At 55.9% G+C, this 60,948-nt stretch overlaps 4 protein-coding genes across 8 annotated transcripts; 3 read left to right on the top strand and 1 right to left on the bottom strand.

Annotated features, from left to right (window-relative positions):
• Positions 1-925: 925 nt before the first annotated feature.
• On the bottom strand, positions 926-9,621 carry TRAPPC3 (trafficking protein particle complex subunit 3). Of its 2 annotated transcripts, XM_058819681.1 has the most exons (6): positions 9,544-9,621; positions 5,994-6,041; positions 4,209-4,306; positions 3,392-3,491; positions 2,961-3,143; positions 926-2,512 (listed from the first exon to the last, which is right to left on the bottom strand). In XM_058819681.1, exons 2-6 carry the CDS (start codon positions 5,994-5,996, stop codon positions 2,393-2,395), a joined length of 504 nt encoding a protein of 167 aa, XP_058675664.1. In that variant the 5' UTR covers positions 5,997-6,041; positions 9,544-9,621; the 3' UTR covers positions 926-2,392. The 2 variants fall into 2 exon arrangements, with proteins under 2 accessions (XP_058675664.1, XP_058675663.1); XM_058819680.1 differs by lacking the exons at positions 5,994-6,041; positions 9,544-9,621 and adding an exon at positions 7,503-7,626.
• Positions 9,444-13,589, top strand: LOC131567896 (uncharacterized). Its single transcript, XM_058819678.1, is given in 18 exon segments — positions 9,444-9,470; positions 9,472-9,534; positions 9,536-9,605; positions 9,608-9,694; positions 9,697-10,049; positions 10,117-10,277; positions 10,373-10,532; positions 10,665-10,835; positions 10,916-11,007; positions 11,099-11,256; positions 11,341-11,444; positions 11,533-11,757; positions 11,856-11,941; positions 12,119-12,255; positions 12,417-12,506; positions 12,623-12,831; positions 12,951-13,157; positions 13,265-13,589. Coding segments are annotated over 18 exon segments (2,688 nt in total). The 3' UTR covers positions 13,553-13,589.
• A 3,531-nt stretch (positions 13,590-17,120) lies between these two features.
• On the top strand, positions 17,121-31,783 carry MAP7D1 (MAP7 domain containing 1). Of its 2 annotated transcripts, XM_058819750.1 has the most exons (18): positions 17,121-17,213; positions 22,741-23,514; positions 23,619-23,687; positions 24,531-24,694; positions 25,007-25,121; positions 26,988-27,098; positions 28,444-28,566; positions 28,691-28,833; positions 28,938-29,071; positions 29,167-29,576; positions 29,653-29,827; positions 29,893-30,052; positions 30,296-30,400; positions 30,523-30,576; positions 30,678-30,735; positions 30,817-30,934; positions 31,009-31,199; positions 31,273-31,783. In XM_058819750.1, exons 1-18 carry the CDS (start codon positions 17,156-17,158, stop codon positions 31,281-31,283), a joined length of 2,973 nt encoding a protein of 990 aa, XP_058675733.1. In that variant the 5' UTR covers positions 17,121-17,155; the 3' UTR covers positions 31,284-31,783. The 2 variants fall into 2 exon arrangements, with proteins under 2 accessions (XP_058675733.1, XP_058675734.1); XM_058819751.1 differs by lacking the exon at positions 26,988-27,098.
• A 599-nt stretch (positions 31,784-32,382) lies between these two features.
• THRAP3 (thyroid hormone receptor associated protein 3) lies at positions 32,383-59,525 on the top strand. 3 transcript variants are annotated; one of them, XM_058819735.1, is made up of 13 exons: positions 32,383-32,434; positions 37,231-37,289; positions 41,228-41,310; positions 44,957-45,117; positions 49,149-50,054; positions 51,436-52,176; positions 52,707-52,879; positions 53,325-53,436; positions 53,692-53,776; positions 56,054-56,238; positions 56,836-57,028; positions 57,622-57,771; positions 58,039-59,525. In XM_058819735.1, exons 4-13 carry the CDS (start codon positions 44,981-44,983, stop codon positions 58,258-58,260), a joined length of 2,904 nt encoding a protein of 967 aa, XP_058675718.1. In that variant the 5' UTR covers positions 32,383-32,434; positions 37,231-37,289; positions 41,228-41,310; positions 44,957-44,980; the 3' UTR covers positions 58,261-59,525. The 3 variants fall into 3 exon arrangements, with proteins under 3 accessions (XP_058675718.1, XP_058675720.1, XP_058675719.1); XM_058819737.1 differs by having other exon boundaries at positions 57,622-57,866; positions 58,039-58,267; XM_058819736.1 differs by lacking the exons at positions 32,383-32,434; positions 37,231-37,289; positions 41,228-41,310; positions 44,957-45,117 and adding an exon at positions 47,105-47,266.
• Positions 59,526-60,948: the final 1,423 nt, after the last annotated feature.

Below are 60,948 nucleotides of genomic sequence, written 5' to 3'. Positions count from 1 at the left end.
TTTTTGCATATTCTCCCTTGTCTGCAGCGAGCTGCTCAGTAGTAGACAGTTTTAATTTACTTAATGCAATTTCTGCTTTTTGTTCTTCCAGAAGGTCTGGGCTGGTTTTGACCCTGTCGCCCCAGCAAATTACTTGAATTCCCAAGGGGCTGGGAGCAGGAGTCCAGGATCCACTCTGAGCAGGGGTGAGGACAAGGGATCTCACTCTCCCCAGAGCCTCTGGGACAGCCTCAGGAGCTGGGTGCATGTTGGGGCTGGTTGGGGCTGCCCTGGCTGGCTCCCACTCCTGCCAGGCCAGCAGCACATGGTGCTCGCCAGCTCCAGAGAAAAAAAAAAACACTTTATTGCAAAAGCTGCCACTTCCCCATCACTGGGGCTGGCAGAGCCCTGGCACTCAGAGCCCGGGATGGAGTGTGACTGCAGGGTGACCCTGGAGCAGGGAATGCCCACAAGCACAGAGCAGAGATCCCACCAGAGCAGGGCTCCTGGGGAGCACCCACACAAGAAAGGGAAGCACAAACTGCTCCTGCAGAGCAGCCCTTGCTGTTCCTTGTCTCCACGCTCCTGGCAGCAGCACCACACAGCCAAGGCCAGCCATGGAGCAGCACTGAGCTGGCAGCAGAGGAGGCTCAGACACCCCTCCAGGTGACTTTTTGCCACTGCAAATGCCCACAGAGAGTTTTGGCTCTGCAGCAGCTGCCTCAGGCTGGTGGCAGTCCCAGCCACAGTGGATTCACAGACCCCTAGCCAGCCACACTGAGTGTCTGCCCCCAGTCCCTCTGTGGTGAAATGCAGCTTGCAGGCCCACCAGCAGCCAAGAATTCTTGGGGCAGTGCTGCTGTCACCCTGCCAGCCCTGGGCACCCTGTCACCACTGTCACCCTGCCAGCACCCACCACCAGAACACAGGCAAGAGGAGACCAAAGAACTGACACCGTGATTCTTTTAATGCAATTGCTCCTAAAATGCAGCTCTAAAGTGACTTGGAATGGTCAACAATGAGAAATAAGGGATGGTTTTGAGCTCTGCAAAGTGACCATGTGGCACTTCTGCCACCAACAGCCACCTGGCACTGCTGGGCCACTGCCATGCCTCTGACTGCTCTTACAGCCACTCACTGTCCCTTCACAGGGCACGTGTCACACAGGGCATCCAAAGGGACTCTTTGGGGCCAAAAAGGGACAGGGACAGCCATTCAATGCCAGATGACCCTACATTCCCCCAGAAAAGACAAAAAAGAGCAGCACAAGCAGTGGGTTCCTCTCCCTCACCTCACATTCAGGCATCAACCAACACAAATTCTGGAGCTCATGAGACCTCGAGGGGCTGTGCCTTCATGCTATGTAAAGTGATTTGGGAACCCAATGCTTGACTGTGCTCTCTAGAGGATGGCAGAGTGGTGGCAGAGGAAGCTGATGCTCCAATCTCTTGCTTTTTGTTATCTAATACTTCTTTATGTATTTATTTTTGAGAGCAGCAAGTGCCACAGGTCAAGTAACTGGGAAATTCTACTGAACACCAGTGAGAGAGAACAAACCCCAGCACTGCCTTCACACCTTGCAGCCTTTACATCCCCCAACATCAGAACAGAGCCTGAAAGGTCTTTAACACCTCCCAGGCCTCAGCCTGAGTTTGGTCCTCACTCCATGACTCCTCCTGCAGCCCTGGGCTGTGCCCACTGTGGAGCACCAAAGCCATTTTAGCCACTCTTTCTCCATGTAAAATAGTTCCTACTGCTCCACTGGAGTTTGATCTCCTCCCCTCCAGAGGTGAGGCTTCTCACCTTGAGGGAAGGGACAATGGAAAGGCCATGGGACTCCCAGATTTCTGTGGTGCCACAGCCCCCTGAGCAGAGCAGCCCCTGCCCTGGTGCCAGCAGCTCTGCCCAGCCACCCCTTTGGACCAAGCTTGCAAGAATCAAGTGCAGGAAGCCAGTTTGATCTACAGAAACACTACACACATCTCCAAATGGATTTTAAACACCTCATTTAAGGAAGGATGGGGTTTAGCAGGGAATCAGTGGGCTCTTGTAGCTTGGTCTCCAATTCTGGCCCTCCAACACCGATGTGAAGAGACCGGAGCTCTCCTGGAGTCTGAGCAGTTGTTGTCACACAGCCCAGGTCACAACTGGAAACTGAGCTTAGGAAGCCCCCAGGGGGAGGGAAAAGGACATCACCTGATGAAAAAGCTTCAGAATGAACCTGGGAAATAAACAGCAACCAGACAATCATCTTCTACAGAGGATGGAAGTGAGAGTAGAAGAAAACAACATCTGAGACAGTCAGTGAGTCAGTCTGAGTGGGCAGGGGCAGGAGATCCCTGTGGATCTGTGAGGAAAGCTAATGGCCAAACCCAGCTGGTCCCTCCAGTCCCCAGGGAGATGGGGCTGTGGTTCACTCTTCCCCAGCTGGAAGGTTGTCTTCAATCCTCCTGATGAATTTCATCCTTATTTCTGTGACGCTGTCGCCCTTCAGGGTGTCCTGGACAAACTTCACATCGACAGCCATCTGCACCTAATGAGGGAAGAGCAGAGAGGAGCTGGTAACTTCCTGTTCACAGCAGCTTCTCCAGGGGCTGAATGATCCTGGAGCACCAGCTTAAGGGCTCTAAGGGCATGACATGACATACAGGGCTCTACAAAGCCCTAGAATTGAGACACAGCTGTTCTCCTGTCCCAACCAATTCCCAGCTAGAGCTCACAGCAGTTGCAGAGTGAGGATTTTGGAGCTTCACACAAACTCAGGGAGATGTGCTTAAACTTGGGTGATGAGCTGAAAGGGCTCAGGCACCACCTCTGGGCCTCAGCTGCCACACATAACAGCAGCCAAGTGCTCCTGCAGCTCTGCCCTTCTCCTGGGAATGCGTTTCAAACCCAGAAATCACAAACAGATCAGAATTAAAGTATCTGCTGACACCTGGCTGCCCATACACCCACCCCAAGGGAAGGGAGATGTGGCTCACCATCTCCAGGGCACCTCGCAGCACCCCACAGAGCAGGTTGGAGTAGATGAGGGTTGAGTGGTTGTCAGGGAGCTCCACAAAGTCCACCAAGGGGTTGTTTTCCAAGATCAGGGAGAACTCGTCGCCCCCAGGACTCCAGTTGGTGATGCTCGGAGTGATGCCCAGGTACATTTTAAATGCAATCTGTTGTGGCAAGCAGGAGGAACAAGAACAGGTGAGGCAACAGCACAGCTTTGATTTTGTAAAATTCCTCAAGGGGTTTGCAAACATTTCTCCTTTCTTCCAGTTCCCACCAGCCAGCAGTACTTGGACTAAAGCTTTTTTGTTTTCCCTCCCCAAAAACTTCATCAAAGTCCTGTGAGAAGCAAATATTACATCCTCACACTCAAAACTCAAACAATAACCTGACAAAGCAGTGCTTGGACATTTACCTTTGCTATAACATCTGCAGTTTCACGGAAATCATGGCACCTCCCAACATTGGAGCGGGCCAGGAAGTCCTCGATGAGCCGGACACCGATGTTGTAACCCCTGTGAAGGGACCAGAGCAACAGCTTCAGAAAGACAACAAATATTTATAAAAAAAAGAGAGTGAAGAAAAAAAGTCTAATCTGAGAAATGTTGGTGTTAAATAACTTCAGCCTGCCAGGGTTTTGCTCCTGGAGCAGCACACGGGGATGTGGCTGTGATCCCTGCTGTGATCCTGACGCCTGGTGAAGGCTGAGCTAGAACAGAGGCTGGACAGAGCTAAAGAATAAAGCAGGGATTTATTAAAAGGCTTCAGTGGATCCACTTTGGGCAGCAGAAGAGCCTAGCCAGGGCTACACCCAAGATGAATCCAAAATGGTCACAAAAAATGGACAACCGGTCACGAGGTCTCACTTTTATAAGTTGTGGTCCATTTGTATATTGGAGTTAATTGTCCAATTACAGCTTTAGCCCATACAGTCCCATCCTTCTTTTTTTTTCTCTCTTCAGTCCATGTTGTTTATGCTCTTGGGCCTGAAATTTGGATTATTTGTCCTTGGTCCCCAGCTAGAGAAGGAATTGTTTTGTCTCCCTACTCTGTGCAGAGAGCTCACTATTCCCTAATATGAAGCTCAGAATTACACACTAAAGCAGCACAGAATCTGAAAAATATAAAATCTAAAACATGAGGAACCAATCCCTGCTGTGATCCCTGCTGTGATCCCAGCTCCCACATAGCTCCAGCAGACCAGATCCACTCCCACCTGTGCACACACTCACATTTTGTCCAGCTGCTTGTTGACATCATCGTCATTCTCGTAGTCCTTGCAGAGCTGGGTCACCAGGGCACCGTAGGTCAGCGTGAACAGCTCCGAGTTCTGTGCACAGGAAAAGAAAATTCACCCAACAGAACCCACCCGGGCTCTGCTGCCTGCGAGTCCAGCGCCGCCACCTCGGCACGGAGAGGGGAACGGGGACCTGCTGTCTCAAAGGAACCTGTGCTCAACAAGGAGAGATCCCAGCTCCAGCTTAACAAGGAGAGATCCCAGCTCTAGTTTAATAAAGAGAGATCCCAGTTCCAGTTTAACAAGGAGAGATCCCAGCTCCAGCTTAATAAAGAGAGATCCCAGCTCCAGTTTAATAAGGAGAGATCTCAGTTCCAGTTTATAAGGAGAGATCCCAGCTCCAGTTTAACAAGGAGAGATCCCAGCTCCAATTTAAAAAGAGAGATCCAGCTCCAGTTTAATAAGGAGAGATCTTAGCTCCAATTTAACAAGAGAGATCCCAGCTCCAGTTTAACAAGGAGAGATCCCAGCTCAAATTTAACAAGAGATCCCAGCTCCAGTTTAATAAAGAGAGATCCCAGCTCCAGTTTAATAAAGAGAAATCCCAGCTCCAATTTAACAAGAGATCCCAGCTCCAGTTTAATGAGGAGAGATCCCAGCTCCAGTTTAATAAAGAGAGATCCCAGCTCCAATTTAACAAGGAGAGATCCCAGCTCCAGTTTAATGAGGAGAGATCCCAGCTCCAATTTAACAAGGAGAGATCCCAGCTCCAGTTTCATAGAGATCCCAGCTCCAGTGTCATAGAGATCCCAGCTCCAGTTTAATAAAGAGAGATCCCAGCTCCAGTTTAACAAGGAGAGATCCCAGCTCCAGTTTAACAAGGAGAGATCCCAGCTCCAGTTTCATAGAGATCCCAGCTCCAGTTTCATAAAGAGAGATCCCAGCTCCAGTTTAATAGAGAGATCCCAGCTCCAGTTTAACAAGGAGAGATCCCAGCTCCAGTTCTGGCAACAACTTCATTCTCCTTGGAATGAGGCTTGGAGCAACCTGGTCTACTAGAAGGTGCCCCTGCCCTTGGAAGGGGGTGGAACTGGATGAGTTTTAAGACCCCTTTAAATCCAAACCATTCTGGGATTTTGGGAAAGACACCAACACCTCCTGGATAGCTGGAGGTGCCACGCCAGGGCCCTGAATTTACCTCAAGCACTGGCCTAGAGCTGAGATCCGACTCAAACTCTTCCCTCTGTTTCATGAACATATTACAAGTGAGCAGTGCCTGTCAGGCTCCAGCTCTGGTCCTTTCAAGAGGCCCAAAATGCTCCTCTGCTCAGGGATTTATGAAATTCTGTACCAAGAAAAAGGATTCATTGGGTCCCAGAAAGTTGTCCAGGCACAGAATTTGCTTCACATGTTGAAATCAGCTCCTCAGACCCAGAACAGGCTCAGGGAGGCCAAGCCCAGGCCAGCTCAGCTCTCAGGTGCTGTGCACATTCTGGGACTGGCCAGGACCAAAGTCACTCATGTTTTCTTTGCACAATTGCCAGATGTGCAGAAAATTTGCAAAAAAAAGTGAAATTCTCCTCTCCCAGCCACCACCTTCAATCCTTACCCTCAAACGATGTCAAAGAGCATTTTTTGGGAGCCATTAAACCAGACCAGTGATTAATAAGGTCATTAGAGGAAGTGTTTTGGGGAACAAACAAACCCCCAGCACTGGTTGCTGCTGTCAGTTTTGGCATGCAGAGGGATCACAGGGGCTGACCTGGGATCTGTCACCTACCATGAGCTGCAGAGAGGCAGAAGGTGAAATGAATGGCAAATACCAATACTAGAGAATGAAAGCAGCAGCAGGCAGGGAGGGAAAAGAGACAAGATCAGAGTTAAGTGACAACACAGATCACCATAAGTTCACACAAAGCCACAACAAACACACAGAGGAAACACCCCCAAACAAACAGAAATTGGGTTTGTAGAGGACAGAGGGAATTCCACCTTGTCTTGTTCCAGGATTAGGAAAAAATTCCTCCTTGTGAGGGTGGGCAGGCCCTGGCACAGGTGCCCAGAGAAGCTGTGGCTGCCCCTGGAAGTGCCCCAGGCCAGGCTGGACAGGGCTTGGAGCACCCTGGGACAGTGGAAGGTGTCCCTGAGATGGCAGGGGTGGGATGGGATGAACTTTAAGGCTCCTTCCAATCCAAACCAGTCTGGGATTCAGAGATTGCCATTCCCAAGGACAAAAGGCTTCAGGTATGAAAACAACCAGAGAGGCTGCTTGGAGCTTTTGCCACACTTTGAATCTAAGAACCGACACGTTCTTTGGGGGTTTTGCTTAAAAATTTGCTTTTCTCTTGGAAAACTAAAAATTGGGCAATTCACATCACTGGAAGGACAAGGGGGAAGTTCCTTTGGCTCAGCTGGAATCAGAGACTTGGCAGAGAATTTAACAGACATGCAGAACATGTAGTGTTGGTTTTCAGGGTTTCAGTAGTTTTAGTAAAGACGGGTGGAGAGGGGATGGGGATGGATGGAGGGAATCCAGCTGTCCCCAGCCTGAGGTGCTGTCACCGTGTGAGGCCATGGTGGTGTCACCTGTCACCATTAGCTGCAGCACATCCAGAGATGATCTCAGTTATCGCTGAGACATTGTTATTAAAGGCAACTTGAGCTGTTACAATAAAGCAAACTCCTAAATTCGGATTTGGACAATTTTTTTCGTTTTCAGGCCATTTGATGTAATTGAAGTGCCCAAAGCTTTCCTGGTATTTTTATTATTTGACACTCTCCACAAAAAGCATCTGTTTTATGGCTACAGAAGTGTCAGAACTCCAGTGAATTAACACAATTCTTTACATAATCGTTGAATCCCTAGAAAAGAATCCCCTGGGGTGTGGAGAGGCAGGAAGGGGCAGCTAAGCCCGACCCAGCTCCTCCTCACGGCCAAAGAGGGAGAAGACCCCAGGTTTTATTTTTTATTACTTATTTTGCATTAAAAATTAATGAATTCGACCTGGTTTGACCCAGAATCGGAGCTCAGCTCTGGAGCTTTGGGCTCCATCTCTCAGTTCCTGCCTCAGCCGGGCGGATAACGCGGAATGAGCTGGAGAGGGGAAGCGAGACACGCCAGGGAAGCGTTCTGGGTGCGAACTTCCCACAAACGGGAGCGCCCGGTGCCGCTGCTGGCTGTCCGGCCCCGCCGCACCGGGCGCTGCGGCCCGGGCCCGGTCACCCCCGCCGCGGGCCGGTTCCCCGGGTGCCCCACGCCATGCGCTCGCCACGCCGGCCCCGCCGTTACCATTTTCTTGCTCTCGGTGCCGCGCCCGCCCTGTCGCGACATCGTGTCCGCCCGGCCTGGCCCGGCCCGGCCCGGCCGCTCTGTCCGCCGCGGGCACCAAGGGATCCCCGGGACCCCGCGGGGCACCACGGGACACGCAGTCCCCGCCGCGCCGCCGTGCGCGCCCCGCCCGCCCGGCTGGACTACAAATCCCAGAGTGCACCGCGCGCCAACACGACCGCCCAATCCCTGCGGGAGGGGATGGCCGCGGTCGCCGCCAGGGGGCGCCACCGCCCGCCTCTACTGTGGCGGCGCCGCCATCGGTGCCGCGCTGGGCCCGGCCCGGCCCTACCGCTCCCGCTGTTCCCTCTGTCCCCGACCGCCAGCCTGCGGCCCCTGCCCGGCCAGTGAGGCAATGGTGGCCCCCGTTCTGCTCCCTACGTGCTGCCGGCCTCCTGCAGGCCTCCCCGCGGCCCCTCAGCCCCCACGGGAAAGGGGCCTCGGCTGCTCTCCTGCTCCCACCTTAGTCCCACACTGCCACCTTGGAATGGGAGTAGAATCGTGGAATATCCGCAGCTGGGAGGGACCCACAAGGATCGAAGCCAGCTCCTGGCCCTGCACAGGACACCCCAGCAATCCCCCCGTGTTCCTGAGAGCATTGTGCAAATGCTCCTTGGGCCAGGCCCTGTTCCTGTGCCTCCTTGCCCGGCTCCAGGGGCTCGGCAGAGGATGATTCCTGGGGAAAGGGCAGCCGGGTGGATGAAGCAAGCCCTGTGCTGGCAGGATTGGGCAAGCTCGGATCCTTAGGCTGCGGCTCAATGTGGAACACAAGCAGGCTTCCACCCTGTGAGGCCCGCAAATGGCCCCACAAGAGCAGGGCAAAGGACAGGGCGTCACAGAAACCAGCCTGGCTTGGGGCTGCAGGAACTGCAGGGAATATTCCCTGAACAACTCAGCTTCTCTTAACTCTCCCCAAGTTAGCACGGCCTCCGGTGCACCAGGTTCTGCTCCCAGACAGAGTGTGCCTGGCATTGTTTACTTATTTCTTTAATCTCCTGTTGTTTATTTATTTACACCATTATGTCCCCGTCCCAGACCTGTCACTGAGTGAGTGCTGGGGTGGTGTGCTCTGGGCATTGGGGGACCGCCCCACTCCTGCTGGCTGCTCAGGAATCCAGCAGCTGGGAGCAGGAGCGTAGGGACCGGCCGGGCTGCGGTGACCTGCTGGCATTGCCTTACATGGCTGCATCCCCAGGACACGGCCAGCTGCAGGGCACTGGGGCATGGTGTGGTTGTCCCGGGCTGGGGGGCTGCCAGCAGCACCTCCATTGTGCCAGTGAGCTGATGGCATGGCTGTGCTCCCTGTGTCCAGCTCTGCAGTGCCAGGTGCCCTCCTGCTCAGTCCCAAATGACACCTTGTGCTCTCCCGCCACAGTGGCCCCACTGTGCTGGTGGCTGATGGAGATTATCGAATCCTGGAAAACCCTGAGTTGGAGCAAACCCACAAGGACCATGGAGTCCAGCTCCTGGCCCTGCACAGACACCCCAACAATCCCACCCTTTGCTCTGGGCCATTATCCAAATGCTCCTGGAGCTCTTGGCAGCCTTGAGACCGTGCCCATTCCCTGGGGAGCCTGGGCAGTGCCCAGCATCCTTGGGGGGAGAACATTTTCCTAAAATCCAACATTAGAAGGCACCGTGTCCCTCGTCACCGCAGAGGTTCCAGACAGTGTCCCTCCGTGCTGAGCTGGGGGGCATGAGGGGCACACAGGGCACCCGCGCTGGCACCTCAGTCCCTGTCGTGCCATTACGCCCACCGAGCACAGGAGATCCCTCCCAGGCGGAGCCGTTACTGCTCCCCGGCCCCGGGCAGGGCCCAAGCCGGCCCCGCTGCAGCCGAGGGCACCGAGAGCCGGTCTGACGGCGCCGGGCGGCTCTGCCGGTTCCCGCCCGCACACGGAGATGCTCCGGGACACGGGCGGAACCGAAACGCCGCGAGTTGTCCCCGCGGCAGGGCCGGGCTGAGCGGGGCTCGGGGCTCGCCGCCCCTTTGCATACAGACCTCGCTGCACGGGGTGAATCTCTCAAACCGGCCCGGGGGGCGGCCGGGACCCGGCAAAGCCCCGGGCTCCCTGACCCGTCCCGTTCTACCGCGCTCCGCCCCGTCCGGTGGGCGCAGGACCGCCCGCAGCGCGCTCCGCCCCGCCGCGCCCATCGCGGGGGCTTGGGCAACCGGGGCCGGGCCGAACCGTGCTGTGCAAATCCCGGGAGCCGGGCCAGGCCGTGCCGTGCGGATCGCGGGGCCCGAGCCGTGCGGCGCCGTGCAAATCCCGGGAGCCGAGCCGTGCCATGCCGTGCAAATTCGGGGAGCCAGGCCGAGCCATGCCGTGCGGGGCTCTCCCGGCAGCGGCGCTGGGGCTGCGGGTGCTGGTGCTGAGCGCGGCGCTGGGCGCGGTGGCGGCCCGGGCTCAGCCGCCCCCCTTCCCTTTCTGGGACCCCTCTCTGCCCTGGCAGCGCCGCCTCGATGACCTGCTGGGCCGGCTGAGCCCCGCCGAGCTGGTGCTGCAGGTGAGGGGGCGGCGGGACCCGCCCGGAGCCCCCGCGGGACTCCCCGCTCAGCGCCGCTGCCCCGCAGGTGGCGAGGGGGGGAGCGATGGGGAACGGCCCCGCGCCCCCCATCCCGCGGCTGGGCATCGCGCCCTACAACTGGAACACCGAGTGTCTGCGGGGCGACGGCGAGGCACCTGGATGGGCCACGGCTTTCCCGCAGGCGTTGGGGCTCGCCGCCGCCTTCAGGTACCGGCACCGGGGACCGGGGGTGTGCGATGGGACCTGGTGAGACAGGTACCCCCTTGCCTACGTCGCCCTGACACCCCGTGCTTTTCCCCCAGCCCAGAACTCATCTACCGTGTGGCCAACGCCACGGCCACTGAGGTGAGAGCCAAACACAACAGCTTTGCTGCTGCTGGACGCTACACTGACCACACCGGGCTCAGCTGCTTCAGCCCTGTCCTGAACATCATGAGACACCCGCTGTGGGGGAGGAACCAGGTGCCAGCTTGGGCGGGTGATCCCTGGTTGGGATCGGGCCATGGCTGACCAGTTGGATGTGGCCATGGCTTGCCAGGCTGTGGGGATGTGGGGACAGGGCTCCCAGAGGTGACCCACCTGTGCCCCGGACAGGAGACCTATGGGGAGGACCCGTTCCTGAGTGGGGAGCTGGCCCGCAGCTTTGTGCAGGGGCTGCAGGGCCAGCACCCCCGTTACGTTAAGGCCAGCGCTGGCTGCAAACACTTCAGCGTGCACGGAGGCCCTGAGAACATCCCCGTCTCCAGGCTAAGCTTCAATGCCAAGGTGAGCACAGCGGGGCAGGGGGTGTTAATAGGGCAGGGGACACTCCAGGTGCTAACCCCGCTCTGCCATGGTGTTTGCAGGTGCTGGAGCGGGACTGGCGCATGACCTTCCTGCCCCAGTTCCAGGCCTGTGTGCGGGCTGGCTCCTACAGTTTCATGTGCAGCTACAACAGGTGTGGAGCGTGGTGTGGGCCACCTGGGCTGGGCTGCCCTTGGCATGGCCAGTGCCCCGCTCTCCTGGCTGCCCCATCCCCTCTCCAACAGGATCAACGGTGTCCCTGCTTGTGCCAACAAGAAGCTGCTGACGGACATCCTGCGTGGCGAGTGGGGCTTTGATGGCTACGTGGTGAGCGATGAGGGGGCTGTGGAGCTCATCATGCTGGGGCACCACTACACACACAGCTTCCTGGAGACAGCGGTTGGTGAGCTCAGGGGCTGGGCATGGGGTCAGTCCCCAGGCATGACACAGCCATGATGGGAGTTCTCCCTTCTCCCTGGCACGGCAGCCTCGGTGAACGCTGGCTGCAACCTGGAGCTCTCCTATGGCATGAGGAACAACGTGTTCATGCGCATCCCTCAGGCTCTGGCCATGGGCAACATCACGCTGCAGGTGAGCTGAGGGGAGCAGGACCAGGGGTGTGGGCAGAGAGCCTGGGCTGTCCCTGCCAAGCACAGCTGAGGTGTTGGGATCTCCACAGATGCTGCGTGACCGAGTCCGGCCCCTCTTCTACACACGGATGCGACTGGGGGAGTTTGACCCCCCAGCCATGAACCCCTACAGCTCCCTGGACCTGAGTGTGGTGCAGAGCCCCGAGCACCGCAACCTCTCGCTGGAAGCTGCTGTCAAGAGCTTTGTGCTGCTGAAGAATGTGCAGGGGACACTGCCCCTGCGGGCCCAGGACCTCTCCAGCCAGCACCTCGCGGTGAGCCCCTGCAAGGGGGTGGGCAGGGGAACATGCTGAGTCCAACCCAGGTGTCACAGGGCTGCTGGTGCCCACCCTCACCCCTCTGCCCTCTGCAGGTTGTTGGTCCCTTTGCTGACAATCCCCGGGTACTGTTTGGGGACTATGCACCAGTGCCGGAGCCTCAGTACATCTACACTCCCCGGTGAGACAGCGTGGTCCCACCTCATGTCCCCCTCTCCTAGTCACTGTTCCCCTCTTCTGGGCACTGTCCGGGGCTGCTGCTGGCCCTTGGCTGGTGGCCAGGCAAGGGGGCTGTTCCCATTGTGCCCCGACCCTGGGGCACAGCCGCCCCTGTGTTCTCTTCTCTTCCCTGGTGCAGAAGGGGGCTGGAGATGCTGGGGGCCAATGTCAGCTTTGCAGCGGGCTGCAGCGAGCCGCGGTGCAAGCAGTACTCACGGACAGAGCTGCTGAGGGTGGTGGGGGCAGCTGACGTGGTGCTGGTCTGCCTGGGCACAGGTAGGTGGGAGTGGGAGGGCACTGGGTGGGCACTGCCAGAGGCAGGGGAGTGCTCTGGGAGAGAGGGGCTGCCCATGAGCCACCTCTGAGGCAGTCAGTGCCCCTCTGCCCTGTGTGCCCACAGGGGCGTAAGGGGTTCTCCCTTGGCTGTCCCCACCCAGGGGTAGATGTGGAGACAGAGGCGAAAGACCGGAGTGACCTGTCCCTGCCAGGGCACCAGCTGGAGCTGCTGCAGGATGCTGTGCAGGCAGGTAGGGGCTCTGAGGGACCTCAACCCACCCAGGTGTTGTTCCCCATCCATGGCACACCCTGGGGCCATCCCAGCAGTGCCACTAGCGGCCTCTCAGTGACAGTCACCTCCCTGCAGCCGCTGGGCGCCCCCTCGTTCTGCTGCTGTTCAACGCGGGGCCCCTGGACGTGAGCTGGGCTCAGGCACACGATGGCGTGGGGGCCATCCTGGCCTGCTTCTTCCCTGCCCAGGCCACGGGCTTGGCCATTGCCAGGGTCCTGCTGGGCGAGGCAGGGGCCAGCCCGGCTGGTCGGCTGCCGGCCACTTGGCCTGCAGGCATGCACCAGGTAAGGCCAGGGCTGCTGGTTGCACACTTGGCCTTTCCCTGCCTTGCTGGCTGGAGCAGCTGCAGGATGCAGGGCTGTGGTTCTTGCCTGTGCCCACCCAGCCCTGCCCTGTCCCACAGGTGCCACCGATGGAGAACTACACCATGGAGGGACGGACGTACCGCTACTACGGGCAGGAGGCCCCACTCTACCCCTTTGGTTACGGGCTGTCCTACACCACCTTCCGCTATCGGGACCTGGTGCTGAGCCCCCCAGTGCTGCCCATCTGTGCCAACCTCTCTGTGTCTGTGGTGCTGGAGAACACAGGACTGCGGGACGGCGAGGAGGTGGGCACAGCTGCTTTGCCCTGATCTGGCTGTGCAGGGCACAGATGTGCCCGAGCTCCCCCTGCAAGGGAGAGTCCCACTGTGCTGAGTCCCATCCCTCCGTGCAGGTGGTGCAGCTGTACCTGCGCTGGGAGCACTCATCCGTGCCGGTGCCCCGCTGGCAGCTGGTGGCTTTCCGCCGTGTGGCCGTGCTGGCGGGCCGGGAGGTGAAGCTGTTCTTCCAGGTGCTGGCCGAGCAGCGCGCTGTCTGGGCACAGGAGTGGCGCCTGGAGCCCGGCACCTTCACCCTGTTCGCCGGAGGGCAGCAGCCGGGACAGAAGACACGGGCGCCCTCGGAGGTGCTGAGTGCCCGGTTCAGTGTCACCGGCACGGCACGGCCCTTACGCACGTGTTAGCGGCGGGGTGGGCACAGGGTGCTGGCAGAGGAAGGGATGGAAGGTACCCGGTGTGCCGCGGGCAGTGTGGTGCTTCTCTGCCCTGCAATAAAGTGCTGGTGCTCCGCGGCAGCTGTGTGGGGCCTCCCCTCCATCCGCCCGGCACAGCACTGGCATCTCCCCGAGCAGGACTGCACTGCCCTGCTCGGTGCTGTCACCCCCGTGCCGTGGCTGTCCCACCCCGAGGCGCTGCTGCTGCCACCCCACACCCCGCCCGTGCCCCACACCGGCTGCAGTCCCACACCCTGCCTGTGCCCCACACCCTGTCCGTGCCCCACACCTTGCCCATGCCCCACACCGGCTGTAGCCTCACACCCTGCCTGTGCCCCACACCCTCCCTGTGCCCCACACACACCCCGCCCGTGCCCCACACCGGCTGCAGCCCCACACCCTGCCTGTGCCCCACACCGGCTGCAGCCCCACACCCTCCCCGTGCCCCACACCCTGCCCGTGCCCAACACCCTGCCCGTGCCCCACGCCGGCCTCGGGGCAGCGGCCGCCGGACCCGCGTGTGCTGCGGCCACACGTGCCTGCTCCTCCCGCTCTATTTATAACCGCAGGGCTGCTCCAGCGCATTCCCTGCGCCCAGGGAGCGGTGACTGGCAGCCCTGCGAGGCTCGGCAGGGCAGGGGCTGGCCCTTCTCCTTCCCAGGCCAGGATGCTGCAGGGAAGGGGGCGGTGGTTGGAGGGACGGAGCCCTGCGCTGGCCCCAGGGACAGATGCAGCCCTGCAGCAGCTCGGGGGCTGTGGAGCAGCGCTGGGATGCGATTCCGGCAGCAATGCTGGCGGGGAGCCGGAGCTGGGCAGGAACTCCTCCGGATGGTGTTGGAAGGCTGTGATCTCCTCCAGCCCCAAGGCCGGAGGCCAAGGTGGGGGCGGCGGGGAGCGCGTGGGGCTGCCCAGGCCTGACCCCATGACATCAGGACACTAATTACAGATGCGGCTTGGGATAATTACAGAGCAGGCGCGAGCTGCGGCAGGGCAGGGCGCAGCCCGCTGTGGCTCAGCCCATTGCTGGCCCATTTGTCACTGGCAGCCACAGGGGATTGTCCTGCAGCAGCTGAGATTTGCCGTGGGCCGTGGTGTAGCCCCATGGCAGCGTGCTGGGGGTCTGGTTGTTGCCCTGACATGCTGCTGGAGATGGGTTCCTATTGCATCCATCCACCCCAGGACAGGGCACAGGGACAGACACTCGTCCTCAGGGTCCTGTTGTGTCACTTCCCCATGGCTAGAGGGAATCAGCTGGAGTGCTTTGGGGACAGGGATTCAGAGCAGCCCTCGTGGGCACCGTGTCAGAGCAGCAGGGTGGGAGCAGCCTGGGGCCAGGGCAAAGTCCTGGGGCTGAGGAGAGAGATGGGAGCAGAGGGATAGGGAGCAGGTGGAAATGGGTGGGATGGGGTGTCCCACGCAGTACTTTGCTCAGAGGTGCTGGCAGGGTTTGTTTGCCATCCTTATCCCTGTTTGCTCCCAGACTTGCACAGTGTCAGCTCCCGCTGACAGGGCTGAGCTGTGGCTGGAGTTATCCTTTGACTTTGGGGTGCTGCTCCCTTTGGATCCTTACAGTCGGTGTCAGGGCCAGGTGTTGGGCCCGAGGGTGCATCCCCCTGCCCAGACTGGCCTGACAGAGCCCTGGCAGTGTTGCACCCCATGCTGCAGGGCTGAGGAGCACAGGGAGTGCTGGGGCATGCAGCAGCCAGGGCTGGGTGCCGTGCTCATCATGAGCTCATCGGATTTTCCATCAGCTCAGGGGGGGCAGCCGTTCCCAGCACCACGGGAACGGCGGGGCAGGACCCAGGAACCCCAACACAGCGGGGCTCTGCCTGCAGCAGTGATTGATCAATCCCTGCTTGTATAAGCCCATCGACTTGGGCTGGTGTGGCATTCACTAGCCCTCTCATGCTGCACTGTTGGAGCATGGCCACAGGCCCTGTACACCCATGGCTGCCCCTTCCTCACCTCAGTCAGCTCCAGACTGACCCCGGTGCAGGGAGAAGGCCCATGGACATGGCTGGATCCAGTGCCAGGCTGTCCCAGAGCCCTGAGATGCTCATCTGCTCCAGGTGATGCTGTGGGACCCACAGGCAAAGAAGCCACCCATAGTCACCCTTGGAGCATGTCATGGAGTGGCTCCAGTCCCGTTCTGCCAGATCCTGTGTGTGCCCTGGAAATACAGAACTGTGGAGCTGCTGCAGCCCCTTGGAGGCTCAGCCATCCAAAAATGTGAGCGGGGCTGTTCCCCTTTCCTGTGCCAGGGCATATCCTGGCTTTGTGGGTTCGTTGGGACATTGCTCTCCCTGCCATCCTTCTGGGGTGCCCAGTTCCCAGAGCTGAGGCTTGGCCGTGCAGCATTCCCTGCTGGGGAGTCAGCTGGCAGGTGAGGCTCTGGGAGTTTCAGGAAGCCTCTGCTCTGTCTGAGCCAGGTGAGAGGGTGTAGGGATAGAAGCTGTAGGAGGGTGATGATTTTAGGGTGATTTGGGGTGTAGGGCTACCCCTGCAGCATCACAGAGCGGGGCCGCCCCGTCTGCTGAGGAGCTCCTCATCCCTGACTCAGGGGAATGCACTTGCAAGGAAAAGGGCTGGGATTTCGGTAAACCTGTTTGCCTGGTAGGTGAGGGAGGATGAGTGGCAGGGGATCTCCTGGCCTGCGGTGACATCATCCCCAAACCAGGCATCTCTGATGGGTGCTGCCCGCAGATAACTAACTTTGTTCATCCACACGCCCAGAGCCGGGCACGCTGCGGGATGCCTGGAGCAGGCTGGCCACGAGGCGGACAAGGACATGTCCCTGCCTCCCGGTGCCCCTGCAGCGCCTGGAGCCGTGCTCCTTCCACAGCTGGTGCTGCCCACTCGTCCCTACCCCGGCCGTGCCGCTGCATTCCCGTCCAAGCAGGGCCCAAAGGGGTTCCAGCGCTGAGCGGGAGCCGCTGCTGCTGCCCGGGGAGCGGAGAGGCCTCTGTTGTGTGCCGGTTACCGGGGAAGGGTGGGATGAGGGATGCGGGATGCGGGCGGGGGGAAGCCCCGCCAGCGGAGGCGGCTGCTGGCGGTGACTCAGGCTCACGTGTGCCGGGGAGCGGGGGAGCAGCAGCTCCGAGGCCTCTCCAACAGCTGAGGTGGGGCTCGGAAACGGGAAATCGGTGTCTTTTTGGGGTGCCTGAGGCTGGGGCAGCCGCTCCGGGCGGTGCTGGCTGTGCATCGCCCTGCTGCTCGGGGCGGGGCGTGTTTGCTTCGCGCGTGACCGGAGCATCGTAAAATGTGTGTGCGAGCCCCAAAATCTGGGAGAGCAGGGGCTGGAGGCGGGCGAGTGGCCGAGCAGAGCTGGGGGATGCTGAGCGCTGCGGGGACAGGCCCGAGGCGGGGGTGACGGGCGCGGGGTCCCAGCAGCGGCTGCGGGAGCAGCGGCGCCGGCTCGGGGCTGCGGGGCCGCGTCTGGAGCCGGGGCGAGGCGGAGCATCCCCCGGCCGCTCCCCCCGGCCGGGGCCGCGGGGCCGGGGCGGGGAGCGCCGAGCGTCCTCCCCCGCGGGCCGGGGGGAGCGGGGCTGGGCCAGCCCCTGCGCCTGCCGCGCCATGGAGCGGAGCTGCGCCGGGCGGGAGCCGCAGCCCCGGCCCCAGCCCCAGCCCCTCGGTAAGGATCCGCGGCGGCGGCGGCGCCGGTACCGGCTCCGGGGGGTGCCCGGGCCCCCTCCCGCCCCGCGGGGCCGCAGGGAGTGGGAGTGCGGGATGCGGCCCGGGGCTGCGGGGTCTGCCGGGGGTGCGGGATGCGGCCCGCCGTGCCGGCGGAGATGCGGCGGCCGGGGGCGCGGAATGCGGCGGAGAGGAGCGGAGCGGGGCGGCGGCCCGGGGAGCTGGGGGGGGCGGGGGGGGGGAACGCGCTGCCGGGGCCGGGGCGGCTTCCCGGGAGGGACAAAGCCCGGGCACGGCCCTTCCATCTTGGGGAGGGCCGGAGCGGCCCCGGCCCCGCCGCCGGGGGGGTGCACCCTTGGGAAGCGCCGGGGGTGGCGGCGCCGGCGCGGCCCCGGCTCGTCCCCGCCGGCCGGTGGGCGATGCCCGCGGTGGGAGGCACCCGCTGCCCCCCTCCCCGCCGCGTGGGCTCGCGGCTCGTCCCCGCAGGGCCGGTCCCGCTGCCCCGGGATGAACCGGGCAGGGCGGCGGCGGCGGCGGGGCCGCGCTCGGGGCCGGGGCTGGCGCTGCCTCTCGGGGCTCCAGCGCAGCGCTCGCTGTGACTAAGCAGAGCTCCGCGGAGCCGCTTCCCACCGCGGGAGGAAGAGGAGAGGCGGCTCCCCTCCCCCCGGCCCCAGCGCTGCATCGCCCGGGCCCGCGGACAGGGAGGGAGGGATGGCTGCGGCTCCCGGCGATGCTGGAAACCGGCGGCTCCCGCACCAGGCGGCCGCGGGTCCTGCCATCGCTGCCCGAAGGACGCGTCCTGCGCCAGACATGTTGTCTGAGTCCCGCTGTCTGTCCCCGCCGCCTTCCCGCCCGCCCTGGCCTGCCCGCTCGATGCTGTGGCGGCCCGGGGACCAGGGCTGGCTGCTCCCGGCCACCCTGTGGGTCACTGACTGCTCTCCCGTGAGCACAGAATGGAGCTGAAGGAGCACGGGCGGTTTTGCACCGTGTCCTCCTTCAGGGACCATCCCTGCCCTGTCCCGTGTGGGTGACCTGCATGACTGGGCAGCCCGGGCTGCTTCCTGTCCTGCTGTCCTGATGTCGGAGCCACCAGCACGCATGGGATTTCACTCAAGGGACCAGGACCCACCATGTGTGGGGCAGCCAGTGGCACTGGAGGCCAGAAACTCCTGAAGGGCAGCCAGGGCAGGGTGTGACCTGCGGCGCTGCCCAGGTGGGCAGAGGGATGCAGTGCACAGGGGGACGAGGACCAAGGCAGGGAGCAGGCGGAGGTTTGTCCTTATCCAGGTTTCCCCCAGCTTGTCCAGCCCTTCTCCCTTGGCTCGGAGGAGAGGGAGGGCGAGCTGGTTGCCCGCCAGTGCCGTGTTTGGGAGCAGCAGCTTGGGAGTTCTCCCAGCGCGGGAGCCGCTGCTGCGAAACCATCAGAGCAACGTGATGCGACGTGCAGAGCGGTGATGTGACAGTCCCGTGGTGCCATGTCCAAAATAGTTAGCACAGCTCTCGCTCCTTGGAGGGCTCTGAGCAGGGTCGGGCAGCCCCACAGGCAGCCTGCTGGGAACAGAGCTGGATCCTGCACGGCCCCAGCCCTGGTAGGTGCCACATCCGTGTTGTGAGGCACAGGACCTGTTTTTTTGGGGGTGCTGACCTGCTCCCCAAGGGGCTGGATGCTGGCAGGCTCGGAGCCCCATGCCCTGCCTTCCAGCCAGGTTTCTGTTTCCCAGCACGATGGTAGCAGACAGGTTTTCGGGAGCGCGCCTGGGCTGGCTGCCCTGGGCACTGGTGGCGCCGCACGGGTCGCCCCAAGGACGAGGGCACCTCCTGTCGCCACTGCCAGCGTGCCAGATGGATGGTGGGCAGGTGTTCCTGCCCCTGCCCTCGGGCTGCTTGGGCTTGCACTGTGACCACAGCCACGGTTTGCTCTGGGGGTGCTGGGGCAGCTGCAGCTCCAGCTCTTTCCTTCGTGTGTGTTTTAAACCCTGGAAACCCCCTGGCTCTGGCCTTGCTCTCGCCACAAGATCCCAAGTTCCCCTTGCTGCTCTCCAGCTCGGCACGTCACTGCTGGCTCCGGGAGCTCAGTGACCCCTGTCCTGGCCCAGGGGCTGGTGCAGCTCCCCCATGGCTGCCCCCATACCCCTATCCCAGAGCCTTGGCAGCACAGAAACCCTGGGAAGGGAAGCTGGATATGCCTCTTTCTCCTGCCTGGCACCTGGGGCCCTCTGCCTGTCCCCTCCTGCCCTGCCCCAGCCTGTCCCCAAAGCAGGGCTGTGGGCACTGGTGGGGCACTGTGGCTGAAGCCTGGCAGCTGCCAGCTGTGTTTCACTGGCTCCAAGGTGGCGGGGAGAGGAGCCAGCCATGGTGACAGTGCCCGTGTGCCTGGGGACAGGCTGCAGGTGGCTGTCCCCGCTGAGGACAGGGTGTCATTGCTGATGGCGGCTGCCAGGGTGGCACAGGCCACTCCTAAAGCAGGGGCTGCTGGCATTGCCCATATCTCCCTGCCCAGGCATGTGAGCCAGCACTGAGGCTGCATGTCAGTGCTGAATAGTGGGGATGTGTTGGGAATGTGCTGTGGACGTTCCAGGGATGTGTCAGGAGCACTTGCTCACTGCCCCTGTCATCCAGGTGTGGGAGTTGCTGCAGCACAGGATATCCCAGGAGCTGGGTGGGACAGGGCAGGGCTCAGCCCCAAGGCACGTCTGAGTGTGGAGCTGGGGGTGGGATCAGGGGCAGCACTGGGGCTTGGAGCACCCTCAGGGCTTGGAGCATCCTGGTGCATGCCACAGTGCTCTGGTGGCCTCCAGAGTGGACACCAGCACCGACAGAGCCATCCCTGCTCTGTGGCCACGGCTGCCTTCCTGCTCTGCACCCGGACCTGCTGGCAAGGAGAGACTCAGGAACCCATCCCCATGGGGCTGCTGTCAAGGCAGGGGAGGCAGCTGGGAACAGCTGCACCAGGGAGGGCCTGAGGGTGCATTGCACACATGGATGTCCCCAGGGCTGTGGGGAGCAGCCCTGCAGGGCCAGCAGTGGCTCTTAGGGCTGGCTTCAGGGTCTTGTCCTTGGCACAGCAGGGATGTGCAATGGCCAGGCTGGCTGGGCACTGTGACACCAGCGCCTCTGGGTGGCTTTCACTGTTCAGCAATGACCTCCAGTGCACCATCAGCCCTGCTGATGCCCCGTGCCCTGCTGGGCACTGCACATGGAGCTGCCTGTGGCTGCCCTGGCTGTACTGCAGAGCAGGAACACAAAGGATCCGGAGCTGAGGGGAGCTGAGGTGACACCGGGCGCTGCCCCCCCGTCCTTTTGGGCAGTGCCCTGCAGGGACAGTTAACGAGGGCCGCCGGTCCAAGCAGCGCCCGTGGGCCTCGATGTGCTCTCGCTTCACGGCACCGGGATCTGCCTGCGCCTGGCTGAGCATCCCCGGCCATGTGCCGGCCAAGGAGCCGCGCTGCGCCGGGCACTGCCGCGCTGGCGGTGCCGCTGGTGGCACCGGTGCCAAAGGCACCCATGGGAGGGCAGGACGGGCTGGGTGATGTGGCATTGAGGGCAGCACTGTGCTGGTGGCAGCGCCGTGGGGCTGGGCGCTGCAGGGCAGCCGTGCCTGCGTGTCTGGGGGGACGGAAGCTAATCCGTGTGGAATGCCCCGGCCGGGGGAGAGGGGACGCCCGCGCCGCCTGGGCGCAGGCAGCGTTGGGTTTCAGGGCAGCTGCTGTGCTGGAGCAGCGACAGGGACAGATGGTGGCAGCCCTCCCTGCCCCACCTTGGGGGGCTTGGCCGTGCCCACAGCCCTGCCCTGGCCACAGGTGCTGTTGTCTCTCTGGCCATGGGGCAGGGCAGGGCTGCCCAGGGCTCTGTGCCTGGCTGTGTGGAGTGGCAGGAGCACCCACTGTCCCCTGCCAGTGCTTCCCACACGCCCAGGGCTCTCTGAGGTATTTCCATCTGCTCAGGGGATCAGCCTGGCCTTGATGCTTTCACACCCTGTGGGCAGCACTTGGCTGTGCCACCATAGTGGTCACCCCTCCCAGCTGGTACACACGCGGTGACACTGCAGGTGCCATCCCGGGATCTGGCACCTGGCGGCTGCCAAGCCCTGCTGCCTGTGGCTGCCCATCTGAGGCAGCCCCGGGGGGACAGAGCAGGGCACCCCCCAGTCCCAGCCCCTCACCAGACCGATGGCTGCCTCGCAGGGCGCAGCGCTGGGGACATGGGATGTGCAGGATCGGGGCCAGGGGATGGGCTGGCTTCCTGCACCACTAAATACCCGGAAGGTCTGCGGGGGGGCCGGGGCTGCCTGTGTCCCCACGGAGTCCAGGGTGGGGGAGCCCTGCTGGCACTGCCCTGCCCTGGGGGCTGCAGCAGCACCCCCAGCCCCTCTCCGGGGACCAGGGGACACGGGGTGTGCCCGTGCTGTCAGTGCAGGGGGCTGGCAGTGCCCAGTGCCTGTTTGGGCAGCCTGGGCTGACCCTGGCTTGGAGCACTGCAGCATGGGGTGGGTGAGGAGCTCTAGGGTGGGTGAGGAGCCGTGGGATGGGCGAGGAGCGGCGCCGGCTGTGTTTGCAGAGCCCACGCTTTGCCCCTCGCTGAGGGATGTGGAGAGCTCTGCAAACACGGCTGAGCCGTGTGTGACATCAGCTGGTGGTGGCTGCTGGTCACTGGGGTTCTGCCATCCCCCCCTGGAACCAGGGGCTCGCTGCAGTGGTGTCCGTGGGGCTGGACCTGTGTGTCCTGGGGTGGGTCTGGCATCATCCTGGCCAGGAGTGACAGTGCTGTCACTGCATGGGGGTTGGAGTTGGGATCCTGGCAAGTACTGAAGGGTTTGTTTGCAGAGGTCTGATAATGGGGGCTGGGGGAGTCACCACCACCGTTGTCACTGTGGACACTCCTGACACCACTTCTACAGAGGGCACGTGCCATGGCACTGCCAGGCGCTGGCACCGCGTTGGGCTGTGCTCAGGGTGCCCAGGGGTCACCCAGAACGGGGGACATCCCCCAGGCTGCCGGCCCCACGCGGGGAGGGGGCTCTGTCTGGCAGCCTGGTGTGCATTCCTGGGCCATGAGTTCATGGCTGCGGGTCCGTGGGGGCCACGGGCTGTCAGGGCTGTCACGGTGACGTCAGGCCAGGCCAGGCCCGCGCCCATCCTGCCTCCGGCCGCGCCGCGGAAGCCTCGACGTCCTCGTCCCCTGGGGACAGTGGCAGGGGACTCTGTGGGTCCCTGTGCCCCTGGGGGGTCTCTGGCCCCGTGTGCCCCCATGGGTGGCAGCTGCCAGGGGATGAAGGGCAGCTTTGTGGTGGCAGTGCCTGGCGGAGCCCGGCTGTCCCTCTGTGCATTGTGTGCCCAGCGCCTGGCACCCACTGCGGGTCCCCCCAGCACTGGGGCAACAGCAGCAGGGCTGAGGTGGGGTCCCACTGCCCTTCCCAGCCTTGCTCCTGAGGTTGTGTTTGGGGGCACAGGGCTGTGTTTGGGCAGGATGGGTCTTCCAGAGGCTTCCCCAGCTGAGTGACCTTGTGTTCTGCTCTGTCCCTCTTGCAGGGAAGCCACCATCCCCGATGGGAGACAGCGTCCCCCCACCCTCCGTGCCACCCCCTGCGCCTGGGGGTGCCCTGCAGGGAGAGCGCAGCTTCCCCCAGCGTGACCGACCGGGCCCTCCAGATGTCATCCCCTCGGAAAAGATCGTCCCACCCGTCCCTGCAGCCATCAGCCCCTCTGTCCCTGCAGCCATCAGCCCCTCTGAGAAGAAGATTGTCCCACCTGTCCCTGCAGCCATCAGCCCCTCTGAGAAGAAGATTGTCCCACCCATCCCTGCAGCCATCAGCCCCTCTGAGAAGATCATCCCACCCGTCCCTGCAGCCGTGCCCCCCTCCCACCAGCCCGTGTGCCCCCCGGCTGTGATGCCCCTCTCTGACAGCAGCCCTCTGCAGCGTGACCGACCCGGCCCTCCAGCCGTGGCACTGCCAGCACAGCCCATGTCCCCCAGCCCTGCCACTGCGGTCCCCTCAGCACAGAGTGTTCCCCCCCGGGGCAACCAGTCCCCCCCTGGACCCCCAAAGCCGCCAGGGATGGAGCACCCCAAGGAAGAGGCGCTGTCCCACCCCCCTGGCCAGCCTGTCCCTGCCCACGCTGCTGCCCCGTGCTCCGTGGAGACCCTGCCCCTTGGGAGCCAGCCCCCAGCCCCAGCTGCCACCGAGGGGGCCCCTCCTGATGCCAAGAGCTCCCTGGGTGCCACAGCTGGGCCCTCAAAGGACGTGAGCCCCCGGAGCAGCCGCCCCTCAGCATCTCCTGCTGCCAGCCCCCGGCCCAAGCAAGGTGGGTGCCAGGAGGTTGTGGTGCTCTGGTGATGCTGCACCCCGTGGGCACAGTCGATGCCTGGTGGGGCTGGGCACTACCCTGACGGTGTTTCCCCTCTGCAGATGCCCAGAAAGCCCAGGCAAGGCACAAGCAGGCGAAGGAGCGGCGCGAGGAGCGGGCCAAGTACCTGGGTATGGAGCTGGGAGGGAAAGTGCGTGGCGGGGGGGAGGCAGGGGCTAAGGAGCTTTGCTGGGTCATGGGCAATCCCATTAGCTGTGGTGAGCTGAGCCTGGGTGCAAACTGCACTGCTGGCAGCTCTGCCCACCAGGCACACCGCTGATTCCCTGGCACAGCACTGACCCCCAGGCACACCACTGACCCCCAGACATGATGGTGACCCTTAGGCACACTGCTGACCCTCGGGCACACCACTGACCCCCAAGCACATGGCTGACCCCTGGGCACACTGCTGAACCCCCCCCAGCACACCACTGACCCCTAGGCACACTGCTGACCCCCAGACATGCTGCTGACCCCTGGGCACACTGCTGACCCCCAGGCACACCGCTGACCCCCAGGCACACTGCTGACCCCCCAACACACCACTGACCCCCGGGCACACTGCTGACCCCCAGGCATGCTGCTGACCCCCCAGCACACACTGTTGCTCCCTGCAAGTGCCACCAGCCCCGGTCCCCGGCTCTGCCATGTGCAGGCAGCCCCAGCAGTCCCGCAGTGGCTCGGGGCAGCGGGCGAGCAGGGCCCCTGCGCTGAGCATGGGGCCTCCTTGTCCCCGCGCTCTTTCCACCCTCATTCCCCCATTGTTCGCCGCGCGCCTCGGCGGGCTCCCGGCGGGCTCCCGGCCTTCCTTTTGTCCTGGCCCAAACCCCTCCCTCGCCGGCCGGCCCTGATGCTGCCTGCCCTGCCTGCCCCGGCCGGCCCGTGGCCCCACGCCACCCGCATGGGCACGCGGTCCCGGCACGGCGCTGCCCAGGGCTGTGCCCCCGGTGCCACCCCGCTGCTGTCCCCCGCAGCTGCCAAGCGGGTGCTGTGGCTGGAGAAGGAGGAGAAGGCGCGGCTGCTGCGGGAGAAGCAGCTGGAGGAGCGGCGCAAGCGGCTGGAGGAGCAGCGGCTGCGGGCGGAGAAGCGCCGGGCGGTGCTGGAGGAGCGGCAGAGGCAGAAGCTGGAGAAGAATAAGGTGGGGATGGGGATGGGTATCAGGGGGCTGGGGTGGCACGTGGGATGCAATCCCTGAGGAGTTCTCGTGGCTCCAGCAGCCCTTCAGGAGATGCTGCTTTGGGAGGTGCCCACTGTACCCATCCTCTGCTGTCCCTCCTTCCTGTGCTGTGCCCAGCTTCTCAGCACATGTGCTGTGGCCAGGGCAGGCATCACTGTCCTGTCCCCCTCCAAGCACCCCCATCGCTGTCATGGCCTCATGCTGGGGACTCTGGCTGGCCCCAGCCCTGCTCCCTCAGCTGCTGGGCTCAGCCTGTCCCTCTCCCTCGGGCAGGAGCGCTACGAGGCAGCGATCCAGCGGTCGGTCAAGAAGACGTGGGCAGAGATCCGGCAGCAGCGGTGGTCCTGGGCTGGGGCCCTGCACCACGGCTCCCCTGCACACAAGGATGGTGAGTGCTGGGCTGGGCATAGGCACCTGGGCACCCTGGGGCAGCTGGGCATCTCTCTGCCAGCCCTCAAACCCAGCTCAGCCCCACTTGGTGGGCTGGGCACAGGTACCTGGGGACCCACATGGCTCTGACAGCTGTGGGGGCAGCTGGGCATCTCTCTACCAGCCCTCAAACTCAGCCCCACTTGGTGGGGCATGCTGCCATCACTCTGGGCTGTGCTGAGGACTGATGGGGTCCCGTGGCTGTTCCCTGCTCCTGTAGGGCTGGGTGTAAGCTGAAGGCTGTGTGTCACAGTCCCTGTTCCACGCAGAGACCTGCCTGGGGGCAGCCCTGGCTGCTCAGCATGCCATGGCCACGCTGCCAGGTGTCCAGCAGCTGTGAAGCGCCCCTGGCCCCAGGGGCTGTGGGGCTGCACGAGGCCTCTGCAGGCTCTGGTTGGGGTCTGTGCTGTGGTGTGTCCCCTTGTCCCCCAGCTGGGTGGGGGCAGTGCTTGGCCCCTCCAGGTCCAGTATGGAGGTGACCATGGCTGTATGTGTGGCTGCAGAAGCTGGTGCTGCTCCGTGGGGGCTTCTTGGGGACACCCTGCACGATTCAGCACTTGGACAAGTGGAGGTCTCCACTGTCCCCTGACTGCTGTGCTGTGCTGGCAGGTGCCATCACTGTCTGGCATGGATGGTGACATAGAGGAGTGCACTGAGAGGAACTGTCTGGCCTTCGTGTGCCATGGGGCAGCTGTAGTGGCCCTGGCTGTACCTGGCCAAGTTGTGTACAGGTATTGTGTTCCTGGCTGTACCTTGCCAGGCTTTGTACAGGTTCCTGGCTGTACCTGGCCAGGCTGTGTGCAGGTGTTGTGTTCCTGGCTGTACCTGGCTGGGCTGTGTACAGGTATTGTGTTCCTGGCTGTACCCAGCCAGACTGTGTACAGGTGTTGTGTGCACTGGCACCGTGTGCCCAGTGCTGTGTGTTCAGGTGTTGCATGCCCGGCTGTACCTGGCTGGGCTGTGTGTACAGGCTCCACGTTCTGGCATGTGGCTCGTGGCACGCTCAGGGTGTCTCTGGTGCAGCACCTGGCAGGGTCTGGCAAGGGGACACCTTCCCCTGCCACTTCCCATCGGGATGAGCTGCTGCCAGCTGTCACTCACCAATCTCCTGTCTCCACCAACCTGATCTTCCCTGGCTGTTTGTCCGGAGCAGCCAGGCAGGGTGGGGAGATCCCAGCTACCTGTGGAGGTGCTGCCAGCCACCAGCCCTGTCCTGGCAGTGCCATAGTGACCCAGCACCGGTGTGATGTTGTCTCTGTCTGTCTGGACCTGCTGTCCTCACCCTGCTCCCCCAGGGTGGATGCTCGCCTGGTGCTGCCGAGGTCCCCGGCCACCTGCTCCTGATTCCCAGGACTGTGTTTGGGAAAATTGTTGTAGCAGGGCCTGGGAGCCTCCCTGGCTCTCTGAGGATGAGATCCCTGCATGATCCCAGCATGACCCTGCAGGGTTCAGACGCTGCCATACTGAATGCCAGTGCTGTGTGTCGTGTCCCCAGACACCAGTGTCTCCTCTGGCCCCACTCTGTGCCGTGTCACTGGATTCCAGCATCTCCTGTCCCACTCTGTGCCGTGTCCCCAGACTCCAGCATCTCCTCTCACATTCTGTGTTGTGTCCCTGGATTCCAGCATCTCCTGCCCCACACTGTACCATGTCCCTGGATTCCAGCATCTCCTGTCCCATTCTGTGCTGTGTCCCTGGACTCCAGCATCTCCCCTGGTCGTTCCACTTCTGCCCCAGTGCCCTGGCACGTCCGTGCATGCTGCATGTGGGGGGCCTGGCCCCGGCCCCGGGACCTTAATGCCCTTGTGTCTTTTCCCTCCTCCAGGTGCGAGCCGGTGCTCGGTGTCCGCTGTAAACCTCCCCAAACACGTCGACTCTATAATCAACAAGCGGCTCTCCAAATCCTCCGCCACCCTCTGGAACTCTCCCAGTAGAAGTAAGAGCCCTTTGCGTTTGCCCCAGCGCAGGGGGCACAGCCAGGCCCCCGCCCAGTGCTGGGGACCCCCGATGCCAGGGTCCCCCACGCCCAGGTGCCCGCGGAGAGAGGAGAAGCCGTTTGCTGTTTGGGGGAGGAGGCTGGAACCGCCCGGTGGCTCCTTGAGGCTGTGTGGGCTGGGAGGAGAAGGAAGAGGAGGAGGAGGAGGAATGGCAGCCCCATGGGGCGCCAGGATGAGATGGGAGCTTGGCTCCCTGCCCCAGAGCAGCTCTGGTGGGTGCTGGTGCAGCCACAGAGGGGCTGCCTGTCACCTGCCCTCCTGGGGCTGGGCACAGTGCCAGTGCCCCTCAGGCTCCTGGGTGCCACAGAGCTCTGCGGCCGTGGTGGTGCTGCAAGGTCATGCTGGCCCTGGGAGCGCTGCCCAGGGCTGCAGCCGTGCCAGAGGGATGTGTCCAACAGAGGGATGTGTCCAGTGCTGTTGTGTTTCGGGGTTGCCTGGCGATGGGCGCCTTCCTGGACGGGTATAAATAGCCAGAGCAGCTGACGCCGGTGGCTGTGGTGACGCAGGCAGCTCCCACCGCCCTGTGTGGGGCTCAGCCCAGGGACAGGCACCTGGGGGCTGTCAGCACTGCCCCGGTGGGAGCAGCATCTCCCTGGGCCCGTGCCAGACCTGCCACCCTGTCCCCCTGCAGCGTCCATGGCTCTGTGCTCTCCCCTCCCAGCAGCCGGTGCTGCCCCTGGCCTGGTGCCCAGTGGAGAGGGGCAGAGGGGCCCTGTCTGCATGGGTGGTTCCCGTGCGCCACAGGGTGTTTGGTGACGTGTGCTCAGCTTGGTGCCCAGCTGAGCCAGCTGTGTGGCCAGCCATCGCCGTTCCATGGGTGCTGTAATCCCGGCCTGGTGATTTAGCACAGCTCCCGTGGGATGAGGGCACACTGTGGTGTCCCCCAGGCAGCTGGCACGTGCCAGGGCCTTGCTCACACAGGACAGGGGCACAAAAAAATGCCATGGCTGGTCACAAGGAGAGGGCAGAGCAGGGGGGCTGCTGTCACCAGGGTGAGACCTGGTACACGGTGACTGCGGTGTCCACTGGACACAAGAGCACCGTTGTCGTCATGCCACAGCGCCGTCTACAGACACCCACACCCACCCACGGGCACGGCCCTTCATCCTGCTCAGCTCTGTGGGGACCCCTCCCCAGCACAGCCAAGCTCTGGGCACTCCTGGAACTGTGCATGCGCCGTGGTATTGCTGCAGACCCATGGCTGCTCCCTCCCCGCGGCGGCTGTGAGGGCAGGACTGCAGTCTGGAGCTTTGTGGTGCACTAATGGCCCCTCTCCCTCCCCAGACCGGAGCTTGCAGCTGAGCCCGTGGGAGAGCAGCATCGTGGACCGGCTGATGACGCCCACCCTGTCCTTCCTGGCGCGCAGCCGGAGCGCCGTGACGCTGGCTGGCAATGGCAAGGAGCAGGGTGAGCCGCAGGGGTCAGGGACACGCGGCTCCTGGCACAGGCAACCAGGATGAGGGAGCCTGGAGTCAGTGGGCAGCTGGCATTGGTGCCGGGCTCCATCCTGACCCTGCTCGCTCTCCCCCAGTGCCCGTGTGCCCCCGCTCAGCCTCCGCCAGCCCCCTCAGCCCCTGCCACAACCACCGCCTGCCGCACCGCTGCTGGGAGCGCCGGAAGGCGGCCGCCGCCAGCCCTGATGTGACGCCGCGCCGCAGGACCGAGCCCTCGCCCGTGAGTGCCACCTCCCCGCGGTGCCAGGGCAGCTGTGGGGCACGGCATGGCTTCCCGCCAAGCCCAGCACTGATGCCATCTCTGTCTGTCCTTGGCCGGAGCAGAAGAAGAAGGAGAAGAAGGAGAAGGATCGGGAGAATGCCAAGGAGCGCAGCGCCCTGTCCCGCGAGCGCAGCCTCAGGAAGCGGCAGTCACTGCCGGCAGCACAGCCCCGGCTCCTGCCTGCGGCTGACAGCAGGTCGGGACCCCCACCCACCCTGAGGCTTCCCAGCCCCTGACCCCACCCGAGGGCTGCCCCAGCCCCACTAACACTGTCTCTTGCTCTGTTTGCAGCCCCGGCCCCAAGAACCGTACCTCATCCCCTGCCGCACCCAAGAACCGTCCTTCATCCCCTGCCACCCCCAAGAACCGTCCCTCGTCCCCTGCCACTCCCAAGAACCGTCCTTCGTCCCCTGCCACCCCCAAGAACCATCCCTTGTCCCCTGCCATGCCCAAGAACCGTCCCTCATCCCCTGCCACCCCCAAGGCCCGCCCGGCGTCCCCCAGCCCAGCCCTCAGCTCTCCCCACAAGCCGCCCCTGCCTCGAAGCGTCCATTCCTCCCCCAAGGTGCGGGCCAGGGCTCGGGAGGAGCAGGGGGAGCAGGAGGGCCAGGCCAAGACAGGGGAGAGGAAGGAGGAGGAGCGGGGTCCGGCACCCCCAGCCCTTCCTGAGCCCCCCAAGGTGCCCACAGAGCCGACAGCAGGTGGGTGCAGTGTCACCAGGGAAGCTGCAGGGCTGGGAGAAGCCAGAGCAGCCCTGACACTGCCTGCCTCCCCCAGGCCCCCCAGTCCCTGCAGCCCCCGGCCCTGTGCCAGCCAGCCCCCCAGCCAGACCCCCCGCTGGCACCACGGACCGGGAGGAGGCTGCCCGGCTGTTGGCAGAGAAACGCCGCCAGGCCCGGGAGCAGCGGGAGCGGGAGGAGCGGGAGCGCCGGGAGCAGGAGGAGCAGGAGAGGTGGGTGTTGTCCCCTTGGCCCCCAGCCCCGCGCTCCTGCCGTGCTCAGGGCTCCCTCCCCGCAGGCGGGCGCAGGAGGAGCGGGCACAGCGGGCGGCCGAGGAGCAGAGCCGGAGGGAGGCCCTGGCGCGGCAGCGGGAGGAGGAGCAGCGGCTGCAGGAGGAACGAGAAGCCCAGGAGAGAGCCCGGGCTGAGCGAGAGGAGGTGGAGCGGCTGCAGAGACAGGTGGGGGTGACTGAGCGTGGGGGCTGCAGGAGGTGGGGGGCAAAGGCAGGGATGGGAGGAAGGCAGGGATGTTCTCCTGTGATTCACTCTTGTGAGAACAGCCCAGCTTCTCAAGGCCCAGGGTGGCAGGAGGGAACATGGGGCAGGGCTGTGCTGAGCTGTCCAGGCAGCACATCCCCACAGTCCCTGCCCCATCCCTTTCCCCCATCACATCTCATCCCTTCCTGCCCTGCTGTGGCACAGAAGGAAGAGGCCGAGGTGCGGGCGCGCGAAGAGGCAGAGCGGCAGCGCCTGGAGCGGGAGAAGCACTTCCAGCGTGAGGAGCAGGAGCGGCTGGAGAGGAAGAAGGTGAGGCTGGGGGGCATCTCCAGCCATGGGGCACGGCAGGATTTTCCCTGGAAGGGATCCTGCCTGGCACCAGGGCGGGTCTGGGTGGTCAGGGCCGTGTGTGAGTCCCTGTGTGACCGCAGCGCCTGGAGGAGATCATGAAGAGGACGCGCAAGTCGGACGCAGCTGACACCAAGGTGGGAGCCTGTCCTCTGTCCTGGGGCACTGGGGACTTGGGCACTCGACAGAGCCCTCCTGCCCCTGCCTGCAGCCTCTCACAGCTCTCCTGTCCCTGCAGAAGAAGGACGACAAGAAGGTGGTGAACGGGAAAGCAGCCGAGCAGGAAGATGTCCCAGGTGTGTGGGCACCCTGGGCTGCTTCCCCCAGCCATGCTCTGGCCCGGGCCATGGCTGAGCCAGGTTCTGCCTTGTCCTCAGGCCGCGAGAAGCACCTGGGGCCAATCCCCAAGGCAGAGGAGCTCCCTGAGACAGAGACCCCAAGTGCAGGGACGCCGGGGGGAACAAAGGGCTTGGTGGGCGAGGGGCTGCAGCCAAGGTGAGCATGGGGACACCGAGGGGGAGCCGGGGGGCACTGGGGCCGGGGCTGAGCCCAGCCCTCCCATCCCGCAGCTCCAAGGAGGCGGCAGCCCTGGTGAACGGCGTGCAGCCCGGCAAGCATGAGAATGGCTTCTCGGGCACCGAGGGCTCCAAGGAGCTGCGGGATCTGTCCCACCACGGTGGCAGCCCCGGCAGCATCATCCCCTTCGGCGACAAGGAGCCCTTCCTCAAGCAGGCCGTGGTGAAGCCGCCGCAGGTGACAGGTGAGCAGCGGGAGGGGTGTGGGGGGACGCTGCTGTGAGCACCCCAAGCTCACAGCGCTCTCCCCACCCACAGAGGTGCTGTGAGGGCCTGGCCGATGTCCCCAGGGGCCAGTGCCCGCGCCCTGACCCCGGTGGCCCACGCAGATCTGTAGCTGTCGTCACAACACGACCCTCGCTGCTCCTCCCGGGCGCCCGGGGGCTGCAGGGCCCCGGCGAGGACGCCTGGCTCCTCTCTTCGTTCTCGTTTTTATTTCGTTTTGTTGGTTTTTTTTTTATTTTAAACATGCACCTTATCAGACTGACAGCCCACCCTCGCAGCCCGCCGGAGCCGCCCCAGACGTGTGGTGTAATGATGTAGTTATTTAACTCGCTGGGTACAACGTCTGTGAATACTGTAAATAGAGCCGGCCGGGCGTGGGGATGCTCTGGGGGGCTCGGGGCTGGGGTGAGCCGTGTCACAGCTCCCGGTGCCCACGTTCCCCCGCATGTCCGTGTGTCCCCGGGCCCGGCCGGCACCACGCTGCTCTGTGCCCTTGTGACAGTGTTATGCATCCAGACAACCTTTGACAACAATTAAAAGTGGACAATGCCCTCGGCGTGCCTCTTTGTGTCCGGGGAGGGGACTGGGCAGGGCTGGGCTGGGTATAGCAGGGCAGGGCAGGGCTGGGCTCTCTCCCGGCCCCCACAGCAGCGGGGCAGGTTCGCCCCTGTGCCCGGGCTCGGCCCCAGCGCTGCCCGCTCCATCGCTTCTGTCGGGGGAAACCTCATCCCGGAGCAGGGGCCCTGTCCCATGGCTGCCCCTTCCCTGCCGGGCCCTCAGGAGCCGCACGTGGGACAAACCGGGAGGGTTACAATAGGGCTGGACGGGAGAGGGCCCGCAAGGCCCATTCGGTGAGGGCCGCACCGCGCCCTGGCCGCCCGCACGGCGGAGGAGGCCGCGCCGCGCCCCGTCACCGCCCCCGCCGCCATTTCCCGCCCGCGGAGCCGCTCCCCGCCGGAAGGGCTGCGCGCACTGCCGCGCCACGGGCGGAGGAGGAAGTGGCGGAATGGCGCGCGCGACGCCCGCCGGGAGCTGTAGTGCGGCGGAGCCGGCGGGTTGGGGGCGCGCTGTGCCGGCCGGACTGCGGCTCCCGGCGGCCCCCGCGGGCGGGCAGAGCGCGCGCGCGGGCCGGAAGTGCGTGAGGCGGAGGCGGAGGGGGCGCCTGGTGCGGAGGGGCCGCGGCGAAGCGGCGCCGGTGAGTGCAGGGGCACCGGGGGGTCCGCGGGGTCCGGCTCCGCCCCGCCCGCCGCCACCGCGAGCTCCCCTCACCCATCCCTCCCCGCCGCGCCCTCCGCAGCCGCCTCGCCCGGGTTCTGCTCGCTCCCCCCTCCCGCCCCTGCTGGGCCTCACCGCGGCGCTGCTCCCCCCCGTTCCCGGTGTCCTGGCCCCGCATGTCCCCGGGCGAGGCTCGTTCGCGGCTCTCGGCACCGCTCTGGCCCTGCCCCAGCGGCGCCTCGTGGTAGGCCTGGGCCCGGGCAGGCCTTGGCGCCTCCTCGCGGCCCCGGGGCCGGTTGGGCCTGCCCGGCCCTTTCCCGGAGCCGCTCGTGGTCCGGGGTGGTTTTCGCAGCCCGTTCCGCTGTCCCATTCCCGGAGATCCCCGTCCTCCGCCCGCGCCTCTGGGCCGCGCCCTTTAGGTTCCCTCCTCCAGAGGTCCCATCCCGGTGTCCGGGGCTCCGCGGGCTGCCGCGGCGCGGGAGGCGCTGCCGGGGCCCGGTCCCTGGAGGGAGCCGCGGCCATCGCCCCGTGTCCTGTCCCAGCCGCCGCCGGTGTGCGGCTCCCGGTGCGGCGCTCGGCACCGCCCGCTTCCCGGTGCGCCGGGAGGGATCAGGGTCGCTGCTCGCTCGCTGCCTGCTTTGCGTCCTGCTTGCTCGGGAAGTTTGGCTGAACTTCAGGCGATGTGGCAGAAGAGGCGTTGCAGTGGCTCAGACACACGTGTGAAGCCTGAGTCTTCGTTTTCCGTGTACTGATAAAGGGTTTTTCTGCTAGTTCGTGGTGTTTTGGGAAAATGAGCGTGGTTGAGGGTTCTAAAAATTCATTTCAAAGCATGCCCAAGGTGATTGTTAGTGTATTTCCTCCTGGATGGGGTTCTGGGTGTTTCTGTGGAAAGTGACGTGGTAAGTGTGGAGTTAGCAGTGCTCCATGGAATCACCAAATCATGGCACGGTTTGGGTTGGAATGGACCATAAAGCTCATCCCGTCCCACCCCCTGCCATGTGCAGGGACACCTTCCCTTATCCCAGCCTGGACATTTGCAGGGATCATGGGTGACCTGTGCCAGGGCCTCACCACCCTCCCTAATCTTCACTCCAAACCCGTTTTCAGTGTGCAGCCATTCTCTGTGCCCTGCCTTGGGAGGAGCAGGTGAATTTGTGTGTGTGTGGTGTATGCAATACCACCCTCTAAAGACCTGTCAGAGGTGGGGGACTCCTTGATTTTTATGTGTACAGTGATGTGCCAGGTGCTGTGGCACAAGAACAGATTTGCTGCTTGAAATGAACAACGTAAAACCATTTGGAACGTGTCTGGGTTGTCTTGTAGCTGGTGCTGGAAGAGAAGAGCCTTTATTGCTGCAGCAACAGGGTCACATCAGCAAATGGACATTTCCAGGCTGCTTTTCCTGAGAGTATAATTAAATCATCCAGCTCCTTTCTGGAAGGACTCCTGGGAATTCCCTCTCACAGGGAATGAGGGCAGATGCTGTGTCAGTGCTGATGGTGTGGGACATTTCGGGGGGGCTTTGCTGTGCCCTTGGTGGGTGCTGGGCTGGGACAGCTGCTCCCAGGGATTGGGTGTCACAGCCTTGGCTCCACTCACTCCAAAGGTGTTTCAGAGCTTTGGCTCCCAAAGGAGAGTCAGTGTAGGCACGGAAAGCAAGTGCTGGGACACAGCAGTGTCTTCTCCTGGAGTGTCTGTGGTTGTTCTGTGTCCTGCTCTGGAAGTTCACAGGTGCCCAGCAGGGAGTGATGAAATGCCTGGCTCTGTGACCTTTGTGATGGGTTGCACAATCTCACAGCAGATGAAAGCACAAAACAGCACAGTTAGTGTAGAGAGCTTTTGCAAATGTATGTTTTTGTGTCATAGGATCCTCCGGAGGGTCTAGGGCCCTGTGATTTTTGCCTGACATTTCTCAGTTCATCCTCCCTTTGCTGAGAACTTTGCAGGAACGGGGAGGGCGAGTAAGAACTTGATTTGAACCCTCTCCTCCAATGTCCTTAGGCAGCTGAAGGCCGGGAATGCTGCTCCTGAGGCAGTGCTGCAGTGGATGGGCCTTGGTGTCTGCTCCACACAAGCGATTTGGAAATGCTGCAGTCTGGTCACAGAGGGTTGCAGAGTTGTGGGGTCCTGTCTGTGGGATGAAGGAGGTGCAGGGCTGCCCCTTACCTCATTTTCACATCCTTTTTGTCCAGAGATCCAAAGAGGAAACCTTTTACCTGTCAGGTTATTGCAAAGGGTGGTCAGGCATTGGGAGGGAGGGGCTGCCCAGGGAGGTTTGGAGTGCCCATCCCTGGAAGTGTCCAAGGAACACCTGGATGTGACACTCAGTGGGTGACAAGGTGGAGATCAGTCACAGGCTGGACTTGATGATCTTGGAGGTCTTTCCCAACCTAAATGAATCTGTAAAGAGATTTACTGGCTGTAAAGAGCAGTGGTGCTCTGGCTGCAGCCACGTGTTCACCCAGCCTTGTTGGCAGCAGCAGGTGGAGCAGCCATGGATCCCTGCCCCTGTTCTTTGTCTGCCTCTGTCTCTGCTGGGTTATACCCTGCTGACTTCCTGCTGTTTTCCATCCTTCCTAATTCCCTGCCTCTCTGTCAGTTGTGTCTCTGGAAGACAATTCTGTGCCTCAGTCAGTGCCTCAGCAATGCTGTCTGGGAAGAGGCTTCCACGGACACTGGGGGTTGGGCCAGCCAAGTGCCCTGACCTCCACTTCCAGTTCTTTTTCATGGAAGTAAAGCTTTGTCATGTGTATTGTAAAAAAATACACCAAAAAAAGGATATTCTGCTGATGGGGTTATGATAATATAATTTAGCTGTCTGCTGCTTTCTCCAGCTGATTGAAGTCAGGAAGTGTGTAAAGTATTAAAGAAAATGATCATTTGGGGCAGGCCAGGCATGTGGGCTCACATGAGGTGCAGGAAAGCTGGTGAACACTTTCAGATATTGGTGTTGCTATTAGAAAACAAAAATGTTATGGTTATAAAACACCAACGCAGAGTAAGTGACAATCCATGCACATCAGCAGATCTAAATTTAGTTTACCTGTTCCCACTTTCTCTGTTGTCAAAAAAATGTTGCTTTGGGAGGCCCAGGGAGTGCTGAGCTGGGCTGGATAAGCCTGAGGATGCTTTTCATTGTAAGGCCATGATGTTCCCAGGTTGTATCCCTGGAGGAATAGAGTGGTTTTGCAGAAGTTTGAGTATTTTTCAGCTCACTTGGCTTTGTCTTTGTGGAAGGACAGTTTGTCGTATTGGAACTCCTTAATTGTTTGAGCAGCCACTGAGCCCTTGAACTTTTTCTCCATTTCTGGAAAAGTTTACAGTATCCTGAGCTGTGTTGAATGGCTGCACGTGCCAGGGCAGGGATGTGGGTTTGGGTCGTGTGGTTTCCTCAGAATTGTGACAGTACAGGGAGTTCTTGGGTGAGGCAGGAATTGCAGGATATTTAGCCACATAGTTCAGGCCATGGAAGAGAAAGGAGGGATGGTGGCAGTTACAGAAGCTGATGGTGCCAGGCTGTGTGGCACTGGGGCTGTGCCAGTGCCCCCTGAGCTGTTCATGGACGCGGTGGTGCCCGTGCTGGACAGGCCTGGGAACAAAGCTTAAACTGCTCTGTGAGATTCTGTAGTGAGTCCCAGGATGAGGAAGTTAAATTTGGCCCTAACAGCTCATCAGGTCTTTGTTCCTGCTGGTGCCAGCTCAGATCATGCTTGGAAGGAGCCGGTGCCATTTTGTTTCTGGGTGCCAGGCTGGGTGTGTGGGTCTGGAGTCTGCTACCCTAAAGGAAACATCCTTCCCCTCCTGACACAGAAACTGTGTTAGGAGAGCCTGAGCATTGAGGGAGTCACTGCTGGGAGCTTGGAGAAGTGAAGAGTTCCTGCTTAATTTAGCATTATCATGTCAGAGCTATGAATAGTGAAATCACGGGATCACATTTCATGCCAGCTGGGAATGGTGTTTGCGCTGCCTCACTCCATGGTAACCGGAAGCTGCCGGGCCTTAAAAAAAAAAAAAAAAGTGAAGCTAATGGCACACAGAGATGGCAGCTGGCTGCTCTGGGGGTTGTTTCCTACCCAAGGAGGGGTTTTCTGTCCGTGCCCTTGCTCCTGTCACACCTTGTGCCTCTGTGGTGTGTGAGTGCAGCCTGTGCACAGCCCTGCTCACGGCTCCAGCGATCCCTCAGCAAGTGCCCTGCTCACAATTTCACCCCCACAGTCGTCACCCGGCCATTTTTAGCCTGCCATGATTTACAGGGTGAGGTGGGTGTGCAAAGCCAGAGAGCCCCTGCTGGGACTGCAGGGTGAGGAGCTGGCTGGGCTGGGCACTGCTCCTGCCTTTGGCTGGGTGAAAGCGGGGCCAGGAGCCCTCCAGGAGTGGCTGCTCTGAAGTGGGAGCACTGGAGGTGATGGGGCTGTGGGGTGTCAGGCTGGAGTTCAGCCCTCCAGGGACTGAGGCTGAGCACTAATGATGTTAACTAACCTGTGCCTTAACACGGGGCTGGACATGTGATACCAGGTGGCATGGTGTACATGGTAATTTACACCTGAAATAATTACAGGAATTGCTCCTGTGGGGCTGTGGGTGAGGTTGGGTTCCTGAGTTAAGACCTGTGTATGCACTGCCTGATCAGATGAGGTTATTTTGGTGGCCTTCTTTTACTGGGAAACAGTGCTGAGATGAATGGCTGAAATCAGAATCCTTTCCTGTGCTGCTGAAATAAAAGGATTTGCCAGTGTCTGGTTTGATTTAAATTTGATTTTCCTTTTTTTTACTTAGGTCAATCACTTCTAAAGAAGCAGTGTTTAGAAGCAGATTTGATGGGACACTTGTACAAGGTATGTGAACACAGCATGGAAAATTTTTCAAATAAGTGTTCAAATAATTGTTCAAGTAAACTTATTCCATATGTGCAGGATTCCTGTGGACAGGCATTTCTCTCTGTTTTGAAGTCTGTCAGAGTGTAGGGATGGCCTGGTCTGGTGCATTGTCCTTACAATAATACCACAATTAAAAAAAATAAAAGAACTTTAAATGTTATACCAGGTCATGGAAATCCCTGAGGTAGTGGGATTCCCATTAAGATAGAGATAAATGAAGTGCTGGCTTGAGAATGTGAGTAGTTTTTCTCTTTTCAGCTTATAAATGACATTTGCTGGAGTTTGTATTTTCATAGGTTAAATGTGTGGAGAGTTGTAACTCCTCAGGAGATTTTTTGGCTGTAGCTATGCTGTGTGTTACAGAAGAAATTCCAAAGATCCCACAATCAAACAGTTTTGCTGTTACTTGCTGTTTATTTGGAAGCAGAACTTCCACATTTTTCAGTGTGGCTCCAGCTAGCAAACACCTGAGGGGATGGAAATGTCCTGGAGGGTGCAGTTCATCCTCCCTTTGCTGAGAACTCACACACGACTTTGAATTCTTTCAGTTAACTGATTTGTGAATAGTTTTCTTAAGGGGAGTAAATTGGATCATTATTTGCTTCTTGTGGGGGTTGTAGAACTCCAGGCATGGATTCCCAGCCCCCCAGCATCCAAAGCTGCTCAGAACAGCAGGGCTGTGCTGTGACAAAGCCATCAATTTGGGGAAAATCCTGATCTTTCTGCTTTTCCCAAGCTCTGTAAATTTGGACAGAAAAAGCTGATGAAATAGTTTTTTCCTTTTTTAAAAAAATTGTGGATATTTTCTTCTGTGTTTAACAGAAATTCCAGCCACCCAACTTCTGTAACAAAAACACCCAGATTTCTAATCAGCTTTTTCTTGGATTGTTTCCTTGAGCTCCCTGTCACTAAACTGTCTGAATAATAACATCTGACTTTTTAAGCTCAAACATTTGTGAAACAGTGTCTCTCAAACAGCCTGTTTCAAAAAGTCACTGATTGGGGTTTGTAGCTGGTCAAAATAATTGGAAAGGGATTGTTCAGCACTACAATCTGTAGAATCAGTTCTTTCCACAAGAACCTGTAAATACTCTTCAACCATTCCATAAAAACTGCTTCTAATTATCTGAACCCAGGGCTGGAGCTCAGGGTTAAACTTCTTTAGGGATTTGTTTCATGGTGTGAAACCCCAAATGTGCTTGAAGGAAGATCTTAATTTTGAAAACACATAGACCAGAGAGAAATTAAAACTGCTGCTGACAAATTTGTGTTTCTTTTGCTGTGGCAGAATAATTTTGGATGTTTAACTCATGTTAGAGTAGAACACTGTTTTGTGGTTAGGTTTTTGGTAATTTTTTTTTCAGCAGTGTTATCTGGGACATTTTTTTGCTGAGGAGGTCTGTAGATGTAGCTTTGGTTAATGTGTGTCATAAATCTTCTGAAAACACATTGGTATTGAATCTGGGAAGAGAAATCATTCTGCTTTTTGTTCCCCCAATGAAATTTTATTATAATTAACATTTTAATTTGCTCCTCCCTGCCTGGCTGTAGGAACTGTGTTCTACCCTTCCCCTCAAGGTTTCCATTGATATCAAGAACATATTTAAAGCATCTTGCACCAAAAATTAGCTAGAAAAGGAAGAATCCAGTAGCAAGTGAGGTTTTAAGAGTTGGGTTCTGAACTAACAAAGATGAGTCTGCTCTCTGCACTTGCTGCTGCACTTCAGGGACATGGAGAGAGCTGCAACTCTTTATAAGCTTATTTTTGCAGGGATTGTTGTTGCCTCATTATACAGAGCACACTTTGTAAGGTATTTTGTGGGATTATTAGTTTTTTTCAGAATGAACTAATCTTGTTTGGGTTTTGGGGCTTGGGATTAGGAATTGTAGAGCTGGCAGAAGGAGAATTAATTTTTTTTTCTTTCCTGGTAATGAGGGGTGTTGAGCAAATGAAGGAGCAGTTCAGCTGTTCCTCCTGAGCTGAATGTCTGTGTTGGTGACACCAAATGGATGCCAAGAGACTCGGGCAGAAATGTGCTCTCTAATGAGGTGCCACCTCATTTGCTTTGGGCCTCACAGCAAAATAAATCACAACAGCTTCACTCAAATGCTGGCCAGCAAAAAGCAAATTTTTGTTTTCCTACAGCACTTCAGAGAGCTTCCTACAAATGCTTTTACAAAACATTTAATATTTATGAGCTGAGTGTTTGCAAACACCGTGTGATAAACGGAAACCACTGTAATGAATTTCACCACGCTGCTTTGTGTCTGAGGCGTGTGCACAAGCCATGTCACTTGTTTCCAGGTGTTTTGGGGTTTATGCTCAGATATGAGCACAAACAGCTGCCCTGGCAGGGAGGTGCATGCTGCATTCCCTGTCCAAGCTGGCCAGCTGTGGTGCAGGATGCTCACTGACACCTGGGGACGGACTGGGCTCAGCTGCAGTGTGCCAGCTGGCTGCCCTGGGCACGGCTGCTCTGCAGCAGCTGGGGAAGGGCTGAAATCCCAGCCCCTGCTGCCTGAAAGACCTTGAACAAAGGAGTGGAGGATGGAAAGAGTCACAAAGTAACACAAGCCAGTTGGAAGCAGGGAGCAGATTCCTGGAAAAAGGCTTTTTGACAACCAGCAATGTTTTCAATTTGACCCGTGACTTGGCCCATGGAAATGTTCTTTACAGTGTTCTGGAATAAGAAACTCCTGAACTATGATTTCCACTTCAGCAGAGAGCATTGAGCACGTTTCCCAATTTCCTTTCACTATCTGGAAGAAGGGTTTGCTACTTCTGCCTGTTGTGTCTTGACTTGGTTACTTTTTCTGTAGTAGTGCTCTAAACACAAGAATATTATTTTTCTCCAAAGGAGAATGCAGGTTTTGCTCTGGATGATACCTCTGTGTGTGGGATTGTAGCAAACCACTGGTAACAATGATATTTGAGAAATAAACAAAAAACCCAGAGCCCAAGGGTCACAAAGAAATAATGGGTACGACAAACTCTTTCTGCCACTGTGAAAGGCTGGAAGTCAAAGAGGTTTGTAAGATATAAGCTGAGATTTCTTTTTGTGGACATTTAGACTGATGGACAAGACAACAGTAAAAATAATAAAAAAAAGGTCTTTGGCATGTTGTTCTTTATATTTAAAAATCACTAAACTTTGCAGCAGCACCTTTCCTCTTGGGTGAGAACAGGACTTAATCACCAGTTCAGAGAAAGGTTTCAAGGCTACTTGAAAACTGTACTTATTCAGTGAAGTAAGGACAAGAAATTAATACCTTTAAACAAGTCTGTTTTATGGCTGAACACAGAGTAAGTGCCATTCTTGCTGTTAGCTCAGAGGTTTAATAACATGGAGTAATTTCTGAGGTTGTGTTTACTGTTGTTTTCTCTTCTAAAACCTCCACCCCTCCAGCAGTGCATGGAAGGATTCTGAAATGTAACTGTAGACCTGTCAGAAAAGCTCCCAGTGGACTGGTGGCTCCCTTGGATGACGGCGATATGCTGATGGATGAATTGTCAGGAAAAGAATTGTTTCTGTTGGCTTGTGGATTCCTTTAACAATATGGCAAAATCCTTAGTCCTGAGCCCAGTAAGACCATTCAAATGGGCTGAGAGAAATGACTCCAGCACGGCTGTACAGGTGCACTGACAGATGTGTGTCACAGCAGGTGGGATGGGGCAGGGGAGGTGGAGCAAAGAAAGAAGAAGATTTAAAATTTTGGAAGCATCAACGATCATTTTGAAACCTACATTTTCCATAAAAGTCCATGAAAAAATTCCTGGTCAGCTGTGGTGTGCGTGTTCCCTGAAACACTGGGGATCTGATGAGCAGGGCAGCCAGTTCACCTCTGGTGGCAGCACAGGAGTGCATGTACAAAGGTGTATTTTCTTCTCATTTCAGGTTTTCTTCTTGATTTCATAATTGACAGAGCTGAGACGGTGAGATCTGACAGAAGGGTGCAAGGTGTGAGCCTGCTCAAACAGGTAGGCACAGCAAATAAAATACTCACAAGAGGTAAAACTGCCTGTCTTGGGATTTGTAATAGACTTCTTACATCTCTTCTCTTCTGGGCATGCTGCAGGTTAGACTGATGGTAAAATTCTGCTTTCATTGTTGTTGTGCAAAAAATATGGAGCAGGTTTAGAAGAAAAAAATCAGCCTTGGGTCTTGGAATGTTTGGACTTGTCTTCCCAAGTAACTGCAAAATATAAGGGTAAAGTAGAACAATTTAGTGAAAAAATCCTGGCTATCCTATAAAAAGTAGTACCTATTTTTGTTTTTTTAATGCTGTATTGATTCATCTCTGGATTTATGCCCTGGTGATTTTTGGGAGAAGAGCCCTGCTTCCCCCATGTACCATAACTGGCCAGATAATTAAATGTCCCGCTGATCTAAGTGTTAAATCCCATATTGTGCCTTGTGCCCTCCTCCAGCATCTCCAGGAGCTCCTTGGGCAGGGGAAGATGGGAATGGGAGGTCAGCAGCTGCTGCTATTCTCAGAGTTTGTCTTTGCTTCACTTACAGGCACCTCTTTATTTAAAAACCATAACTGGCCAGATTATTAAATGTCCCACTGATCTAAGTGTTAAATCCCATTTTGTGCCATGTGCCCTCCTCCAGCTTTGTCCTTTGCTTGAGCATTGCAGTGATTTCCATCAGTGGCATTAAAAGTTTTCTTTAACAGTTGTGAACATTTAAATTCCAAAGCTGTGGAAGCTCATGGAAGGGCCCAGCTGTGAGGGACTCTCAATGGTGACCTTTTTTTCATTGCTGCAGAGTGGAGCAGAGTTGTGCCTCTCTTTTGGGCTCTGTCAGGAGGTAAAACATTAACTTTCCTGCCACTGTTTCCTGACAATAGTTTGCCTTCTGGGCAAAGTCCATCGTGGTGCTTTAGTGGGAGCATTTGCTCCTCTGTTGTTTCCATCAGTGGTCTGCCGGATTGCCCAGAGGGTTTGGGAATGGAGAAAGCAAAGTTTGCTCTATGCAATGTGGTTTTATGACAGATGAACAAGCTGTCAGGTTCTGTTCCCCAGGGGAGGTGCCTTACCAGAGCTTCTAAACTCAGCACACAGATGACATCCAAAACCAGGGTGTTTTTGGATGGGACACTACACTCCTTGGGAAGATCTGCTGGACAGCTTAGAACTGGTCCTGCAGAGGAAACAAACCAAAAAAACAAAAGTTGAGAATCCCTGGCAGTGCTTCCAGCAGGACATGCCTTCCAGATGAGTGTAGCCAGGCTTGCCTGCTGGGAGAGGAGATGTGCAGCAGCAGCCTTGTCCCTTCCCAGGTGCAGGAGGAGCTGCTCTTTGGGGGTTCTGTAGCTGGGCAGATTAAGGATGAGTCCCCATAGCACTGTGCAAATGCTTCTGCTTGCAGTCCCTGCTCAGGACACTCCTGCATCCCCAGGAGCTCTGTGGGCCGGGGAAAATGGAAATGGGAGGTCAGCAGCCACTGCTATTCTCAGAGCTTTTCTTTGCTTCACTCACCTCTTTTCTTATAAAAAGGATTTTATATTTTTTTAAATATAGATGCTTTCAGAGCAGGTTATTTTGCTGAACATATTTTATCTGAGTCAGTCATTCTTAAAACTAAATGTATCACAGTAAGTTTACAACTGCAGTTAACTCAGCGGAGCTGACGTGACTCCAGTGTGCAGTTTGTTTAACCTTTTAAGTGCTGCTGGAGCATAGCAACTCTGTTTCTATCCTAGTAGGAGTTACTTCATATGTTAGGAATGAATCAACTTCAAAATGTTGGCAGAGATAAAGAATCCAGGACGTGAGCGTTTGGCACACGTTGCACACACCAGGGTGGTTTGGCTGGGAAGTGCTGTAGATCAAAGTGAAAGGCAAAAACTATTAAGCAGATCAAAGTGGTAATTTAAAAATCTATTTTGGGGTCTTCTTGGGATTTCCTGAGAGTTGGTGCCACATCTTCTATATCTTGCAGTAGTTCCTGTTACCATTTCTTTCTTCTCCTCTTCCATGTTTTGGTTTCCAGTGCTCAGCGTTGGATTGTTGTGAGCAACAGAGTAGGAAGTGTTGCAGGAAGTGGTTCAACAGACATATTCAGTGAATTAAGAGGAAATACTTAAAAATTATCCTTTCACACGTTTTTTTCTCTGAAACATCGCCAAGCACAAGAACAAACTTCAGTTCTCAGTAGCAATATCTTTTGATTTTCATTCCTGGGGCAACAGGGAATAAAACAACATCTATTGTTTCCTAACAGAACAGGAACATCAATTTTATTATTTTTCCTGTGTGCTTTCTGATGTGGAATATATTCAAATAATTCAGTTGAATTGATCTAACATCTTTAGTTAAAGGGAAGAACAGGAGCATGAAACATGATTTTTTAGAATAAAAGCCAACTTCCCATTTCTAGAAAGTCCCAGCTCTGATGATGAACCCCCATCTACTCTCCCAGCAGCTGCTCCTGTCCCAGGCATTGTGTTTTTCCTAGAAGTGCCCTGGCAGAAGTTGAAGCCTTTAGTAACCATATATGTAATTTTGGAGAGCCTCTGGAAGTGGAGGCATTGCAAGCCAGTCCTCTGGAATTTCCTTAAAATGGGTATAACAGCAGCAGCCACACTTGATCAGTTGTGTTTATGTACCTGAATGTCTCTATTTTTAAACAGTGGGTAAAAAAAAAGATGAAGTTTGTGCTAACACAGTTCCTTTTTATTTCTGGCTCTTTTTCATTAGTCATTGTAGGTGGAAAGTTTGTTGATAATTTATTGAATTAATGCAAATTTTGCTCGTTGGTAAAGGAGAACAGATCAGGGAGGGTGTAGCTGAAAGATTTGTGTGGTCAGACTATTCCCTGAATCATCATCTAAGGAACTTTCTAACCTTTACCTGGATACATGCCTGAAAATAGCCCAGGTAATTCATAATTACAGCTATTTTGAGTCATTTAGTGCTACAGTGTAATCTCTTCTGTCTCTGACTGTTTGGAAGGACACCTGATTTATTTTGGCTGCAACAGAACTCCTGACTGGGTGATCCACGCTGGTGACTGATCACAGCAACTGCAGGAACTGCACCAGCAGAGAGGACAGGACTGAGCCTGAGCAGAGCTGTGCAAATAGGGTCACATTCCTGTGGGCTGGAGTATCAACTCTTTTTTGATTGCCTCTGAAAGTTTAGATAAAAGTTTGTGGGGTGGGGTTTTTGATGGTAAGCTTTTTTCTTTCTTCCCTGTTCTTTAAAGCAATGGCAGCTGGCTGCACAGACAGGGATGTGGCTGCAATTACATGGAATTTTCACTTCCATGGGCTAGTTTGCCTCTAGAGGTGTCCTTGCCTCAGCCAGCACTGTGGCCCTGCCTCTTCCCAGGTTTGCATTAACTTGGTGCTTTCAACTATCACACTCTCATTTGTGATTACTCTGGGTTCAGAGCCTTTTATTCTTTTTGCAGTTTTCCTCTTTGGACTGAAATAAACCTTCTATTCTGAGCCCAGCACCATTCATCTGTTCCTAGCAGGCACTTCAAACATTCCTATTTCCAGCCTTATCAAGCTCCACGTGCCTGGAGTCTGTCAGCCTGCCAGGTGCTGCCTGTCCTCTCCTATCAACCACATGCTTCATTTCTCAAATACTTGTATGTCCCTGTTTCCCTCAGGTGCACTGACAGGTGCTTGCAGAGATGTCTAAAACGAACAAATCCAAGTCTGGCTCGCGCTCCTCGCGCTCGAGGTCTGGCTCGAGGTCCCGCTCCCGTTCCTTCTCCAAGTCCCGCTCCCGGTCCCGCTCCATCTCACGCTCCAGGAAACGCAGACTGAGGTGAGTGTGCACCCAGAGGGTGCCTGTCCTGGGTTAGGGCAAATTTGGGAGAAAACCTCCAAAGGGGCCCCTCCAGAAAGCAAACCCACACGGCCCCACCCCCCAGCTGGGTCGGGAAGGATTCCTTGGAGAGAAGTGGAAAGAACCTGTTTATTTAACAGGCACAGCACCCTCAGCACACAGAATGAACAATACCAGGTGACACCACTCTGTCACCGCTCTGACAAAGATGACAAATTCAGAAAGTCTCTCTTGGGGATGGTCTCTCTGTTCTCAGTCCCTCCTGTGCTGGGGCAGCTGCTGCAGCCACAAGGTGCAAACTCTTGGTGTTCCCAGGTCCCAGTCCGGAGCAGGTTCAAGTTGGTCCAAAAAAGGGAAAGGAGAAACAGTCCAGGCAAAATTTGGACTGCTTAGCTACTAACTAATGAACACGAGCAAAAAGCGAGAGCAAAGCAGGAACAAAGCAGAAGCAAAAAGCAAAGCAAAAAGCAAAGCAGAAAGCAAAAGCAGCACCATGTACTGCCCTGTCTCTGTGTCCCACCAGCTGTGGGAGAGTGGCTGAAAGCAAAACCAAAACAAAACATTCGGTCTTCAGAGCCAGTCTGGAAGGCACAGAACATGATATCCAGCATGAACAGAATGCACAAATGGGGATACAAGCATCATAATGTCACCCTAGGACAGTGCAACAGGGCTTTTCCTCCCTTGCAAGGTGGTTTCTCACTTAGCTCCTTTCCAGGGAAAGACTCTGATGAGATCCCAGGACAGATAGTGTGTTGTGTGTCAGGCTGCTTCCTGCCAGTCTGTGCTGTTGGGGTGTTTCAGTCACTTAGGAGAATAAATTGTGAATAAATAAATAAATAGGAGAGTAAGATGTTTGTCAACACACTCAAGATCTTTCTTTTGAGACTTTGGCTTTTTTAAGGAGGCTTTAATGTAATGGATCCCAGACCGGAGGGGTCTTTGTAGATGTCATCATGTGTGTTTCTGCTCCAGAAAAGTGAATTCAAGCAAATTTTAAAATCAATTTTAGACACTGATGTGAAAGGTGTCACAGACATCTTTTATGAAAAATACTTTCTTTTGGATTTTTTCTCCTGAGAAGCTGAGAGGCCTCAAGAACAAAATATAAACAATGATTATCTGCTGCTGTGGAATGCAACAGGTGCATCTGTGATTGGTCTCATGTGGTTGTTTCTAATTAATGGCCAATCACAGTCAGCTGGCTCAGACTCTCTGTCCCAGCCAAAAACCTTTGTTATCATTCCTTCTTTTTCTATTCTTAGCCAGCCTTCTGATGAAATCCTTTCTTCTATTCTTTTAGCATAGTTTTAATATAATATATATAATAAAATAATAAATCAAGCCTTCTGAAACATGGAGTCAGATCCTCATCTCTTCCCTCATCCAAGAACCCCTGTGAACATGGTCACAAAAGGTGGGAACAATTCTTGATATATTCTTGCTCCTCCCATTGGCATGCAGGAGCCAGGTAACAAGGAAGATCCTCCTGGAGGAACAAAGTGAATAAAAAGTAATTTTGCTGCAGTTAATTTTAAGAAATTATTAATATGTGTAATAGTTGCTCCTGTCTCCCTGAATTGCTTCTGAGCAGGCCAGTTACAGGCTTGTGTCTTCCCTGGATGTTATTTTTTTCCTTTTCTCTTGGCTAAGCATTCTGCATCTGGCAAAGCCATTCCAGTTGGAGGGGGTGTAATGGTGTTCTCCTGCCTTTTCACTCATATGAATAACACGTATTCTGAAAATCCTCTGGGCTGTGAACCACATGCAAGTGTTACCAGTTAGAGATTTTACAAGTACAGAAGCTCTAATGAATGTACAGTTGGAGAAAGAAGGACATGACAAAACTAAATTAGAGGCGGAGTCTTGAGTCCAACCGAGCCCTTTGCAGAAGGAAGCTGGAATGCTGGAGGATCCTTGCTCATTTGGGAATATCTCCTAGCAGTGAAGGAGCTTTGGCAGTTGAGAAAAAGGCACCTTGTGCAAACATGATTGTTTCCTGTGTGCTGCTGCTGAAGCTACTTCTGCCTTATAAATAATTCCTTTTTTTAAAAAAATCAAAAGGAGTCTGAATGGAGGGGGTCAGCCCAGCCCAGCCCCTCTGCCTGGCCTTGGGATGTGCTCCAAGGTAGGTCTGGTGGGATCTCAGCATAAAAGGCCATGCTGTGTACTTCAGGATGCACCACAAATTGTTTTATTCTTCTTTTGGTAGGTTTCTGTTTCTCCTAAGTTACAGTGCTGTGTTGGAGTCTGCCTAATATGTTCTGCTTTCTTTATGACTTTACTTCTCACTTCTTGTAAATGCTGGGAGCCCTGGAGCAGTGCAGTGCCTACACTTCTGGGGGCTGGCAGAGTTGGGGGGGGGAATTATCACTTCTGGTGCTTCTTTTACTGCATAACTTTTACGGTATTTTTCTAAAAAGATTTCTGGTAAATAGTCTGCAACTTTTGGAGTGAAATCTTCCTGCTGCAGCCTCTGTAAATCACTAGAACAGATTTTGGAAGCGTTGTACAACAGGTCCTTGTTGATAATTGATCACAGATGCAGCATTGTCTGAAAATTGAGCGTCTCTGTTCCTCATGCCTTGGACTAGAACTTCTTATAACTGGTTCTTGCCTCCTGCCTCTCTTGCTTTTCCTTCTGGCTGCTGTTGTTTGAATGAAGAAGTGCCTCAGATAAGTTTTTTGCTTGTTTGAAGGATGGAAAAATCTGTTAAAATGGTCATTAAGCTGTTTGTTAGCAATGATTGGAGTATGAATAAGAGTTTCCTGCTAAACTGTGACCTGTTTGGTAGGAGGAAGAAATGAAAATGGAACTAAAGTTCATCTCTGACTGCACATGTGTGCTAACTGTTTAGGAATTCCAACAGCAGGTTGTTCTCCTTTGGTTCTGGGGGTTTGGGGTGTGAGAGGTGAGGAGCAGCGCTGAGATCCGTGTGAGGAAATTCATGTCCATTGGAGTACGACCAATGTGTGTGTCACAGCCAGAAAGGGCTGTGGAAACCGTTCCAATTAATGTTATTTACTAAAATTCCATTTGGAAAAATCTTTCTTCTGTTTCAACTTCCCAGTTTGGCCAGTCCTTCCTGTAGCTACAACGGGACCTTTAAACAGTTACACAACCACAGCAATTTAACAGGAGAAGCTGCTGGGACAGTTAGTCACTGGAGTCTGCGTTTTTCCAGGGTTTGTGCATTCCAGGATTCTGGTTTTGTGGACGTGGGCAGGGACATCCACAGCGGCACCTGGTGGTGCCTGGCAGAGGTGTCCCAGAGCTGTCCCTGCCCCGGAATTCCACGGGTTGGAGCCATGGGATGGTGCCATGGGATGGAGCCGTAGAATGGTGCCATGGGATGGTGCCATGGGATGGAGCCACAGGATGGTGCCATGGGATGCACCTCTGAGAGCTTAAACCCATAGGGCAGCGTGCCCTTCATCCCACTGCTGCCCTGCTGCTATTGGGGTGTAGCCATTTGTTGAACTTGCCTGCCTAAAAAGTGAGGTTTCATCTGGATTGTTGGAATTTTAAAGTGCATCTGAAGTTGGGAGAAAAGAATGAGATTTGGGGTCTGCTGCAATAACAGTAGCATGGTTTATATAACATATACTTCTTTGTGGTGAGGTATAACCATGACCTTGAGCTGTTAAGGGCTAGATGATTGAGATCTGTCACTTTTTCTGAAGCTGGATAGCAGCCATTTTCATCCCAGCAAAATAGAGAGCAACATTGCTTATCATGGTGTCTGCAGTGATCCTGAAATCAAATATTTGACAGTATCACAGGTACAAGTTATTTCCACTGCAATTTGTTCACAGCAAAGTGTAATACCTCAATCAGATAAGGGTAAACCAAAGGATTTTCTTTTAAAAGCTGAGAAATTAGTTTTTTGAAGTCTTTTTAAAATATGTCTTCAAATAAAAAGTTGTGACAGAAGAACAAACTCCAAAAATAAATTATGAAAAGAAACTATAACATGAAATATTTGTGTAATTCTTTTTTTTTTAATCAGTTCTAGGTCTCGTTCAAGATCCTATTCTCCATCTCACAACAGAGAAAGGAACCACCCACGAGTGTATCAGAACCGAGATTTCAGAGGCCATAACAGAGGCTACCGGAGGCCGTATTATTTCCGTGGGCGGAACCGAGGGTTTTACCCCTGGGGCCAGTACAACCGAGGAGGATACGGCAATTACAGATCCAACTGGCAAAACTACCGCCAGGCCTACAGCCCTCGCAGGGGGAGGTCGCGCTCCCGCTCGCCCAAGAGGAGATCTCCTTCCCCAAGGTCCAGGAGCCATTCCAGGAATTCTGATAAATCATCTTCAGACCGCTCAAGGAGGTCTTCCTCTTCCCGCTCGTCCTCCAATCATAGTCGGGTTGAGTCTTCCAAGCGTAAATCTGGAAAGGAGAAGAAATCATCCTCCAAGGATGCCCGGGCATCGCAGGCTGCGGGAGATAACCAAGGAGACGAGTCTAAGGAGCAGCAGTTTTCAGGAGCGGGGGCTCAAGATGCCAAAGCATCCGAAGGATCAAAAGCGTGGCAAGATGTCAGCAGCTATGGCACGGGCTCCACGTCCCGAGGCTCGGTGTCGGAGCTGAGCCCCCGCGAGCGCAGCCCTGCCCTCAAGAGCCCGCTGCAGTCGGTCGTGGTGCGGCGGCGCTCGCCCCGGCCCAGCCCCGTGCAGAAGCCGAGCCCGCCGCGCTCCAGCCCGTCCCCGATGGGCTCTGCCGCCCAGAGCGGCTCCAGCTCCTTCCAGGGGGGCTCCCACCAGAGCCCCTTCGAGCACGGCTCGGCAGGAATGAGCCCCAGCAGAAAGAGCCCGGTGTGCAAAAGCCCCACACCCGTCAGCTCGCTGTATGGTGCCGCTCCGAAGGAGGAGGGCACGGCTCCCGGGGGAGGAGCCTTCTCCAAGAGGCAAGTGATGTGTTTTGTGGTGCTGGGTTATGCTTTTGGGTTGCTTTTGAGGAGCCAGCTGCACGTGTGGATGCTCCATGAGCAGGGCAAGAGGCTGAGGCAGGCTCCAGCTACAAGCTGTGCCAGCATACTGCCAGCTCTGGGCCTAGTCCTTTCTGAATTATGAAGAAAACACAGCCCAGAGTTGTAGGAAGTTGGAATTGGTTTTCCAACTTGGATACTTCTAAAGATTGTATATATTCCCTGCAAAAATGTTCATAGCCCATGAACATTTGAAGTGGAGATTGCCCAAGGAGGTTTCTTGGCAGCTGGAAGCTCACATTTCCCAGTTATGTATGTGTTGGTTATAGACATTTTTAGTGTTGCCTTCTGGAATTGTTAGGTACTGTAAATTAGAAGAAATTAATTAAATCCTACTGCATATCCTGCTGCAAGCAGCCTGGGGCAGGTGCAGCTGCAGTGCTCATGCCTGTGTGTGTGGGTAGGATGAGAAACTAAAGCACCAAATACGTCTCTAAAATGAAGACAGCCTTCCATGCAGAAGGCATCTGCTTCCATCATTCTCTAGATTAATGCACTGCAGATTGTGCCCAAAGGAGACACTTTATTTTAAAAGATACAGCACCATTCACAAGTGCTTTCAAGTCTTTATTGTTTTAAAAGATGGTTTGAGCTGATTCTATATAAAGGATGTTTGAAATTTAAAAAGGGAAAAACTCCTGTGACTCTTTATTTGGGCTTTCCAAAGCATGGAGCGGGTGTCCTTGGGCTTTCCTGCTGTCCCACAGAGCCAGGGTTTTGATTTGTGAATGCTTTAAATCCGTTCAGATGCTATAAACCAGCTGAATTGTTCTCAACAGAAGTGTTTTATCTCTCCCAGCAGCATATTCTCCTCTGTTAACCTGTTTGCTTTTATTTGTGTTTGCAGTCTGTCATGAAATATTTAGCTTACCTATGAAACTTGCATCCCAAATTTGAAGTAGCTTTTGAGGCTTTTATTTCCAGTGTGTTGTTAAAAGCAGAACAGTCCAATTTGAAAGGTTTGATGTGTTGTTCTCCTGAACCAGGTTTGTAAGTAAATAAACAGAGTGGGTAAGATGTTCCTCTTTTCCTTCCAATGCATCTGTGGGTCAGCTGGGTTTGATTTGTCCTTGAGCCTCATTCCATCAGTTCTGCATATCCATCTCCTTGTACATTTGCTGAATTTAGTGAGAACAAAAGTCTGAGTAATCTGCTTGACATTTTAATTATTTTAGGGCCTAGAGGCAGCTTTCAGTACATGCATAACTTGGTGTTCTCTGAAGTTTTGACTCTTTGAACTGAAGAATTGACCTCGTTGAGCTCTAATAAGAAACCTCCTGTAATGTCTCTTTATGATCAGGTATCTGGAAGAGCAGAAGACAGAGAATGGGAAAGACAAAGACCAGAAAGTAACAAACACTGAGAAAGAAAAAAGTAAAGAAAAAGGGAATTTCTCTGAGTTGGGATCAACAGATGGAAAGGCAAAATCTGACTCGTATGGATCGAAAGCTGACTCGGAGAAGGGATACCGTGGCAGCCAGTCGCCCAAGCGCTACAAGTTCAGGGATGACTTTGACAAGCTCAAGGTCCCAGATTTCCACAAGGAAGGGCATTATGGGAAAGATGAAACAGATGAGCAGGACAAGAAAGACAAGGCAAAGGGCCGGAAAGATTCGGAATTTGATGATGAGCCCAAATTTATGTCTAAAGTCGTAGCGACTTCAAGTAAAAGTCAAGAGGAGGATAGGTCAGGAAAATGGGAAGGTGTGGTGTTCCTGCCACCTGGGAAAGAGAAGCAAAGGAAGCCTGATGAAATGGAGGAGGAAAGCTATTCTGAAAGATCCAAAAAAGAAGACAGATCGGGATCCAAGAGAAATGAATCTGGTCACAGAGGTTTTGTACCTGAAAAGAATTTTAGAGTGACCACTTACAAGTCAAGCCAGGAAAAAAGCTCTTCCCCTCCACCAAGGAAGGCATCTGAGGTGAAGGAGAAGCCAGGCACCAAAGTAGAGGGGCTAACTCCTGGCAAATCCTCCTTTTCCATTACTCGTGAGGCCCAGGTCAATATTCGAATGGATTCCTTCGATGAGGATCTTGCACGGTAAGGATCTGCCAGCTGTTGAGCAGTCTCAGTAGTGATGTTTTTTCCTGTTTTTCTTCCTGAGATCCCCATGTGCTTGCCAACTGTGAGGGAGGCTGAGCAATATTGCATCACAATTTGTGGTTTGGGAGCTAGAGATTAACTTTTTCCTGACTGTTGCTGTGTAAGATTAGTTTGGGATGCACCAGGCTCTGGGAAGAGCCCCAGATGGAGTCAGGTACTCAGTGGCTTCTGGCTGAGGGAAGCTGAGTTGTGCAGGTGAGCTACTGTGCTGCTTAAATCCATTTGACTCTCTGCCATGTGTTTTACTACTCTTATTCTCCATGCAGCATTAGAATAGTGACCTGAATTATCACAGTAACCTGGAGCAGTGTGTTTAGGGATGTTTAAAGGAGTTTTTGAGTACTCGTGGGTGCCTCCCTGATAACAACATAAACCATCAGTGACCTCCCAGCTCCTGCAGAATTAAACACCTTAAATTCCTCTCCTTCACCCCATTTTTTTTGTTTCATGAGCTCTTCTTTTTGCAGTCCCAGTGGCATATTGGCTCAGGAGAGGAAGCTGTGCAGGGATCTGGTGCACAGCAACAAGAAGGAGCAGGAATTCCGCTCCATTTTCCATCACATCCAGTCGGCTCAGTCGCAGCGCAGCCCTTCTGAACTGTTTGCTCAGCACATAGTGACTATAGTCCATCATGTAAGAGGTGAGTCAGGAGTCTGTGTGTCCTTGGGGAAGGTTCACTCCTGCCTTGCCCTGATCAGTGGGGTTTGTGCACTCAAAATGCCTGCAGTTGTTGTCCAGCAGATATTCCAGAGATGAGAGGAGCAGCACGATCACAATCATCTTTATTTACATAAATACTCCTCTGCACAGGCAGAAGCTGTTCTTGTTATTGCCTGAGAAATATTCAGAGTCTGAGACTTAGAATTTTGTGTTCTGATGAGTTTGTGACTCACTTGAAGGAATTGTGTTCATTTCACTGAAACACCAAAAATTGAAATTGCAGTTTGTCAGCAGTATTAGAGCTCATCCCCACGGTGCTTCACTGACCTGCACCTGGGTTTTCACAGGCTGTGGGATGGGTGGGCTTTGTCTTTTTACAAAACTGGTACTAATATTTTGGTATTGTTTGTTCCAACCCCTGACAGAGCATCACTTTGGGTCTTCAGCTATGACGCTGAACGAACGCTTTACCAAATATCTAAAGAAAGGAATGGAACAAGATGCAGCTAAAAACAAAAAGAGCCCTGAAATCCACAGGTTGGTGCCATTAGACACTGTCTTAACATTGCAGAAGTATTCCAGATTTCATTTCTTAAACTCTGGAATGATTCCAGAATAATTCAAGTGTATAACTAGCTTCACCCAAAAAAAAAAACACAAAAAGGAAAAATATAGGGGGAGTTTTAAATACGTTTGGAAATACTGGTCTGCTTTAAAGGACATTTGATCTAAAATCTTCAGGTTCTTCTTATGAGCAAGGTTATATCTATGTTGGTTTTTCTTTTCCTTTAGGAGGATAGATATATCTCCCAGTACTTTTAGAAAACATGGATTCTCTCAAGAGGAATCGAAAAGCTCCAGAGATCCTGGCTTCAAGGTGAACTGTTACTCTGATTAGTTTAATTCAACAAAATGAGTGCATTGGGCATGAACTTAACAGTGATGTTTTTGTTTAAATTACTCTCTACTTAAGTTTGTGTTTTTCTTTTAAGGATGGGCATAATTCTAAAAATGAACTACAAAGGGTTAATTTTTATTAAAAATGTATCAACAACCTTTGTGAAGTGGTTAGACTATGGTAAATGACCCCAAAGTCAATTGAGGTGAGCTTGAGAAAAAAGAGAGGATTTTTGGAACAAGTGCCCATGATGAGAGAAGAGACTTTTTGTGATATTTTTCTGCTTGTAAGTATGATTAACTCCATTGTTACGTGCAATTTTGCCAACCATGTTTTCAAAGACATGCATGTCAAAAAGAGGAAAGTAAAACTAAATGCTGAGCTAAAGCAGATACACTATTAAGCAGTTGATAAATTTTGTTCTAACAACTGACTGTGCCATTTCTGTTGATTGCTGTTACTTTAACATTCAGCACTTGTCTTAGATCCAGAGCATTTGGGATTGAGTGTTTTAGCTTTGCTGAGTAGATGAATGTTAAGCCATTGCACTCACTGTAAACAATCATAAAAAAGGCTTAAGGTAAAATGTTTGAGATTTTAACCTTTGTTTATTCACCTTCATACATATTTACATTGAAGAGATTTTAACCAGTCCTGCTGAAACCTTACTTGTTTCATATTTGTTTTCGATTTTTTCCAAACACACTTGTGGCTTGACATGGACGATGGTGAGATGGATTTGATGGGCCTGAACTCTGAGCATCAGCTTGGCAGAGTGTGTTATAAACGTGGTTTCCAAACAGCTCGCCAGCCTTCCGTGAAACAGACGTGCCCTCCCAAACCCAAATAGGTGTTTGCTGTGCCACATAAGGGAGCTGCTGCTGATTTTGTCACTTATCTGTCATCCATCGTGTTGGGAGCAGTTTTATTCTCAGAGTAGAAATTAAAGCTCTTTGCCTGGGGAAAGTAGAAGAGCAAAATACCAAAACAAAATGCCTGCTTTCACTCCTGCGTTATTTGACATATTTATTTAAACAAAAAAGTGGTTAGAAACTCATGTAAGTAAAAATTTAACAGCTAGAGAATTACTAATCCTTTTGTATTTAATTGAAGGCGATTAATTTGATGTATGTTGCATATCAAGTTGTACAGTTCCCAGGATGAGTGTTGTGTAAATGCAGTAGCAATGGCTGAGGCTGGGTGTTGGTACCAACATGCTGTAAGGCTTCCTGCTGCCCAGTTTTGTCAAACCACAGCCACTGTCACTTAGGGCAGGCAGCAGAATTTCACCCAGGTGCCACAGGGCTCAAAGGAGGAGCAGAGACAACAACTGCTCCTTGCCCAAAGAAACTCCCAATCCCTTCTTGAAGTACCAATTTAAATACAGCTCAAAGCAAGCACTGCCAGGTGTCTTTTATGTTTGTTTTTAATTAGCAATGTAAATTTAGTTTTAATTTTTCATGCAGCTGGTGGGTTTTTGCTCTGTGAGACACCAGCTTGCTTTGGCAGACTTGGCAGGACTGTGGGAGACACACAGAGTGTGTCTGTGGGACTTTGTGGCACCTGTCACACGGTGCCCTCCAGCCCAGGGGAAGGAGCTGAAGGTGGCATCTGCACCCAGTAAATCTTCCTGACAGACATAGTAATGCCTCCCTATCCATGGGAAGTTGGTCTTCTCCCAGACCTCTTGGATGCTGCCTTTCACTGGCCTCCTCCTGCCCCTTGGATCACTAATCTTGGGTAGCTCCAAGCAGCAAAGAGCTTTTGCTTCTCCCAGAGCATCACTTTTAGACCTGGGATTAAAATCCCTCTGGCCCCTGCCCAGGTGAGACTGTCAGCAGGACCTCAGGTGCACCTGGGCTGTCAGAGAGCTCTGCCACAGTGTCCTTGTGGTCCATAAACAGCTGGATAGAATCCCTGAATTGTTCACATCCTTGCTGGCTGTGGTGTACAGTAAATGTCAGCTCCCATGTCTCCCTCCCCTCTACCAGACTGTTTATTTTAATGCTGTTTAAAGAGGAGATTAAAAGTTTAAAAATCAATGATTTTAAGTGTAGGAAAATTGAATTCTGACAAAGACAGACTTACTTTAATAGTGCATTATTTGACATCTTAAAGTGGAATATTCATTAGTGCTCAGTTAAACTCCAGTTCTCCAGAAGTCTGTGCAGTCAGTAAAGCAAAGTAAATGGTGCTGAGCTGGGGCACTGCAGACCTTGTGTTCAACTCTGCCCTCCCTCTCCTCTGCGTTTGTAGGCTGAAGGGAAATATAAGGACGACCCTGTTGATCTGCGCCTTGATATTGAACGCCGTAAAAAACATAAGGAAAGAGATCTTAAACGCGATAAATCCAGGGAGTCGGTGGACTCGAGAGATTCAAGTCACTCAAGGGAAAGATCAACTGAGAAAACGGAGAAAAGTCACAAAGGCTCAAAGAAAAAGTATGTAGGAAACCCAGTAGCCATTTGCTTGTGCCTCTCGTGTCTCTGCTGCTCAGGAGACGACACCGTGTACAACAGTTGTGCACACAGTTGTGCCCCTGTGACATAACTCCTCCAGTGGCCTGAGCTACCCCTCTGCGTGTGGTCTCGCTATCATTGTATCTCTCAGAAACACTAAATAATTGTAAAAGGTAGATGGGAAAGCTCCATGTGTCAGGATGGGTGAGTCACTTTTCCTTCTTGTTCCTGTTGTGTCAAGAGAGAAACAGCCATGTTAAAATGACTTGGCTTTGATGTTCATTTAATCCTTTTCTATTAGCTTAATTTTCCATTTGACTAAAACTCCATGGATGCATGCTAAGTTGAGAGCAGATGGTGTAAACACCTTAGGAAGGAGCAACAGGTTCCTTCAGGAGAGGTCTTGGGCCCTGTGTTAAAGCCTGAGCTCTTACTATGGCTTTTCCTCTTGTAGTAGGAAAAGGAGAGCCATGGCTTTGATAAGGGAGTGATAAAGAAGTGGTTTTGTATCTGATGGGTCACAGCTGAATGCCTAATGCTGTTGTGTCCCACTCCCCTCCGTTCCCATCACTGGAACAGGAAACACCGACGGGTGCGGGAGAGATCCAGGTCCAGCTCATCGTCATCGTGGTCCTCTCACTCAGTGAAAGCAGAGGAGTATCCCGAGGAGACTGAGGAGAGGGAGGAGAGCTCCACAGGCTTTGACAAGTCCCGCCTTGGGACTAAGGAATTCTCTGGTCCAAATGAGAGGGGAAGAGCAAGAGGAACCTTTGTAAGTGTTCTCCACCACTGCCCCAAGTGTTCTCCACCTGTGCCCTGAGGGTTGATTCCCAAAGTGGGCAGAAGTGGCTGTTGTGTGTTGCTCTCAGTTAAAGCTGCCCTGGAGGAGAAGCCCTCAGGGTGATGAGCCCCAGTGGAATCACTCCAGGTTTAGAGCATCAGCCAGGCTGCTGGGGATGTGCTGTGGGCAGCAAACTCCAGCAGAACAAAGCCTGGAAGCTTCTGTGCATTAGTGATGCTGAGCAGCCCGATGGGCACACACTGTGCTTCCACTGGGGTTTGGCCACACTCATGTGTGCAGTCTGTGTACAGAGGGGTCTCACCTGCTTGGGGTTGCCCTGGAAATGCCTCCAGGTGATCTTCATCTACCTGTGATGTGCTGTGTGATCAGATGAACTAAAACCCAAAATCATGAGTGCAGGAGGTGATGTGGCCATGCTAAAGCTGTCTTCTTGCTTTAGTGATGGGTTTTAGAGGTGTTTTGGATGGGTTGTTGGGTACCTTGGGAGCCCTGGAAGCTGGCTGGGGTGGGAGGATTCTGCCTCTGCAGCTGTTCTATTTTTCTCCTCTGTGTTTGTGTTGCAGCAATTCAGAGCTCGAGGGAGAGGATGGGGCAGAGGCAACTTTTCAGGCAACAACAACAGCAACAGCGGCGGCAACAACGACTTCCAGAAGCGCAGCAGAGAGGAGGAGTGGGACCCTGAGTACACACCTAAGAGCAAGAAATACTACTTGGTACGTACCTGGGTGCTGAGACACCCGTGTGCTCCAGGTGTGTCCGGTCTCAGGTGCCTTAGAGCCAGAAGCACCCGCTGTCACTGACACACCAGGTAAGGCTCCGGGTGACGCTTCATGGGCAGCTGCTGGCTCCTGCCTAAAGAGAGCTCGTTCCTGCTCCCTGTAGAGTGGTTCCCATTAAGTGGAGCCCCAAGGGCGGTCGCAGAGGCGCGGTGCAGGGCGGTGCCAGCCTGTCTCACCTGCTGTCCTTGGCTTCCCGTGCAGCACGACGACCGCGAGGGCGAGGGCACGGACAAGTGGGTGAACAGGGGCCGCGGCCGTGGCGCCTTCCCCCGGGGAAGAGGCCGCTTCATGTTCCGCAAGTCCAGCACCAGCCCCAAGTGGGCTCATGACAAGTTCAGTGGGGAAGAGGGAGAAATCGAAGACGACGAAAGCGGAATGGAGAACCGGGAGGAAAAGGACGCCCTGCAGACGACGGCCGAGTAGCCGCGGGGCCCGCGCGGTGCTGGGAGCCCTGGCAGGAGGGGAGGGGTCAGGCTGGTGCTGGGGTGTCAGGGTGATCCCCACGTGCTGAGCAGAGCCCTGGAGAGCAGCTCGGAAACCATCCCGACGTTGTTTAACTGCATTTCCAGAGTTCAGCCTCCCCAAGCACGGACTGGGACTGATCCATCATTTACGCTCGGATCCGCTCCTGGAGTTTCTCTTCCCAAAGACTTCTCTTCCCTTCTGGACTGGATACGGTCAAGTGCTGGGTGAGACCCCAGATTTTCCCTTCTCTGTGACCTTATGGATGGTCGGTTATTTTTTGGTAACAGGCTTTGAGGACGATGTGGTTTTAGTTTGTGCCCACCTGACCTCACCTGTCCTGACATTTTGTTTCTCTTTTATAATTTGACCCAGTGATAGTCGGGGTTCACTCGCCCGCTCAAATTTTCCTCCCCTATTGTGTATTCAATTTTCTAAATTCTGCTTATTTTAGGCCTTTACATACGTAGTAGCATCAATTCAGAGATAATTTTGGAAACTATTTTTGGTTCTTATAAATAAGAAAATAATGAAGCATGTGAGTAAACATCTAAATGTTCATTTGTTGGGACCAAACTGCTATGACCTTTTTTTTTTTTTTTTTTAACTTTTTTTAATGTAACAGTTGAGTTTAGGGCCTTTTAAAAATTATTGTTTTCCTTTTATGTTGGAAGTTAACAAAATTAGCATGGTTTAAAAGAGAAAAAAAACTACACCCTACTTCTGGCCACTGTTTGTGTTCACTATTAGGCCTGGTGTGTGCTGGACCCCAAACTGCTTTGTAGCATTTGTCTCTCCTCCCTGCAGCTGGTTGTGACCTGAGTGCCCTTTCCAAGGTGACACAGTTTTCTAAGGAACTTCCGAATTCTTCTTGGGGAAAAATATAAATGGAGATGAGAATTTTTCAATATTTTTTATTAATCTTTTTATAAAACCAAAAAGCAGATTCCTCCTGAGCTGGGGTTGAGGACGGCCCTTAGGATGCATTTCTTTTTATCTTCTACTTTATTCTGGAGCAGTTTGTGAGGGTTCCCGGCCAGGTGTGAGCCTGGGCGGGGAGGCACAGCCGTGCCCGTGCTCCCCCTGTCCCTCTCCCCAGGATTGCTGTGCTGTTCCCCACACACCAGCTAGAGTTTGGTTTGTTTTGACCTGAACAGTTCCTGTTTAGCAAAGCCCCGAAGTTTGTTTATGCAAATAAAATACAATAAAATAAGTCGTAGGTGTAACTCTGCTTGGTTTGTGTCCTGAGCTGCTGGGTGGGAGCCTGAAAGGACCAAGGAGCAACAGGGGAGCAACTCCCTGTTGGGTTTTATGCACTAATAGATAATTCAGCTGCTGTTTTGGCAGCCTGGGGACAGTGGTGATACAGCCTGGCCAGCAGGGGTTGTGTCACTGTGCACAGGAGCAGCTCCATCCTTCCACCAGGAGCTCTCATGGGCTGGGCAGCTGCAGCCCCGTGTGCTGCCCTGCCTGTGCCCAGCAGCAGCTGCTTCTCCATCCCAAGGGAGGCTGCTGGCTGTGCAGCCTCTGCAGGAGCTCAGCTTTGCTGGCTGATGTGGGTAACGGTGTTGGCCAAGAGCTGTTGGGGCAGTGCTGGGTTAACAGCACGGTGGTGCTTCCTTCACTCAGCCTTGAGCCAGCCTGAGGAAAGGGGTGCAGAGTGTCCCCAGCTCCTTGGCCTGAGTGGCCACACCCGGGAGTGCAATGGAACCTCTGTTCTGCCGTCCTTCTCTGCCCTATGGTTGATTCCCAGCCCTCTCCCTGCCCCCAGCTTGCTATTGCTGGGTCCGATGAGTTTGGCCCAAAGGAATATCCAGGCTGTCTCCTGGAGCAGGCAGTGGCCAGGACCAGCCGGGATCCCCGTGTCACACTGACCCTTTGGGCCCTGCGCAGGGCCCGCTGCAGCGTGACCACCCCTGCGCTCACGGCCTGTGGGTTTCGGCCCCTCCGCGGTTTGGGTTTCACTTCCCCTGCAGCCGAGGGTGTCAGACCGGCTGTGGGACCCGGCCGAGTGTGAGCTCTCACCCCGGGCCGGCTGCGGTCCTGGCCGGGCTCCCCCCGCAGCCACGGCTGTGTCACGCAGGGAAGGAGCCCCAGTGCCAGCACCGAGCCCTGGTGGTGGCACGGACGGCCCAGCCCTGCCCGGGGCGGAGAGGGTGCATGGGGGTGCCAGGCTGGGGATGCCCAGGGGAGACACGGCTCTGGGGGGCTCTGCTGTGCCAGCGTTCCGTGCCCTCCAGTCCCATCCTCATCCAAAGCCTCTCCCACAGCCCAAACCAGCACAGACTCCCCTGAGCCTGGCCCTGGTGTCCATCCGGCCCTGGTGTCCCGCCGGGATGGCCGGGCAGCCCCCGAAGGGCACGCCGTGGGTTCGGGGAGCCGGAGTGCCCCGCGGGGCGCAGGGATGCGGCGTGGAGCAGCACTGAGGTGCGCCCTGCCTCAACTTCCTTCCCAGCGTGGAGCCGATTTCCTCCGGCATCACGTGCACGGTGTGGGGCCGGGACAGCCTGGCACGGCTCGGCTCGGCCTCGGGGCAGCCCCGCAGCGCCAGGTAGGAGGGAGCAGCCGAGGGTCCCCGCAAGGGGATCATGCCCAGGGCAGTGCCCGTGTGTGATCGCGCTGCTCCAGGGCTGGGCTGGGCCCTGGGGC

This window comes from Ammospiza caudacuta, chromosome 25 (assembly GCF_027887145.1).
Source record: "Ammospiza caudacuta isolate bAmmCau1 chromosome 25, bAmmCau1.pri, whole genome shotgun sequence".
Lineage (NCBI taxonomy): Eukaryota > Metazoa > Chordata > Aves > Passeriformes > Passerellidae > Ammospiza > Ammospiza caudacuta.
Note: the sequence above shows the minus strand (reverse complement) of the source record. Positions and strands in the feature narration are given on the sequence as shown.

What these genes read in the sequence shown, in the direction of transcription:
- MAP7D1 (XM_058819750.1), top strand. Translation starts at nt 17,156, where the DNA reads ATGGAGCGGAGCTGCGCCGGGCGGGAGCCGCAGCCCCGGCCCCAGCCC. An exon ending in GGAGCGGGCCAAGTACCTGG is followed by an intron (nt 23,688 to 24,530) that starts GTATGGAGCTGG and finishes TGTCCCCCGCAG; the next exon opens with CTGCCAAGCGGGTGCTGTGG. An exon ending in GCAGGACCGAGCCCTCGCCC is followed by an intron (nt 28,834 to 28,937) that starts GTGAGTGCCACC and finishes TGGCCGGAGCAG; the next exon opens with AAGAAGAAGGAGAAGAAGGA.
- TRAPPC3 (XM_058819680.1), bottom strand. Translation starts at nt 7,544, where the DNA reads ATGTCGCGACAGGGCGGGCGCGGCACCGAGAGCAAGAAAATG. An exon ending in GCACCGAGAGCAAGAAAATG is followed by an intron (nt 4,307 to 7,502) that starts GTAACGGCGGGG and finishes TCCTGTGCACAG; the next exon opens with AACTCGGAGCTGTTCACGCT. An exon ending in CTGCAGATGTTATAGCAAAG is followed by an intron (nt 3,144 to 3,391) that starts GTAAATGTCCAA and finishes TTGCCACAACAG; the next exon opens with ATTGCATTTAAAATGTACCT.
- THRAP3 (XM_058819735.1), top strand. Translation starts at nt 44,981, where the DNA reads ATGTCTAAAACGAACAAATCCAAGTCTGGCTCGCGCTCCTCGCGCTCG. An exon ending in TATAGTCCATCATGTAAGAG is followed by an intron (nt 52,880 to 53,324) that starts GTGAGTCAGGAG and finishes AACCCCTGACAG; the next exon opens with AGCATCACTTTGGGTCTTCA. An exon ending in AAGAGCCCTGAAATCCACAG is followed by an intron (nt 53,437 to 53,691) that starts GTTGGTGCCATT and finishes CTTTTCCTTTAG; the next exon opens with GAGGATAGATATATCTCCCA.